The 72089-nt window shown below is 40.7% G+C and overlaps 1 long non-coding RNA gene across 1 annotated transcript; it reads left to right on the plus strand.

Moving 5' to 3' along the window:
• The first annotated feature begins 30857 nt into the window (after positions 1–30857).
• On the plus strand, positions 30858–47590 carry LOC116562902. The gene is made up of 3 exons (XR_004274126.1): positions 30858–30868; positions 35967–35973; positions 47495–47590. It is a non-coding gene; the product is annotated as an uncharacterized LOC116562902 (long non-coding RNA).
• Positions 47591–72089: the final 24499 nt, after the last annotated feature.

The following is a 72089-nucleotide window of genomic DNA, read 5'->3' on the forward strand; positions in this document are numbered from 1 at the left end:
GCTATAATAAAATGTCATCGACCAGTATAAACAAAAGAAATTGGGTTTTATTTGAATTTATTTCTCATAGTTCTGGAGGCTCGCGTCTGAGATCTGGTGAAGGCCTTCTAGACTGCACACTGACAACTTCTTGTTGAATCCTCACATGGAGGTAAGACAGCTAGCTAGCTCTCTGGCTTCTGATAAAGGCACCAATCCCATTCCTGAAAGGGAATAGTTTTTAGAATGACCTAATTATCATCCAAAGTCCCCACCTCCTAATACAATTTTATTGAGAACTAAGACCTCAACATATGAATTTTGGGGGACGCAAACATTTAGTTCATAATGTTAAGCATTTAAGCATTTTCAAAATGTATTTCATGTAATATTATGTATTAATTATATTAATATTTCATTTTGTAATTCCTTTTCCTGATTTTGTTAGAATTAATTGAGCAATTAGATATTTTAACTTTCTTATAAAGATTGGCTCTTAAGCCTTGAATGGCTACTATAATCCAGTACATGCAAAGTCTGCTTCAATTCTTGAGAAGCTCAATTGGTTGAATGAAATTGAACTGAAGCCCTTTTAAATTCCAAATACTGTCTTTCCAGCATAGTATACATAAATTTGGTCTTTTTCTGTTAGTACTATTCTTGATGCATTATTCACCTACAGTAGCAAGTTATTTGCTACCAACCAATTATCAATTCTCTGTGAAGCCAGCCATATTTTTTCCTGGTTAGCATTTTATAATCCCCAGCCCATCTTGTTCATGAAATACAAGTTCTCGACCTGAAAATGCAGCCATTTAATTCTAAGACATGGAAATGTATTTCTGAAGAGAGATTATATATATAGCAGCAGGACTGACTGAGCTTGAGAATTTTATACTTGTGCATGTTCATTCTGGCTCAGTCAGGGACTTGCTCAGTGACCTTACACAAATTTCTCAACCCCTCACTTTTTTCATTTCTTCTGCTATAAACAGAGATCAAACCATTTTCTGCCCCCTTGTTCTGACCTAAGAAACTTCACTGATGAGATAAAGGCAGTGGCAAGTTAAGACAAAAGACAGCATTCAGTTGGGAACAGATTCACTTTAATTATCCGCCCAGGGAACGTTTATGTCTGCAGTAACCCCTAATATTGATTATCAGATAGGGGCGCATATTGATGTCTGCAGCAAAATGAGCAGGGTTGTTGCTTTAAGATGCTCCTCCAAAAACCACAGAAAGCATTAACGGCCAGTCCCAATAACTGAAAGCACCACAAAGTTCAACCTCAGAAAGTCTTAACAAAGCCAGGGATTATTCTGAAGGGGTGTTGTTTACTGGCACATCAGCTTGCTCCACAGAGGAAGCCGGATAAAAGAAGGAAAACCCTCTGGGGCAGAGGAGATGGAACCTGGGCTGAATCTGTTGCTTGGAGTCTGAGAAAGACAAACCTTGGGCAGCCCAGATCCTAGTTCCCACAGCAAGCAGCTAACACCATTGGATCTTCTAGCCTGGTAAGATTCAGTGAAACATCCATCTCTCTCTGAAATACATTTCAGCAGGATTTACCTGAGGAAGGTGAGTCCTTCTTTCTTAGCTGGAGGAAGCCACTTCTCAGAGGATTCCAGGCAAAGGCAGAATCCTCACACCCCTAGACTCCTGATATCTTGAAGTTTATCTAGGCCAAAGGCTGGCAAACTGAGAACCACAGGCTGACAGTGGCCCACCACACATTTTTGAATGGCTTATGAGCTATTAACTATTTTATTTTTGTTCCTTTTTTTGTTAATTTTAATTTTTATTTTTATTTTTTAATGTACTTATCTTACTTTAGGTGCATACTATATCTGGCAATTCTCTCCATGTTATCCTTCCCCACCCTCTCCTCCCTCCTCACCCCCCATTGTCTCTCCCCTACCGCCCCCCAACTGTCCCCAGTGTGTGATGCTCCTCTCCCTGAGTCCATGTGTTCTCGTTGTTTATCACCCACCTATGAGTGAGAACATACAGTGATTGGCTTACTGTTCTTGTGTCAGTTTGCTGAGAATGATGGTTTCCAGATTCATCCAAGTCCCTACAAAGGACACAAATTCATCGTTTTTTATGACTGTGTAATATTCCATGGTGTATATGTACCACATTTTCTTTGTCCAGTCTATCATTGATGGGCATTTTAGTTGGTTCCAGGTCTTTGCTATTGTACACAGGGCTGCAATGAACATACATGTGCATGTGTCTTTATAGTAGAACGATTTATAGTTCTTTGGGTATATACCCCATAGTGGGATTGCTGGGTCAAATGGAATTTCTATTTCTAGATCCTTGAAAAATTGCCACACTGTCTTCCACAATGGTTGAACTAATTTAAACTCCCATCAACTGTGTAAGAGTGTTCCTATTTCTCCACAGCCTCTCCAGCATCTGTTGTCTCCAGATTTTTTAATGATCGCTATTCTAACTGGCATGAGATGATATCTCAATGTGGTTTTGATTTGCATTTCTCTAGTGAGAATGACCAGTGATGATGAGCATTTTTTCATGTTTGCTGGCCTCATATATGTCCTCTTTTGAAAAGTCTGTTCATATCCTTCGTCCACTTTTGAATGGAGTTGTTTTTTTCTTGTATATCTGTTTTAGTTCTTTGTAGATTCTGGATATTAGCCCTTTGTCAGATTGGGTAGATTACAAAATTTTTTCCCATTCTGTTGGTTGCCGATTCAGTCTAATGATGGTTTCTTTTGCTGTACCGAAGCTCTGGAGTTTAATTAGGTCCCATTTTTCTATCCTGGCTTTTATTGCCATTGCTTTTGGTGTTTTAGTCATGAAGTCCTTGCCTATGCCTTTGTCCTGGATGGTTTTGCCTACATTTTCTTCTATTGTTTTTATGGTGTTAGGTTTTATGTTTAAATCTTTGATCCATCTGGACTTAATTTTAGTGTGAGGTGTCAGGAAGGGGTCCAGTTTCTGCTTTCTGCACATGGCTAGCCAGTTTTCCCAACACCATTTATTAAACATGGAGTCCTTTCCCCATTGCTTGTTTTTGCCGGGTTTATCAAAGATCAGATGGTTGTAGATGTGTGGTGTTTCTTCTGGGATCTCTGTTCTGTTCCATTGGTCTATGTCTTTCTTTAGGCACCAGTACCATGCTGTTTTGATTACTGTAACCTTGTAGTATAGTTTGAAGTCTGGCAGTGTGATGCCTCCGGCTTTGTTCTTTCTGCTTAGGATTGTCTTGGCTATGTGGGGTCTTTTGTGATTCCATATGAAGTTTAAAGTAGTTTTTTCCAGTTCTGTGAAGAGGGTCAGTGGCAGCTTGATGGGAATAGCATTGAATCTATAGATTACTTTGGGCAGTATGACCATTTTCATGATATTGATTCTTCCTAACCATGAGCATGGAATGTTTCTCCATCTGTTTGTGTCCTCTCTTATTTCGTTGAGCAGTGGTTTGTAGTTCTCCTTGAAGAGGTCCTTTATATCCTTTGTTAGCTGTATTCCTAGGTATTTTATTCTCTTTGTAGCAATTGTGCATGGTAGTTTGCTCTTGATTTGGCTTTATTTGTCTGTTATTGGTATATAGGAATGCTTGTGATTTTTGCACATTGATTTTGTATCCTGAGACTTTGCTGAAGTTGCTTATCAGTTTGAGAAGATTTTGGGCTGAAACAATGGGGTCTTGTAGATATATAATCATGTCATCTGCAAATAGAGACAGTTTGACTTCCTCCTTTCCTAATCAAACACACTTTATTTCTTTTTCTTGCCTGATTGCTCTGTCTAGAACTTCCAATACTATGTTGAATAGGAGTGGTGAGTGAGGGCATCCTTGTCTAGTGCCTGTTTTCAAAGGGAATGCTTCCAGCTTCTGCCCATTCAGTATGATATTGGCTGTAGGTTTGTCATATGTAGCTTTTATCATTTTATGATACGTTCCATCAATACCCAGTTTATTGAGAGTTTTTAGCATGAAGGGCTGTTGAATTTTATTGAAGGCCTTCTCTGCATCTATTGAGATAATCATGTAGTTTTTGTCTTTGGCTCCGTTTATGTGATGGATTACATTTATGGATTTGCATATGTTGAACCAGCCTTGCATTCCCAGGATGAAGCCTACCTGGTCGTGATGGATAAGCTTCTTATGTGCTGTTGTAATCTGTTTGCCAGTATTTTATTGAAGATTTTGCAATTATGTTCATCATGGATATTGGCCTGAAGTTTTCTTTTTTAGTTGAGTGTCTGCCTGGTTCTGGTATCAGGATGATGTCGGTCTCATAAAATGAGTTAGGGAGGATTCCCTCTTTTTGTATTGTTTGATACAGTTTCAGACGGAATGGAACCAGCTCCTCTTTGTACGTCTGATAGAATTTGGCTGTGAACCCATCTGGACCTGGACTTTTTTTGGTTGGTAGGTTATTGATTGCTGCCTCTACTTCAGCCCTTGTTATTGGTCTATTCAGGGTTTCACCTTCCTCCTGGTTTAGTTTTGGTAGAGTACAAGTGTCTAGGAATTTATCCATTTCTTCCTGGTTTACTGGTTTATGTGAGTAGAGCTGTTTGTAGTAATCTCTGATGGTAGTTTGTATTTCTGTGGGATCAGCGGTGATATCCCCTTTATTGCACCTATTTGATTCTTCTCCCTTTTCTTTTTTATTAATCTGGCTAGTGGTCTATTTTGTCGATCTTTTCAAAAAACCATCTCCTGGATTTATTGATTTTTTGAAGGGTCATTTGTGTCTCTATCTCCTTCAGTTCTGCTCTGATCTTAGTTCTTTCTTGCCTTCTGATAGCTTTTGAGTTTTCTTGGTCTTGCTCCTCTAGTTCTTTCAATTTTGATGATAGGATGTCAATTTTAGATCTTTCCTCTCTTCTCTGGTGGGCATTTATTGCTATAAATTTTCCTGTCAACACTGCTTTAAAGGTGTCCCAGAGATTCTGGTAAGTTGTGTCTTCATTCTGGTTGGTTTTGAAGAACATCTTTATTTCTGCCTTCATTCCTTTGTTTATGCAGTCAACACTCAGAAGCAAGTTGTTCAGTTTCCAAATGGTTGTGCGGGTTTGAGTGTGTTTCTTGATCTTGTCTGATTGCACTGTGGTCTGATAGGCTATTTGTTATGATTTCTGTTCTTTTGCATTTGCTGAGGAGTGATTTGCTTCCAATGATGTGGTCAGTTTCAGAGCAAGTACAATGTGGTGCTGAGAAAAATGTATATTCTGTGGATTTGGGGTGGAGCGTTCTGTATATGTCTATTAGATCCACTTGGTCCAGCTCTGCATTCAAGTCCTGGATATCCTTGTTAATTTTCTGTCTCGTTGATCTGTCTAATATTGACAGTGGAGTATTGAAGTTTCCCACTATTATTGTGTGGGAGTCTAAATCTCATTTTAGCTTGTTAAGAACTTGCTTTATGTATCTGGGTGTTCCTGTGTTGGGGGAGCACTATATATTTAGGCTAGTTAGCTCTTCCTGTTGGATTGATCCTTTTACCATTATGTAATGTCCTTCTTTGTCTCTTTTGATCGTTGTTGGTTTGAAGTCCATTTTATCAGAGAATAGGATTGCTATCCCTGCTTTTTTTTGTTCTCCATTTGCTTGGAAAATCTTCTTCCATCCCTTTATTTTGAGTCTATATGTGTCTTTGTATGTGAGAGGGTTTCTTGAATACAGCACACCGATGAGTTCTGACTTTTTATCCAGTTTCCTCTTTTTTGCACTGTTTTTTCCCCATCTTCGTGGATTTATCTGGCTGGGGTATCAGGGAGCTGCTTGATGAGGTTGCTTGTCTGCCTGTAGGGGCACTACTGGGTTTCTGGGGACTCCTTCAGCTTTCCAGGGAAGCTTACTGTGTCTTTTTTGTTTATGCTGGGAGATTAGGCCTGCCTCTTCCACTGACCTGTAGGTGCTGCTGGGTTGTCAAGAATGCCATCCCGTTGCTACCTAGGCTTCCTGTGTTTTTTGTTAAAACATGTAGCCCAGTCCCACCCCTGTAGTGGTGGGTTGTGCCCTTCCTCCACTGGGCTGGATCATTCAGGGTTCATCTCAGACTGTGGCACTGGCTGCCAACCCACTAGAGTCAGAGGTTCAGCCCTCTGGGGTTCGTAGGGGAGCTTAGGGACCAGCCCAGCCGCCCCTGGCAGTCTCCCACTTTCAGCTTCCTTTCTCTCTGGTCATGGGGTAGGGACTGCCCAGCTGCTCCTGCTTACAGCTCCCTCTGTCTCCAGGCGGGGGGGGCGGGGGGGGATAGCTCAGTCTGCAGACTCTTATTCAACTCCGCACTTCACTTGTAATTCCCGGCGCTTGACTGGCAAAGATCCCCTGTTCTGTGTATTGCTGAGGCCTTGCAGGAAGTGCTGTATCTGGACTGGAGCGCCAGAGGTGGAGCCTCTGACTCGCCGGTCAGATGCACTTTCTGGGTGAAACAGCACCCCTTCCCACCTCAGTCTGTTCTGAGTGGGCTTTGCTCAGCCTCAGACCAGACCCGTTGAAAATGCACCTGGTACCTCGGTTGGAGCTAGGAGATCTCTGAGTTTCTGTGTCTCTCTCACTGGGTGTTGTACGCTGGAGTTGTGTCTAATCAGCCATCTTGGATATTCTCCCCTGTTTTCATATTTTTAAATAGTCTTCATCTTTTGTTGTTTTGTTAAGCTATTTCATGACACATGAAAGTTATAAAATTCAAATTTCCATGTCCATAAATAATGTTTTATTGGAACATAGCCGTGCATATTCATTAGCCTATTCTCTATGAGGCTGCATTTGTACTACAACAGCAAAGCTGAGTAATTGTGACAGAGACCGCATGGCCTGAATGCCTAAAATATTTACTGCCTGGCTCCTCACAGAAAGAACTGGCTGACCATCTTCCCACTTGATCATTGTATAGATCCCATAAAGCATCCTCTCTCTTTCTGCCTTACACCAGAATGACATGACTTCACGAGTCAACATGAAATGTTGACAGTCAGCAACAATTGTCAAAACTATTCTTAACTTTGATTCAAATTTCCATCCTATTGGGACAAATTATTTAAGCTCTGTTGAAAGGATCTAGAATAAATCTAACCACTTTCTCACATGAAGGTGTAAGGCCGGTTGCCTCGCCAGGAGCTCAGACATGCCCATCCCTCTCCGTGCCTGCCCTCCACATCAAGCCCTGCACTCAGCATCTAGCTCCGCCACATGGCTTCCCCAATGCCCACTTCTGCACTCCGACCATCATCTGCACTCAACACTAAACTCTGCACTCAGCACCTAGCCCGCCATTGGAAAACCCTGCCAAAATTTAAAAGAAGCCCCACCAAAACCTGCTCAATAGCATTTTGCCCCGTCTAGGTCCCACTCCCCCTGGGCGGCCCGCTCACCGGAAATTCCGCCTACCTACCAATAGCAGCTTGCCCCTTCCATGACTTGTTCCCTCATAACCAATCAAGACACCCTCACTCGCTAGAAAACCCCATGCCTCGTGAAGTCAGGCGTGACTTCCCTGGCCCTTTTCCCCGGGACCATGGAACCTCACCCGGGAGCTAAATAAATTGGCATTTAATTTTCTTACACTGGCCTCAGTTTCCTCATTTTAAACTCGGCAATAACCTTTACATTTGGTGCCGAAACCCAGGAGGAGTTGTAAGACCCCTCCTAGGGGAAACTGACTCCTCCACCCGAAGCCAGACCAGGGAACCACTCCGCCACAAGGTAAGACTTCTGTTGCCCACAGCCTCTCCCGCTGCTTGCCTCGTGGACTCCCTGCTCCTAATCACGGCCGCGTCAGGGACTCCTTCCCGTCCTGCCATGGGCCAGGCCCTGGCCTCGTCCCAAGGACCTGAGTGTAGAGGAGACATCCCTACACTCTTGTCTTCTCCCCGTAAGGGGCTTTCCAGGGGTCAGGAATCTGAGGGAGACGTCCCCATCTTCCTGAACCCTCTCCGGTGTTTGGTAGTGCAGTCCAGGATGCCTTCCGATCATCTCCGCAACAGCGGCCAAGGTTTGGGTATTCAGAAGCCCTGTTTGCAGACCCTGGCCCTGCCTAACATCAGGACCAAATCCCCGGCTTACGTTACTAAAACTTCTATCTCAGATCAGCCCTTTGGCATATAAACTCCCATTAATTAAATAACTGTACTTTCAGTTTCTCTTCCTACACCCGGCACAAGTGAGTGAGTGAGTTTATGTGTAGTCCCACAGCCTAATGGCTACGGGCCTTGTGTGGGCCTCAACCCGTGGTTCCACGGGGATGTCATAAGGCATAACAGTGATTCACCTCAGGACTGAAAGTTCTGAGGTGAATAGGCCCGGGGGTTATACAGGTACACCTTAGCCAAGACGCCCTGAAACATCCCTTCGGGGACGTGGCTGGGAAGGCATCAGACTGGTCTCCCATCTGGGGGGCACCCATCCTTTGTCCGTCAATCCTATATGTGGTTCTGTCTTTATTGTAAATTCGCCAGTTTTGTTAGACTCTTGTTAGTTGATATGCGGTGGGTTAGGCCTGCTTCCCTTGAAGTAAGAAATATTCTACAGTGGGTAACAGACCACTGGCTGCAGGGAACCTTTACTGAATTTATGCCCCTAAAAGTAACACTGTTCTCTTTCCTTCTCCTCCTCTTCTACTACTGAGGCCTCACTTCCTCTAACTCTGTCATGTGTCAAATAGCCCTAGCACTGTGTCGTTCTATTTTCTTTCTTATTATAATCATTGTAGCCTGTAGGTTCTCTCAGCCACCCGCTCTGGGACAGGAGTATTTCTATCTGTGTTGGATATAATACCTTTTTATAACCCTTCCTCACCCCCAGCTACCCTGTGACAGAGAATGAACTATGGGTAATCAGGAGCCCCGCGTAGGCCCAAGTAGCCGTTGGGATGTCTAGTCCAAAATTTACCTAAACTGGGCCTTTCCATAAAAAAGAAAAGGCTGCTCTTCCTCTCCACTGTGGCCTGGCCACAGTACTCTCTGGACAACCAGTCTAAGTGGCCTCCAGAGGGCACACTCGACTTCAATGTCCTGACAGATCTAGATAACTTTTGCCAAAGGAACGGCAAGTGGTCGGAGGTCCCCTGTGTCCAGGCCTTTTGGTATCTGCGCTCCTGACCCCCCCCCTCTGCTCCTCTTGTTCCTCCGCCCAGGTCCTGTTGGCCAAAACCCCGCCTTTGCCCTCAGTTCCACCCAGCTCCGTGCTCTCCAAAAACCCAGAAGACCTGTCCTTCCCTGCCCACTTTACCAACCCTCCTCCTTATGCGGGGCCTCAACTCCTTCCTCCCTCTTCTCCCTCTCCTCCCCATAGCCCTAATATAACTTCCCCTGTCAGTGCTCACACCCACTCTCACAACCCCCCACTCCTCTGTCCTTTGCGTGAGGTAGCCGGGGCCGAGGGAATTGTACGAGTGCATGTTCCATTTTCTCTCTCTGACCTATCAGCTATGGAGAAGTGCCTGGAGTCTTTCTACACTAACCCGACTGCCTACACCAAAGAGTTCCACTATCTTACCCAGGCATATAACCTAACCTGGCATGACACATATGTAATCCTATCCTCCACCCTCACCCCAGATGAGCGAGACCGCATCCTTACAGTGGCCCAGGCGCATGCTGATCAAGTGCATCTCACAATCAGATGCCAGTAGGTGCAGCAGCAGTCCCCGAGGCCGACCCTAATTGGAATTATCAAACTGGCCACTGCTGCCAAAACCAAACGCTACGGTGCCTCCTAGCAGACATGCAAAGCACAGCCCAAAAGGTAGTTAATTATGATAAATTAAGGGAAATAACTCAGGGCCCTACTGAAAACCCCGATGCCTTTCTCATCAACTAACTAATGCTAGGATCCTCCATACCCGGCTGGATCCAGCCTCTTTAGTGGGGGCTACAGTTCTAGCCACCCATTTCATCTCTCAGTCAGCAGCTGATATTAGAAAGAAACTTAAAAAGGCTGAGGAGGGCCCCCAAACTCCCATACGAGACCTGGTAAACATGGCATTTAAAGTTTTTTTTTTTTTTTTTTTTTTTTGAGACGGAGTTTCACTCTTGTTACCTAGGCTGGAATGCAATGGCGTGATCTCGGCTCACTGCAACCTCCGCCTCCTGGGTTCAGGCAATTCTCCTGCCTCGGTCTCCTGAGTAGCTGGGATTACAGGCACACACCACCATTTAAAGTTTTTAGTGGCTGAGAGGAAAAGGCTGAGGCCACCTGCCAGGCCTGTCTGTAGCAAAAGGTGAGCCTCCAAACCCAAGCTCTTATGGCAGCCCTGAGGCCAGCAGCCCACCAGGCGCCTGGTGGGGGGGTCCATCGAAGCCTGCCAAGAACTCCGTGGGTACTCCACCTGGGCGCTGTTTCAAGTGCAGTCAGGAAGGACACTGGGCACTTCAGTGTCTATGTCCCCAACCACCTACCAAGCCCTGCCCAGACCACAAGCAGCTTGGACATTGGTATGGTGATTGCCCATCCCAGACTACAGGCTCATCCCCCATGCCTCTGTGCGGAGGACAGGCCAGTCCACAGGAGGTGGTCCCATCACTGGAACTTCTTGGCATGCTGGACGACTGACAAGGCGTGGACTCGAGGACCTCCATCACCCTCGCCGAGCCCAGGGTAATGCTGCAGGTAGTGGGTAAGTCCATTTCCTTCTTAAGTGGACATGGGGGCTACCTATTCTGTATTGCCTTCCTACTCAGGACCTAGCATACCTTCCCAGGTTTCAGTCATAGGAATTAATGGAAAGCCTTCCTGTTCTAATCAAACTCATCCTTTAGCCTGTGTCCCCGAGGGATACCCCTTTTCCCACTCCTTTTTAATTGTACCCTCATGCCCAGTCCCCCTTTTAGGATGAGATATTCTCCAGACTGTGGGGACCACTCTCCAACTCACTGGCCCCCCACACTCAACCCATCACCCGCCCACCTCCTACTGCCCGTCCTAACCGACACCACGCCCTGTCTTAACCCCTCACCTCAACCCCCTATTCCTCCTGATGTAGTTAATCCCTTGGTATGGGATACCTCTAAGCCTGTAGTGGCCAGACACCACACGCCAGTTAAAATACTTCCAAAATCCTACCCACTTTCCCTCACGTCCTTAGTTCCCCATCTCAAAATCCCACCATCAAGGCCTGAAGCCTGTCATCACCCACCTGATAGCCCAGGAACTACTCATTAACCACATCACAAAAGGCAGAGCTCATTGCCCTAACCCGAGCTCTTACACTACCACAGGGAAAGCAAGCAAATATCTATACTGACTCAAAATATGCTTTTCTGATTAACCACTGCCACTCTGCCCTCTGAAAAGAGCGGGAATTCCTTACCACAAAGGGGTCCCCCATAATCAGTGCTACCCAAATCTCTAATCTCCTGCAGGTCCTGTCACTGCCCAGAGAAGTTGCTGTCATTTACTGTCGGGGGGCACCAGGCCCAGCAGGATGCCATTTCCAGGGGCAATGCGAGGGCAGATGCAGCAGCAAAATCTTTAACCAATACCACATTAACCCCAACTCTGGTCCTTTTTCTCACGATGGCCATACCACCGGTCTACTTGCCATCAGAAAAACAGACCCTTATATCAAAAGGAGGAACCAAGTCTGATCAGGGCTGGATCTTCTTAAATGACAGGATTGCCCTTCCATGGGAACAGGCCCCTAAAATTATTACTGAAATCCACCAATCCTTACATATAGGACCTAAGGCATTGCACCACTTTGCACAGCCCCTCTTTTTCTCACCAGGTCTACAACAGACGATTGACCAGGTACATAAGGCATGTGTTACTTGCTCTAAGGTCTCGTCTCAGGGAGGCTTAAGGCCACAGCTTCCTACCCACCAAATGCATGGCAACCTGCCAGCCCAAGACTGACAAATTGATTTTACTCATATGCCCACTCACAAGAAAGTCCACTACTTCCTGACCTTTGTAGATACCTTTTCTGCATGGATTGAAGCCTTTCCCACCTCCAGGGAAACCTCGGACACAGTGGCCTCCCTCTTAGGTCAAGAAATCATCCCTCGTTTCGGCGTGCCTGCAACCATCCAGTCAGACAACAGTCCAGCATTTACAGCCTAAGTGGTCCAGCTGGTCACCAGGTCTCTCAACATCTCCTGGAAACTACACATCCCCTACCACCCTCAGTTGCCAGGTAAAGTTGAATGGGCTCATGGCATCCTTAAAGACCATTTGGCCAAACTTACCATTGAGATAAAACCCTCTTGGTCCACACTCCTACCTCTTGCACTGGCCCGGGTTCAGGCCACCCCACGGGGGCCAACGGGCCTTAGCCCCTTTGAATTTCTGTATGGCCAGCCTTTCCTGGTTTCTCACAACCTCCCTGTAAAACCATCCCCATTGGCTTCCTACCTTCTCTTCCTCTCTCTTCTCCGCCACCTGCTTAGGAAACACGCAGACTGCACCCTCCCTGTTGTTCCAGGATCAGAAAACCCCCACCCAGAGATGCCTCTCCAACCAGGCAACAGCGTTCTCCTCCAAGAGCTCAAACCAGGATCTTTGCAGCCCAGGAATCCTGGACTGAGGGCCCCACCACCAGGACCCATTATCTTGCACAGGCAAACTGCCAGACAGGCGGCTGTCATTCTACTGTCTCCATCCTCATCCCACACGGTAAAAGCGCTGTACTCGGTCGCCATCATGGGTTTCGCTTTCAGCACAGGCTGTGTTTTCTATATGACCAAACCAAAAACCACTGTCATTGGTGGAACACCACCTACGGGGGGTGCCCATATAGCTCTTGTGTTATTCACAAGCCACAGCCTCCAAGCCGTCCCAATCGCATGCTCACTCGCTTCAGCAATGGTTCCTTAGCTCTCAACATCCATGACCCCTGGCACAGCCATTGGGATACAGGAGTGTCCGGTAAAGTCTATGAAGATTATACCTAGCACCACCTTAACGGGCATCCCCTTGTTCAAAGTACACTCTCAAAATCTCTCTCTCTGTTATGGGACGGCCAACAGCTCCAGCTGCAATGCCATAGCAAAAGTGAAATCTTCCCTTTACATGCCTCCAGGAGGATACTTTTGGTGTAATGGGACCCTAACCAAAGTTATTAATGCCTCCTTTCCCTTCCCTTGTGTGCCTGTCACTTTGTTCCTGCAGCTAGAAGTATATGGGCAAGCTGAGTTCCTATCCCTCATCACACCGTCCCCTAATCACCAGAGCAAACGAGCAGTCTTCCTCCCAATAGTGGTTGGCCTCTCCTTAGCTTCCTCTCTAGCAGCAGCTGGAATAGGGAGTGGTGACCTGGGCTACAGTGTCACTTCAGCCGCCCAACTAGAAGACAAGCTCCGTGTGGCCATTGAGGTGTCAGCCGCCTCTCTGTCCTCCCTCCAGTGACAAATCACGTTGCTGGCCCAGGTAACTCTCCAAAACTGACAGGCCCTAGACCTGCTAATGGCAGAAAAAGGAGGTACCTGTCTGTTTCTGCAGGAGCAGTGCTGCTATTACATTAATGAAACAGGCCTTGTGGAAGAAAATGTCAACACTCTCTACCGCCTCCAAGAGGGCCTCCGCAAGAAGCAGAACACATCAGTCTCGCCTCTCAACTGGTGGCAATCCCGCATGCTTACCTGGCTAACCCCTGTTATCATTCCCATTATTGTAGTTTGTCTTCTGTTAATGCTAGCCCCTTTTTTCCTCAGGTTTTTATAGGCCTGCATAAGGGAAATGTCCAGGGTAGCTGTAAACCAGTTGCTGCTTCACCCCTATGTCCGACTCCCAACAAAGGCACCAGCCAACTGATCCCCTGTAATCTGCCCCTACTCAGCAGGAAGTAGCCAGAAAGAAGCGGCTTACTATATCATCAAAAGGGTCGGAATGTAAGGCCGGTTGCCTCACCAGGAGCTTGGACACGCCCATCCCTCTCCGCACCTGCCCTCCACATCAAGCCCTGCATTCAGCATCTAGCTCCGCCACGTGGCTTCCCCAACACCCACTTCTGCACTCCAACCATAATCTGCACTCAACACTAAACTCTGCACTTGGCACCTAGCCCGCTGTTGGAAAACCACACCAAAATTTAAAAAAAGCCCCGTCAAAACCTGCCCAATAGCATTTTGCCCTGTCCAGGTCCCACTCCCCCTGGGTGGCCCACTCACCGGAAATCCCACCTACCTCCCAATAGCAGCTTGCCCCATCCACTTCCTGTTCCCTTATAACCAATCAAGACACCCTCACTCGCTAGAAAACCCCATGCCTCGGGAAGTCAGGCACGACTTCCCTGGCCCCTTTCCCCGGGACCATGGAACCTTGCCCGGGAGCTAAATAAATTGGCATTTAATTTTCTTATACTGGCCTTAGTTTCCTCATTTTAAACTCAGCAATAACCCTTATGGAAGGCAAAATGAAATAAGAGGAAAATGCTCCCATTGCCCATGTTACACACATGCAGTGCTGTCAATGGCTCAGCATCATTGACCCAAGCCTCCACATCACTGAGCCTACAGAGCAGCCTAGTCCATTACTCACTGCTAATTGTCCTTCGTATTCCTAGTAAGTCTTCTTAAGTGGGCTCCCAGGGGTTCATTTAGGAGATTTAGGGTATTTAAGAGCTGGGTAATGGAGAGACTCACCAAGTCCCACCAGATATGCTCTCTGCGATGGCTGCTCACAAGGGCTTAAGCTCTGGTCCTGGAGAAGTGATGCACAGTTCCCAAATGTTAATCCCAGGTGAGCCCACAAAGAGGCAGGACTGGCTGTTACTCTGGCCTCTCAGTTCTCTCAATAGCATATCTTGAGTCTCTGAATTCCTGCCAGGCAATCTTCTATCTTCAGCACTTTGATTGCTCAGCCTCTAATCCTGTCTAAAGAAAGCCAGGAAAAGAATTTTAAGCGATAGGGGAATCTCAGCTATTATCTTGTCTCAAAGAGAACTCTGTGGACCAGCAGCATCAGTATCACCTAGAAGTTTGATAGAATGGCAAAATCTCAGGCCCTTTCAGGCCTTCTGAGTTAGAATCTACATTTTCTCAAGATCTCTAAGTTGGAAAAGTATGGAAGTCTATTGCCATTCTATAAATTGGGGGACTGAGGTTTAAATTTGATGTCTCAAATCTGGGACCTGGTTCTGATTTCACTCTTCTTAGCAGCGTCTTCAAGACGCAGGAAGAATTCCATGGCCACACCTTCTAGCAGGAAGTTACCTAGATGGCTGCCTCATTCTTAATCTCTCTTTAATTAAAGCCAACACTCCTGGTGCTCAGACCCTGTATCATAACCAGACAGCTTATGCCTAATGTTAATAAGCCACTCAACTAAAATATATACATAGAAATTGCTAAATAAATTTCTACATTTAGGAGCAAATGGTTAAACAAACTGTGGTACATTCATTCCACAGAATACCACTAGCAATTAAAAGGAATGCGATTAATACACAAAACAACTTGGATAAACCTCAAGGAAATTATGCTGAATGAAAATTACCAGTATGAAAGAAATATATACTGCACCATTCTATTTATATAGCATTCCTGAAATGACATAGATGATAGTGAATATGTTAATGGTTAAGAAGTGTTAGCCATGTGAGAAGGTGGGCATGACTGTAAAGAAGCAGCATGAGGGAGCCTCATGTTGATAAAAGTTTTGTTGTATTTCGATGATGATGGTGGTTACATAGTTACACTTGGGATAAAATTGCATACAGATACACACACACCCATACATACACACACATACACACACTATTACATGTGCAACTGGTGAAATCTGAATAAGCTTTGCGTGTTGTGCCAATATTGATTTCCTGATTTTGATAACAGTCCCGTAGTTACACAAGATTTTTACATTAGAGGAGGATGGGTAAAATGTTCACAGGGCCTCCCTTTGATTTCTTTGCAACTTCCTGTGAACGTGCAATTGTTTAAAAACAAAAAGCTAAAAAAAACAATTAAAGCATAGATGCAGTAACGTGTGGGTAAAGAAATAAGCAAATCAATAAACAGAACATTATCTACAGTAAGAGTGGGAGAGGTAGTTTACTTTCAATGAAGAATGTGTGTACTTTTTTAAAAAAATTACCAATTGCTATTAAGATTCTACTTGTTTTAATCCTATCCTCAATTTGGCTGGTTCTAATGAGAAATTCTAGTCTTAATGGCATTTGTGGAATGAAAAGGTATTTTTTAGGCTTGTAATAAATGTACCTAAGATACAGGTGTATAATAAATGAATACTCAAAAATCTAGAAACGTTTAGTAGAGAAAAATTTTTGTCTTTCTGTAAAGCTACAAGATTACCTCATGTCTCACACATAATACTTTTATCTAAGATGTCTATTTGGGACAGAAAAATTAAAAATGCATTCATGGTTTTTTGAGGTCAACATTTTACTATATAGGGCTTGCCCCCACTTCCTGTACCTCAGATACTTTCCTTTATAACTGTCTTAAGTAAAATGACAATGGACTATGCATTTTAACGTAATAACAACTTTTGCCCTTGTACATGTAATTGCTTGAATTTTTTAATTCTCCTTCTCTCTAGCTATAATTATGAGAATAATTAGATGCCAGAGTTCAGAGCTTCTCAAATTTAAGAAGAGAGGGACAGCCAAAATGATTTTTTTTTCTGCCTTTAAATATCAATTACTGACACAGCTAACATTTTCTTAGTGTTTTGAAACTTATAAGACACTTCCACTTAGAAAGAATCACTCAGGAGTAAATTCAGACAACATAGAAAGCAGTTTTAAAAGTAGTTAGGCCAGCACAGTGGCTCACGCCTGTAATCCCAGCACTTTGGGAGGTCGAGGCAGGTGGATCATGAGGTCAGGAGTTCGAGACAAACCATGGCCAACATGGTGTAACCCCTTCTCTACTAAAAATACAAAAATTAGCCCAGCTACTCGGGAGGCTGAGGCAGGAGAATTGCTTGAATCTGGGAGGCGAAGGTTCCAGTGAGCCAAGATTGCACCACTGCGTTCCAGCCTGGGTGACAGAGCAAGACTCCATCTCAGGGAAAAAAAAAAAAAGCAATTAAACTGGAAAGAGAAAATTTCATAGACATTTTTCAACCAATAACCAAAGGTCTGTGTGGGTGCAATTAAAGAAAACTGGGACATTTCAAAGTTTCTCACTCTGATCTTTTTGGTCTCCTGACCATGGACCCCATTATTTTCCATGAATCCTGAGCTCATAGGGAGGAAACAAAACTAAAGGTATGAACCCCAATGTGAACCTGTGCACCTACAAAACACTGGTAAAAGATAACAGCTTGAAGTTGGGTGAGCCAGGTTCATACACTGGGTGACAGCCTCCCTCTAATTGGTTATAAAATCTATGTGTAGACCAACTTGTTGGTTCTTTGTGACTTCCGCTTCTCTTTTTACTGGAAACATGGAAAACCATGGGTAAATGACCTTTTCTTGGACTAACCCATAGTGTAGCAACAGAAAGGCTACAGGTACAAGATTCCAACATGCCTAGAGTCAAATCCTACTTGGTCAAATCTGTGTGCCTCAAACTGCCTAAGTCTACAGTTAGCTCCTTGCCTGTAAAAATGGCTTTGAGACCATTTTTCCTGAAGATTTGTTCTGATGAATAAATTGAATAATCAAATTTTACACATAAAAGACTAAGTAGGTTTTCTCGATCCAAGATGGCCGTTTAGGAACAGCTCAGGATTGCAGCTCCCAGTGAAAGCACAGAGGGTGAGTGGACGCCGCACTTTTATTGCCCATAGACTAGGAAATTCCCAGGCGGAGGAACTCCACAGGTCACCAGCGCAGCTGTTTCGGCCAGAGCCGGTGCTTTGCCCCACGCGGCTGCTTTGTCGGTGACCCAGAGCAGCAGTTCTCCACACAAAATACACTGGTCTGGGTGCCATTTTGGCTGGAGATTGGAGCCACGGGAAGTCGCCCATTCGTCTGTTTAAAAAGGGGACTGAGCAGGGAACCAGGACAGTAGATTCCAGGGCAAAAAAAAAAAAAAAAAAAGCGCCACAAACCTCAGTGCCGCTGTTTAAGCCAGCGCAGTGAGTGGCCGCAGGGGAAAACAAACAGACCCCGGCGCCTCTTCAACAGGCGACTGGAATACTAACTTAAAAAAGGCTCTGAGGCAGGGAGCCAGGCAATCAGGCTCAGCTGGTCCCACCCCCACAAAAGAACAGCAATCAGAAACTCTGAATTGAGAGTTTCACAGCAAGCGCAGCTGAACCTGGGACGGTCCAGCTCTGCGGGGGAGGGGCATCCGCCATTACCGAGGCAGCCCGCCACAACAGAGGTAGTCGGCCAATGCTGAGGCAGCCCACTATTGCCAAGGCAACCCATCACAGCAGAGAGACTCTGCCTCAACAGAGGCGGGCCACCATCGCCAAAGCAGTTCTAACTACACCCATATAAACAGGACTGCAAGGAAGTTCACTCGGCTGCTGGGCGGAGCCCACAGCAGCTCAGCAAAGCCTCTACAGGCAGACAGTGACTAGGCTGCCTCCTTGCTGGGCAGGGCAGGTCTGAAGGCAAAAAAAAAGAAGTCAGCAGCATAACAGAAACTCATAAATAAAGCCCTAAATCCCTGGGACACAGCACCTAGGAACAAAAAGCAGTTTATGAGTTCTGCTGCAGCAGACCTAAACGTACCTGCCCAGCAGCTCTGAATGAACAACAGAGCTCACAGCTCACCATTTGCGCACCTATAAAGAAGAGACCGTCTCCACAAGCAGCTCCCTGACCCCTATATATCCAAAGAGACACCTCATAAAGGAGAGATCGGATTGACAGTAGGCGGGCATCCTTCTGGGACAAAGATAGCAGAAGAAGAAAACTGGTAACAACCCTTACTGTTCAGCAGCTGCTGCAGGTGAACCCCAGGCAAGCAGGGCCTGGAGTGAACCTCAGCAGACCTACAGCAGAGGGGCCAGACTGTTAGAAGGAAAACCAAGAAACAGAAATAACCTCATCATCAACAAACAGAACGTCAATCTGAAAGATTTGAGACCCAATCTGAAAGCCAGCAACTACAAAGTCGACAGGTGGATAAATCCTTAAAGATGGGAAGAAGCCAGCGCAAAAATGATGAAAACACCTGAAACCAGAACACTTCTCCTCCTCCAAGGGATCACAACTCCTCACCAGCAAGGGAACAAGGTTGGAGGGAGAACGAGTGTGATGAAATGACAGAATCAGACTTCAGAAGATGGGTAGTAAGAAACTTCTGTGAACTTAAAGAACATGTTCTAACCAAAGGCAAAGAAACTAAGAACCTTGAAAAAAGATTTGATGAAATGCTAACGAGAACGGACAAAACAGAAAGGAATATAAGTGAATTGATGGAGCTGAAAAACACAACACGAGAACTTCGTGAAGCATGTACAAGTATCAACAGCTGAATTGACCAAGCAGAAGAAAGTATATCAGAGGTCGAAGATCAACTCAATGAAATCAAATGGGAAGGCAACACTGGAGAAAAAAGGGTAAAAAGGAATGAACAAAATCTCCAAGAAATGTAGGACTATGTGAAAAGACCTAATCTACGTTTGATAGGCGTACCTGAATGTGAGGAAGAGAATGAATCCAAGCTGGAAAATACTCTTCAGGACATTATCCAGGAAAACTTCCCCAACCTAGCAAGGCAGGCAAACATTCAAGTCCAGGAAATACAGAGAACACCACAAAGATATTCGTCAAGAAAAGCAACCCCAAGGCGCATAATCGTCAGATTCACTAGGGTTGAAATGAAGGAGAAAATACTAAGGGCAGCCAGAGAGAAAGGTAGGGTTACCCACAAATGGAAGCCCATCAGACTCACAGCAGATCTCTCAGCAGAAACCCTACAACCCAGAAGAGAGTGGGGGCCAATATTCAACATCCTTAAAGAAAAGAACTTTCAACCCAGAATCTCCTATCCAGCCAAACTAAGCTTCATAAGTGAAGAAAAAATAAAATCCTTTGGGAACATGTAAGTACTCAGAGATTTCGTCACCACCAGGCCAGCTCTACAAGAGCTCCTGAAAGAGGCTCCATATAAAGGAACAACAAGTACCAGCTCAACTAAAGGGCAAAACACCCAGCTAGCACCAAAATGGCAGTATCAAATTTGCACATAACAATATTAACCCTAAATGTAAATGGACTAAATGCCCCAATCAAAAGACACAGACTGGCAAATTGGATAAAAAGCCAAAACCCATCGGTGTGCTGTATCCAGGAAACCCATCTCACATGCAAGGATACACAAAGGCTCAAAATAAAGGGATGGAGGAAGATTTACCAAGCAAATGGAGAGCAAAAAAAAGCAGGAGTTGCAATTCTCATCTCTGATAAATTAGACTTTAAAGCAACAAAGATCATAAGAGACAAAGAGGGACATTACATAATGGTAAAAGGATCAATGCAACAAGAAGAGCTAATGATCCTAAATATATACGCACCCAATACAGGAGCACCCAGATACATAAGGCAAGTTCTTAATGACTTACAAAGAGACTTAGACTCCCACACAATAATAGTGGGAGACTTTAACACCCCATTGTCAATATTAGACAGATCAACCAGACAGAAAATTAACAAGGATATCCAGGACTTGAACTCAGACCTGGACCAAGCAAACCTAATAGACATTTACAGAACTCTCCACCCGAAATCCACAGAATATACATTCTTCTCAGCACCACATCACACCTACTCTAAAATTGACCACATAATTGGGAATAAATCACTCCTCAGCAAATGCAAAAGAATGGAAATCATAACAGACAGTCTCTCAGACCACAGTGCAATCAAGTTAGAACTCAGAATTCAAAAACTAACTCAGAAACGCACAGCTTCATGGAAACTGAACAACTTGCTCTTGAATGTTGACTGGATAAACAATGAAATGATGAGAGAAATAAAGATGTTCTTCGAAACCAATGAGAATGAAGACACAACATACCAGAATCTCTGGGACACATTTAAAGCAGTCTCTAGAGGAAAATATATAGCAATAAGTGCCCATATGAGAAGCAAGGAGAGATCAAAAATTGACACCCTATCATCAAAACTGAAAGAGCTAGAGGAGCAAGATCAAAAAAACTCAAAGTCTAGCAGAAGACAAGAAATAGCTAAGATCAGAGCAGAACTGAAGGAGATAGAGACACAAAAAACCCTTCAAAAAATCAATAAATCCAGGAGCCGGTTTTTTGAAAAGATCAACAAAATAGACAGACCACTAGCCAGATTAATAAAAAAGAAAAGAGAGAATAGCCAAATTGATGCAATAAAAAACGATAAAGGGGATATCACCACAGATTCCACAGAAATTCAAACGAACATCAGAGATTATTACAAACAACTCTATGCACATAAACTAAGAAGCCTGGAAGAAATGGATAAATTCCTGGACACTTGCCTCCTCCCAAGCCTAAACGAGGAAGAAGCCGAAACCGTGAACAGACCCATAACAAGGTCTGAAGTTGAGGCAGCAATTAAGAGCTTACCACCCAAAAAAAGCCCAGGTCCAGATGGGTTCACAGCCGAATTCTACCAGACATACAAAGAGGAGCTGGTACCATTTCTTCCGAAACTATTCCAAACAATACAAAAAGAGGGAATTCTTCCCAAATCATTTTATGAGACCAACATCATCCTGATTCCAAAACCCGGCAGAGACTCAACAAGAAAAGAAAACTTCAGGCCAATATCCATGATGAACATAGATGCAAAAATCTTCAATAAAATTCTGACAAGCCGATTGCAACAGCACATCAAAAAGCTTATCCACCATGATCAAGTAGGCTTCATCCCAGGGATGCAAGGCTGGTTCAACATATGCAAGTCTATAAACGTAATTCACCACATAAACAGAAGCAATGACAAAAACCACATGATTATCTCAATTGATGCAGAGAAGGCCTTTGACAAAATTCAACAGCCCTTTATGCTAAAAACCCTCAATAAGCTAGGTATTGACTGAACGTATCTCAAAATAACAAAAGCTATTTATGACAAACCAACAGCCAATATCATACTGAATGGGCAAAAACTGGAAGCATTCCCCTTGAAATGTGGCACCAGACAAGGATGCCCTCTCTCACCACTGCTATTCAATAAATATTAGAAGTTCTAGCCAGAGCAATCAGGCAAGAAAAAGAAATAAAGGGCATTCAAATAGGAAAGGAGGAAGTCAAATTGTCTCTATTTGCAGATGACATGATTGTATATCTAGAAGACCCCATTGTCTCAGCCCCAAACCTCCTGAAACTGATGAGCAAGTTCAGCAAAGTCTCAGGATACAAAATCAATGTGCAAAAATCACATGCATTCCTATACACCAATAACAGACTTAAAGAGAGCCAAATCAAGAACAAACTTCCGTTCACAATTGCCACAAAGAGAATACAATACCTAGGAATACAACTAACAAGGAACGTAAAGGACCTCTTCAAGGAGAACTACAAGCCACTGCTCAACGAAATAAGAGAGGACACAAACAGATGGAGAAACATTCCATGTTCATGGTTAGGAAGAATCAATATCGTCAAAATGGCCATACTACCCAAAGTAATTTACAGATTCAATGCTATCCCCATCAAGCTGCCAATGACCTTCTTCGCAGAACTGGAAAAAACCACCTTAAACTTCGTATGGAACCAAAAGAGAGCCAGCATAGCCAAGTCAATTCTAAGCAAAAAGAACAAAGCGGGAGGCATCACATTACCAGACTTCAAACTATACTACAGGGCTACAGTAATCAAAACAGCATGGTACTGGTACCAAATCAGAGATATAGACCAATGGAACAGAACAGAGGTCTCGGAGGCAACACAACATATCTACAACCATCTGATCTTTGACAAACCAGACAAAAACAAGCAATGGGGAAAGTATTCCCTGTTCAATAAATGGTGCTGGGAAAGCTGGCTAGCCATGTGCAGAAAGCAGAAACTGGACCCCTTCCTGACACCTTACACTAAAATTAACTCCAGATGGATTAAAGACTTAAACATAAGACCTAACACCATAAAAACCCTAGAAGAAAATCTAGATAAAACCATTCAGGACATAGGTGTAGGCAAGGACTTCATGACCAAAACACCAAAAGCATTGACAACAAAAGCCAAAATAGACAAATGGGACCTAATCAAACTCCACAGCTTCTGCACAGCAAAAGAAACAGTCATTAGAGTGAATCGACAACCAACAGAATGGGAAAAACTTTTTGCAGGTTACCCATCTGACAAAGGGCTGATATCCAGAATTTACAAAGAACTAAAACAGATTTACAAGAAAAAAACTAACAAGCCCATTCAAAATTGGGCAAAGGATATGAACAGACACTTTACAAAAGAAGACATACATGAGGCCAACAAACATATGAAAAAATGCTCATCATCACTGGTCATCAGAGAAATGCAAATCAAAACTACATTGAGATACCATCTCCCGCCAGTTAGAATGGCGATCATTAAAAAATCTGGAGACAACAGATGCTGGAAAGAATGTGGAGAAATACGAACACTTTTGCACTGTTGGTGGGAGTGTAAATTAGTTCAACCATTGTGGAAGACAGTGTGGTGATACCTCAAGGACCTAGAAATAGAAATTCCATTTGACCCAGCAATCCCATTACTGGGTATATATCCAAAGGATTACAAATCGTTCTACTATAAGGACACGTGCACACGAATGTTCATTGCAGCACTGTTTACAATAGCAAAGACTTGGATCCAACCCAAATGCCCACCGACGATAGACTTGATAGGGAAAATGTGGCACATATACACTATGGAATATTATGCAGCCATCAAAAACGATGAGTTTGGGTCCTTTGTAGGGACATGGATGAACCTGGAAACCATCATTCTCAGCAAACTGACAGAAGAGCAGAAGATCAAACACCGCATGTTCTCACTCATAGGCGGGTGTTGAACAATGAGAACACATGGACACAGGGAGGGGAGCACTACACACTGGGGTCAGTTGGGGGGAAATAGGGGAGGGACGGTGGTGGGTGGGGAGCTGGGGAGAGATAGCAAGGGGAGAAATGCCAGATGTAGGTGACGGGGTGGAAGGCAGCAAATCACACTGCCACGTGTGTACCTATGCAACAATTTTGCATGTTCTTCACATGTACCCCAAAACCTAAAATGCAATAAAATAAATGGGAAAAAAAAGGGGGGGGAAGACTAAGTAATGGATACGATACAACATAGGCACGCCTCAAACATTAGTTTTCTTCTATTTCCATGATCAAGAATGCTGAATATGTTCCAAGCTGTTCAGCAGCTTGCCAGGCTGAAAAAGTGTTCTGGTCTCTGGCTTCTCCCTTAGACTTGTTCATCTCTCTCCACCCTTTCCAGGACACTTAGAAATGTTCCCTTCAGATTTTACAAAGAGGAGTAAAGGCTCTACATTTCAAGAAACTTCTTTCAGTCTTGTAAAAATCCTTGAGGAAAGAAAATTCAGACGACGTGTTTAAATGATTAGAAGAGGGAATAGAGAAAAAAAAATAGAGAGACACAGATTTCCATCTGACTAAAATAAATGAACTATTCTAGCCCATTGGGAAATGTGTAATTTGTATATAAAAGAAGTTGTAAATATCAATTGGTTTAACCTTTCCATTTATTAGAAGGTCTTATTGAGCCTTGGCCCTGTCCAATGACTTTACCTATAAGAAATTATTTGATCTTTAGGCCCCTCTTAGCTGCTTATCTCATGGGGAAGTACAGATGAAAAGGAATACAGTAGATGTATATCATTTGAGATACCCATATCCCCCTCCCTTTCTTCTGGAGCTCATATTTACTTTTCTTTTGAAGAACAATCTTCCCCAATGTCAGTCTATATGGTTTGAGTGAAATCAACCTCATCTCTGAGCTCCAGAGATGACCTGGGACTCAGACCAGTGCAATCAGAATATTCTACTTCCCCAGCCAAGGTGATTGGGTTCAAGAATTTGGGTCTAGGACCTCAAAGAGTCTGATGATTCAGGCCCAAATTTGTAAGGATGGAACTCTCTTTTCTCCAGAGTGGCCAAGCTAATGCAATCTAAATCCCGATCTGTTGGAGGCCAAATCACTACTGTGTGGAATAGCCCTCCTGAGATTAAATATTTTTTTTTAATGCAGAATCTTGCTCTGTTGCCCAGGCTGGAGAGCAATGACGTGATCTTGGCTCACTGCAACTTTTGCCTCCTGGGTTTAAGCCATTCTCCTGCCTCAGCCTCCCGAGTAATCAGAATTACAGGCACATACCACCATACCTGGCTCATTTTGGTAATTTTAGTATAGACGGGCTTTTGCTACGTTGGACAGGCTGGTCTCGAACTCCTGATCTCAAACGATCTACCCACCTCCCAAAGTGCAGGGATTACAGGCATGAGCCACTGCTCCCAGCCAAGATCAAATCTTATATGGAGAAAAATTTCTTACTGTCAAGGGATGAAAATACACAGATTCCTGAAAATGCTGTTACTACAGCTTAGTCTTACAGTACTTAAGGTCAGCCCCACCCTGGAAGTTTCAATTATAAGAACAAATAAGTTCCCTGTTTGTTGATACCACATGAACTACATATTCTGTCATCTGCAACCACAGAGTTCTCAATAGCACCAGTGTTTAATAGGATGGAACTGTCTTCTCATGTACATAGTAGGAAGACTGATGGCAACTATGGGACAGAGGGAGAGGGATAGTAGAATGATGGGCTGGAGCCTGTTTCTCCTGGCCAGACAACTGACCAGAGAAACTCAAGAGAGAGCCTAAAGGTGGTTGCCTTACCTTGGATGGAGAGCTGCAGAAGAGCTAAGAGTAGATAAGCTGTCACTTTTCTGATTTCCTCAAAGGATGCTTGAAATGAAATTATATTGATAGTCTTAGTGCATGTTGAAAGCAAACAGGGCTGAGTGTTCCCTGATTGTTCCCATGGCTCTAGAATACACATATGTATGAATCCTTGATAAGTATGTACTTTGGGAAAGTAACTCTCACCCAAGGCTTCAGAAGACAACAAAATGGGTTAAGTCCAGGGCCAAACTATAAACCAAATACAAAAGTTCAAAAGGACAAATACTAATTGTCACTAAATTAAAATAGGCAAGAAGCAGAAAAAGCAAGAGTGAGCATAAAGACAGAAAAGCAAGAAGCAGGGTGTGACATGTCAATAAGGAAGGATTTGAGGCATGATCTAGGACAGATATTGTTTTCTGCCCTTAATTTCTAAGAACCATGCAGGATATAGGCAAGCCATCCAAGCTTAAAAGGTCAGAAGGGGGGAAGGTGAACTGAAGAAATGGAAATAGAAAGGAATAAGATACAATTATTTTCCTCAAGCATTTACGGCACAGTGCAGAAGTGAGATGCATTCACTGGCGATAAAATTACAAGTAGAATATGGAAAGAGCCTTGCTAGAGAAATGAAAGCCTGAGGAAATATGTGAGAAAAAGAAACTGATTTTTATTCAGGGAATCTTGGAAGGCTTCATGGAGACACAAGCATTTGAACTGAATGTTCATAGGATTTCAAAAGGCAGAGAAGGTGGAGAGGAAACATCTTGAGTGGAGGGAAAGCAAGTTCAAAGACAAGAAAGGTAAGACTATGCCGAACACTGTTGGAGTTTATTCTTAATATAGAGAGAGCAAATAGTTCAAGGCAGGTCAGCAGATCCAGGAGGAAGCTAGAAGGACCAGCTGATACCAGCGTGGGTTTTACTGGCTGCAAAGCGTGACCTGCATGATAGATGTGGTAGGGAATACAGGAGGGGAAGACAGGAGGAGAAATATCGGCAAGGAGGACATGTCAGGGAGAGGTCATGCTGTTCTTGACTGGGAGTGTTAAGTGGGCTGCAGAAGTGAGCCATTCTACAGTCAAAGTTTGCATCTGGTGGAAGGCAGGTCAAAGGGAAAAAAGTCAAAGATGGCTTTGGGACTTCCAACTAATACAACTGGGAGATGGTGATGCTTTTAAAAGAATATTAGTACTAGTACATTTCAGGGCGGTTTAAAATATTATTTTTCCTTTTTTCCAAATGATTCATTTCAAAGATATGCATTTCTGCTTATTTTAGAAATCACTTACATATGAGATTATTTATATCTTTAAAATGTTTCCCAGATTATTCTGACATATCTAGTCTTAAGTCGGATTCCTTAGATGCAGGGCCTCAGACAGGAACTTCAGGCCCATTACACATAAAGTTTTGAGAGTGCAATTGGGAGATCTAAAGGGAGGGAGGGAAGCAGATGGGAGAAGGGAACTAGCTAACCAAGACTGGGCTCCTCTGAAGTCTAGGCTAAGCCTGTTCCCATGGGGATCCATGGAGCATGAATTGCACCAGAGGTGGGCCCATTTAAGGTAAAGGGATCAGCATTCAGTACTCCGGGCTCTATGTTGCCCTGAGGCCAAGTGAGAGATGAGCTTAGCCTCCTGGGTATGGAGGCTCCCATTAGCTTAGAAGAATTCTCTACAGAAGGGAGCAGTTGTGACCTTTTCACTGCCAACATTCATAGCAGCCAAGTATGGACATACTGTCCTGGTACAGGGGATCTGGGTAAGGCACCAACAGTGCTCACCATATATGGTTTTTGATGTTAATCTTAGATAACTGTATCTTAGGGTATTTCAAAGAATGAATATTTAGGTGACTTGTCAAGTTTTTAATTCTCCTTTGTTTTCTCCTCCGTGGATGAACTGAAAGAGACATTGCTCAACTCCCATCTCTAACAGGATCACTAGAGGGGGCATCTTGGAAAAAGATCTTAGAGATAGCAGGAAGGCTTCCACGAGCAGTGTGAGCTCTCTGTAACATCTTCCATTTGTAACCCCAGATTTTCTTTATCCCACAGAGCACCATGGTGAATATATATTCTTGTGTGAATTTGTGACTCACAATCTTCTTTGCCTGGTAACATTTTGCTAAACCATCTATCAATCTCAAATTACAGGAAACACCTGAGTGCAGACACAGAATGAGCACTGAATAAGAATGGTCAGGCTTTGGGACTGAAATTCTGAACCAACGAAGGCCATTTCTAAGGGAAAGGACTTACGAGATAAGCTGTGTGGCTGATAAGCAACTTTCAGTAAGGGTTGACGTCATAGTTTAGTTGCTTACAACAAAGAATTAATGAAGGCAGTAGTTCTGAAGTTGACCACTTCATGAGTTTGTGAGTTTCTGTCACAAGGCCAAAGAAATAGTCTGTCCAGGGTTGTTTGTTATACTAGAAGGAAAAGAAACCTCAAAAGAAAAAAGAAAGTATATGTGTGTGCACACACATGCATGCACACACACAGACACACACACACACAGACACACACACACAGTTATGCCAGAAGGACCAAGGACATGGAAGCTACGTTGAAGGAGCTCTTACCAGCCACGTAGAGGACAATATGGGCACCAAAGTATTTAAGGATGATAAGTCATGACTCTGTACCAAAAATAGCTAGACAAATCAATAAATAAACAGGAGAGAAGGAGGGTTCTTGCTTAAATAAAATGCTGATTGGTGACATCAGTAGATACAGCTGATGAGCTAGAGTTGAAAAAAATCATTATTTTTCAATCATTATAGCAAATATTGGATCAGGCAAGGATCATGAAAGGATGCTAAATTAATGAAAAAAATTTGATAAGAAGGCAGATAGTTGCAAGACCTTAGGTATCTTTGACAGGCTGTTTTATTAATTGAAAAGGAAACATCCTAACCATACTGTGCAGAAATTGAATAACCTTTTGATGGGTAATAACTTGGACAACACTGACTGTATGATCAAAATCTATGTCACTAATGAGGGCAGTTGGACACTGTATGCCTCTGAATGTGATATCTTGACAAAGGCATTGTATCCCCCATGCAATATTTTAGATGAGAATGTACAATCTCAATCTAGTACTGAGGAACTCTAAGAAATCCCCAAATGAGGCATATTTCATTAAAAACTAAGGGTTCGATTTTAAAATGTTGTTATAACTGAAAACAAAGGCTGAAGAATAGTTCCAGATTAAGGTAAACTAAAGAGACATGCCAATTAAATGAAATACATAATCCTAGACTGAATCATATACTGGAAGGAAATCATCCTATAAAAGTCCTAAAATCTACAAGTGACTAGGGTTATTTGAGAAAACATTCTTTTCCTTAGGAAATACATACTTAAGAATCCGAAAGTAAAGAGCCATGAGGTATGCAACCCACTCCATAATGGTTTACAAAAGTTACATTTATGTATACGTGTTTATAAACAAACAGAATGCTAGCAATAGATAAATCTGGGTGTTCATTATGCTCTTTCCACAGCTTTTTAAATATATTTTCATATCAAAAGTTATTTACACCCATGGAAAAAATGCCCAGGACCAGATGACTTCACTGGTGAATTCTACCAAACACTTAAAGATGAATTAATGCCAATTATTCTCAAATTCTTCAAAAAATTGAAAAAAAGGGAATACTTTCAAATTCATTTCATGAGGCCAACAGTTTCCTTTTACCAAATTCAGAAAAAAAAAAAAACACTCCATAATAAAAGAAAACTAAAGGCCATATCTCTGTTGAATATGGACACAAAGATTCTCACCAAAATACTAGCAAACCAAATCTAGTAGCACATTAAAAACATCACACACCACACCACAATGAGACTTATCCATGGAATGCAAGGATGTTTCAACAAATGGAAATCAATTAATGAGATACACCACATTACAGAATAAAGGATTAAAGACACATGATAATCTTAATAGATGTAGGGAAGCATTTAACAAAATATAACACAATTTCATGGTTAAAAACTCTCAACAAACTAGAAATAGAAGGAAAATGCCTTATCTTAATAATAACCAAAAATGAAAAGCCCACAATTCATGTCATCCTCAATGGTGAAAAATTCAAAGATCAGGAACAAGACAAGAATGCCCATGGTTATCACTTCTAGTCAGCAAAATACCCAAAATCCTACCCACAGCAATTTGGCAAAAAAAAAAAGATATCTAAATATAACAAGAAGTAAAGTTATATCTGTTCATAGAAGCCATTATCTTATACGTAAAAATCTCTACAGATCACACACACATACACACGCAGAGACACAGAGACACATACACCCCTATCAGAACTAATTTAAAAATTCAGTAAAGTCATAGCATACAAAAATCAACAGATTTTTAAATTATACCTTTCTTTAGGGTAATGGCCATGTTTATATTCATCTGAATTTCTTACAGGATACCCAGCAGACTGCTATGGGCCTCTGTGCCCTAAATTTTGGTTAGACAATAATGATTGTAATAACTATCTATGACTTACTGATATGTTAATGATAGTTCTCAACAGCTGTGACTTACTGAGAACTTACTAAGTTCCTGACCCCATTCTAAGTACTTATGGATATTAAAACATATATTCCTCACAATGATTTTATGAGGTAGTTTCTGTTACAAGCCCCATTTTCCAGGTAAGAAAACCGAGATGTGACAAGGTTAGATAACTTGCCAAGGTCAGAAAGTCAAGTGGCAGAGCCAAGACTAAAACTCAGACAGCTGGGCTCTTGAGCTTATTCTCTTAACCCTCACACTGTACTGCATATCTTTATACCATATGAGAATCTTGAGGTCTGAAAGGCAGCACAATTCGCCAGTGTGACAGAAAAGAGAATTTCTGCAAATATGGAAGACTGTCACTAGAAGTGTCAGTGCCAAAGGGTAGCCACCCCACCTAGTCATCCATCTGGGCCGTGTTCTTTCATTGCACAATGTCTTTCCAGCAAGAACAATCTGGTTTCTTCCAGTATTTTCCCTACTTCTTCCTCCAGATCAGCAATTACTCTTTTATGATCAGTTTGTCTTTGAGGTCTCCCTATCCCGGATGTCACACCGTGGAATCTAGTTATAAGATTTACACTGTGATAATTTTGTGTTAACAATTGCCTTACCCCCAAATCCCAGTGTTTTTCCTCAAATGCTGATTTTTCTTAATGTATGCTAAAAATTAGCTATGGTTTGGCTAATATTCACTGGGCTTACCTGGTTCAGGTGGGCTATGATGGATTCTTAGTTGCTGACCACAGTCAAGTCTGCTCCATGTGTTTTCATCATTTTGAGGCCAAATAAACCCTAAAGGTAGGTACTTCTTAAGGCAGAGAATAGAACAAAAGAGGACAAACTATAATCATAAGGCCCCTACACAGGATACATATGCTAATGCTCCATTGGCCAAAGGAAGCAACATGAGCCCAAAATGGACAGGATGAGGGTATGTACATACTCTGCCTGCTCTATTGTGACGGAAAATCATATGGTAAATGAGCACAGAAATATATATTTTAGCAGTGAGTGAAGAATTAAGAATGATAATCCCATCTACAGACTTCTCTAATGTTCCAGAGACAGCAATGCAATGGGGTCTCAGCACCATCGGGGGCAGGAACAGCACAATAATGGCATACCCCTTGGCTCCAATAGGGACTCAGCCCCAGCAGTCATTTGGAAGTGGATAGATGAGACTACATCATCAGGGATGGCCAAAGAGTATATTCACGTACACTCCACATGTCTCCACATTCATGTATACTCCACATTCATGTACTAATCAGTTCTACTCATGAGACTCCACATGTCTCAGAAAAGTCACATTACTCAGAAAAGTCAGAAAGTGGGGCACAATCAACCAACAAATAACTACTGAGACCCCAATCTGCAACGTCAACTTGGTGTTATTGAGTTCAATAGAGAAAAGGTGTATCAGGGCCATTTGAGATCTCTGGGAGGACATGACTGACATAATTCCAATATGTATTGCATAAACTAGCATGTGATTAAGTTCTCAGCCACATAGAGGAGCTCCTGGAGAAAAGGACAGCATTTTACAAAGTGATAATTTCACAACATAAAGCACCTTCACAGAAAGCTTTGGGGAGCTGAGAGCTTTGAAAAAGGACCTTGAGCGTCCTATAGATAGGAAGAACAGATAGAAAATGTTAGATATGCATTTCCAGAGAGGATAACTGCATGTGTCAAGAGAGATGGGGGACGATAATAGAGTAAGATATTACAGGATTGTCATTCAATAGAGTTTTAGAAACTTACATTCCAGGAGCAAGAGGGGATAAAGGAAAATAGCCTGGGCTGACAAATACCTTGGCTGCCCTGGTATGAAATTTCTGAAATGTCTTTTTGAGTTAAAGTTCATTATTTTTTACTGTATCAAAGCCATTTAGTTTCTGACTAAACTATGTGGAGGGAAAAAACTTTAAATGATTCAACATATGTCACATAGAACTACTGAGCCCTGCCGTTCTTTTTTAAAGACAATCCCCATGAGAGTTCTATTTTTGGTTCGAGCAGATTTTCATTTCAGCCAAAGCTAGCTCGGATGATACTTTTCCCTTCTTTTCTATTCAGCGTGGGAGCCAGTTGGGATTCTTTAAAAGGCCTGCTGTGTTGCTGAGTGTCCTAGAAGAATGCAGCATTGCAGTGGCTCCAGCTGAACCAATAAATCATGACCTGGAAACACCAGCCATTGTGCCCTCCTGTTTATCACAAACAAAAGGAAGTGCAGTTCTTTTTCTTTTGTGGCAAGGTAGCACCAAGGGATTATGATAAAAGGTGGCAGAATTAAAAGCTGAAAGCTAGATATTTTTCTAGTTTGAGTTACAACGTTAACTTGAGATTATAAATTTCATTACAGTCACTCCTAGTACTCACCCAAATCTGATTGCAGAAACTTAAGAAGACTGAACACCCCTGCCCCTTTGCTGTGGTGGAGACTTTTGCCTAGTTCTTGCCAGTGGATGGAAATGTGTACAACATCAAGCTAAGCCGTGAAAAGCCCACACACGTTTCTCCAGTTTTTCTTCCCTCCCTTGATTGAATAGGAGTCCACTTGTTTCCAGTGGTCCAGCTAATAGTTACAGCATCCTATTGATCTGGAATAACAAGTTGCTGTACAGAGGACCATTGCCTAGGGGGGTGGGGGTGGCCTTGACAACCAGTGAACATCACATAAGCAAAAGGTAGACATTTGCTATGTTCACACACTAAAATCTCAGGATAATTTGCTTTCACAGTTTAATCTACCTACCTTGACTAATAAATGCTAAGCAAGATTTACAAGGTCTTAAAATATAATAACCTTAATTCGTGCTACAATAATGACTAGACAAAGTAGAGCCTAAAAGAAAAACGTGCTTGAGTAGCATGCATTGATCCCATAAGTAAAGTGAACTTTACTCATAGGTGAATCCCAGATATGGTTTGGCTGTTTCCCCATCCAAATCTCATCTTGACTTACAATTCCCATAATCCCCATGTGTCACTGGAGGGACCCAGTGTCAGGTTATTGAATCATGGAGGCGGTTACCCTCAGGCTGTTCTCATGATAGTGAGTGAATTGTCATGAGATCTGATGGTTTTATAAGGGGATTTTGCCCCTTTGCTCAGCGCTTTTCCTTCTGCCACCATGTGAAGAAGGACATGTTTGCTTCCCTTTCCACCATTATTGCAAGTTTCCTGAGGCCTCCCCAGCCCTGTAGAACTGTGAGTAAATTAAACCTCTTTATACATTGCCTAGCTTTGGGCAGTGTGGGAATGGATTAATACAGTAAATTGGTACAGGGTAGTGAGGCATTGCTATAAAGATACCCAGAAATATGGAAGCAACTTTAGAACTAGGTAACAGGCAGAGGTTGGAACAGTTTGGAGTGCTCAGAAAAAGACAGAAAAATGTGGGAAAGTTTGGAACTTCCTAGAGACTTGTTGAATGGCTTTGACCAAAATGCTGATTGTGACATGAACAACCAAGTCCAGACTGAGATGGTCTCAGATGGAGATGAGGAACTTGTTGGGAACTGGAATAAAGGTGATTCTTGCTATGCTTACCAAGAGACTGGTGGCATTTTGCCCCTGCCCTAGAGATCTGTGGAACTTTCAAGTTGAGAGAGATGATTTAGGATATCTGGTTGAGGAAATTTCTAAGTGGCAAAATGTTCAAGAGGAAGCAGAGCATAAAAGTTTTTTAAAGTTTGTAGCCTGACAATGAGATAGAAAATAAAAAACACATTTTCTGAGGAGAAATTCAAGCCTACTGCGGAAATTTACATTGGTAACAAGAAGCCGAATGTTAGTCACCAAGGCAATGGAAAAAATGTCTCCAGGGCATGTCAGAGACCTTTGCAGCAGCCCCTCTCAAGTCCGTAGGCCTAGAAGGAAAAAAATGGTTTCCTGGGCCAACCCCAGGGCTTGCTGCTTTGTGAAGCCTTGGGAATTGGTGTACTCTGTATCCTAGCCATGGCTCAAAGGGGCCAATGTAGAGCTCAAGCTGTTGCTTCAGAGGGTGCAAGACCTGAGCCTTGGCAGCTTGCACATGGTATTGAGCCTGTGGGTGTACAGAAGTCAAGAATCGAGGTTTGGGAACCTCCATTTAGATTTCAGAGGATGTCTAGACAAAAGTTTGCTGCAGAGGCACAGCCCTCCCGGAGAACCTCTGCTAGAGCAGTGCAGAGGGAAATGTGAGGTGCAGGCCCCTGCAGTCTCTACTGGGACACTGCCTAGTGGTGTTGTGAGAAAAATGGCACTATCCTCCAGACCTCAGATCCAGTGACAGCTTGCACCGTGCTCCTGGAAAAGCCACATTCAATGCCAGCTCATGAAAGCAGCTGGGAGCGGGGAGGTATTCTGCAAAGCCACAGGGTCAGTGCTGCCCAAGGTCATGGGAAACTACCTCTTGCATCAGCATGACCTGGATGTGAGACACGAAGTCAAAGGAGATGGTTTTGAAACTTTATGTTTTAATGACTACCCTATTGGATTTTGAACTGGCATGGAGCCTGTAGCTCCTTTGTTTTGGCCAATTACTCCAATTCAAAATTGTTGTGTTTATTCAGTGCCTGTACCCCCATTGTATCTAGGAAGTAACTACTTGCTTTTTATTTTACAGGCTCATAGATGGAAGGGACTTGCCTTGTCTCAGATGAGACTTTGGACTTGGACTTTTGGGCTAAAGCTGGAATGAATTAAGACTTTGGGGGAACTGTTAGAAAGGAATGATTGCATAGGATTTGAAAGGGGCCAGGGGTAGAATGATATGGTTTGGCTGTGTCCCCACCCAAATCTCACCCTGAATTATAGTTCCTATAATCCCCACATGTAGTGGGAGGGTCCTAGTGGCAGGTAATTGAATCATGGGGGTGATTACTCCCATGCTGTTCTCATGATAGTGAGTGAGTTCTTATGAGATCTAATGGTTTCATAAGGTGCTTTTCTTCCTTTGTGTGGTACTTCTTGTCAACCATGTGAAGAAGGATGTGTTTGCTTTCCCTTCTGCCACAGTTGAAAGTATCCTGAGGCTGCCCCAGCCCTGTGGAACAGTGGGTCAATTAAACTTCTTTCCTTTATAAATTACCTGGTTTTGGGCAGTTCTTTATAGCAGTGTAAGAATGAACTAATACAACCCCTCAGAATCTCATTTAGAACCTAATAGTTCCTACTTTAGATACAATTCAAATATAGTTTCTTCTCACTAGATCAAAACAGAAAGTTCACAAGGAGGGTATTCAGTGGGACAATTGCAGCAAGAAATAAAGACAGATGACAATTTATCAGCTTAGATGTTTCTGCTGCAGTCTTGTTCCTGAAACAGTTCCATTTGCAAGTTTCCATTTTTAATGCCTGATTTTCTGAAATGCCATTTAGTTTGTACGCTGAAGATGATTGTTCAATGTCTTCTCCATGACCCAGACCACCTTCCAATCCAATCATTTACTAGAGAGAACACCACAGGAAAAATATCAGAAGTGTGGCATTTTGACATGGGGACAACATAAGTGCATTAGCTTGAACATACATGTCTTCTTACCACTGGCTTATAGCACAGGATCTGAGCATAGTCACAAAATGCATAAAAGGATGTAAGCCATCGAGCAATCAACTTTCACTAACCAAAAACAGTGTGATTTACAGGAGGTACTTCATTATATATACACATGTAGCCCTGTTTAGTATAACACGCTTCAATCATATTTGCCACACTCTGGAGACTTTCATCTATGGCCGGGTCTATTTGTAATTGGTAATACCAGGTTTATAGTATTATAGACCTTTCATTAGCATCTTCTCCTGCACTCTCAACTACTGTTTACGAAAAGCAAAATTAAAAGATGGTGCCTGAAGCAGATTTGATGAAGGCTAGCAGATCACTTTATGTTATAATCATCAGATATTTATAACCCACCTCTAAGTATTCATAATCCATATCTACCTACTAATCAAATCGTCTGGCTTACTGTGCATCATCTGTCAGTTTTCCACATCTGAAGCCAAGCAAGGAGAGAGTGACTAATAAGATAAAATATGGTCAACTTAATTTTCTAACCATTTTTTCTTAATTGTCTTTCTTACAAAAAGTGTCTTGGAATTTAAGAAAATTAGTACCTTGTTTTCTTAGCCAGCCTATCTTCTAGAATTGCATCTGGAAATTTCTTGCCTGTGAGCACTGGATAACATTACGTTTAGCAACCAGGAGTTTGGAGTGATGCTGAAAAGAGGATAAATGAGGATGATGCATGCCAGATAACTAAGTGTAACCTAAAGGATGTCCCTGTTTCTTCCTGAGATGTGATTAAGTGTCCTTGGTGAAGAGCTCATATTGAATGAGGAAACTTTCACAGGGAAATCATTCAATACCTCCACAAATTAGATATAGTCAAGGACCCCTCATTTCACTTTTCACAGCCACAGGAACAATCAGCTCTACAGCAGTCATTTACAAAGTGGACTGTCAGACACAGCCATTTGTAAACACCGTTAAGAATAATGAATTTGTGGACAGGGGTCTCATCTCAGTTGTACCCCTCTCTATCACTTCAAGCAAATGGTCAGGCTGGAATGATGGGACTCAGTTGTAACAGGGCTTTAAAGTGGACCTGTGGGTGCCACTGGAAACAATGCTTTAATGTTACAAAGGAAGATTCATCTGGTTTAACTACAAATATAACTAATTCAAGACTTACTTTAACCATCTCCATTGAACTTCAAATAATGACTTGTAAAATAAAAAATAAATAAATAAAGCAAGTAAGATGCAATTCTGTGTGACTTACTCATGTTTACCAAGGAAATTTTCTTTTTTCTTTGGAAAATGTGGAGCTAAAACAAGGCAAATTTATCTTTCAGTAATTGAGGGCATGAGCATCTGTGTCTTGCAAGCTCAAGGATGCACATATTTGATTGAAGGATCAGCATTTGTTTCCATTTGAAGAACTTTTCCGAATGTGTAACAATTAACAGTTATTAAAAGTAATCACTATACTCCATATGAAAGAGTTGTCTTAATTTCTGAATCCCATGAAGTTCAATACTTGCATTTTGTCTTTCAAAAGCTTTAAAAATAGTTATCTGCAATTCCTGCTCCTATAGATATAATACTGAGGTGTGTTATTTCCTGGTAAAAGTTTTAGGAACAGGAATGATATTCTGGAATACAGCACTATTCCAGCATGGTAGGCTTTTGTTAGGAAACCACAGCAATTAAGAGGCAGCTTAGCATAGAGGAGTAGTTGGTGTCTCAATGGTGAAATGCTGCTAAGAATCTATTAATTCTTTCCTGCTTAAGTGATTCCAATATATATTACCACACACCTATGCAAGATGTCTGAATGTGTGTGTGTGTGTGTGTGTGCGCGCGCACGTGTGCGGTGCATGCACGTGCAAGAAAGGGATAGGATAGAAGGCTTGAATCATTTGCAAAATCATTCTGTGCACGACTACATAGGTCTACCAACTTAAAACTCATTCTTTCCCACAGCTATTTATTTATGTAACATTTTCAACAAGTATCACTGCAACTTGTATCAACAAATTTTAGTATTTCCATGAGCCTCAAGAATGTCCTTTCCAGAAAGGGGCTTCAAGATGCCTGAGTAGAGGCATGTGATACTTGCTTCTTCCACAAAGTAGAACCAAGTTAGCAAGTAGGTAATCACACTCTGAATAGATTATCTAGGAAAGAACACTGGAATTCAACAGAGAAACAACAGAAAACACTTAAGGCCAATAAAGAGAGGGGAGTGAGGCAGCCTGCTCATCACAAGCTGGCTTGGATCCCAGAGAGGCTTCCCAATGCAGAAAATGGATAAGGAGGAGATACCCAGTGATCCATGTTTCCATCAGGGATTCTGCAGTCTTAGCCACTGGAGAGCCAGTTGACCTCCACAGGCCCTGAGACTAAGTGAGCTTCCTGGAGACTGTGAGACAGCATTGCTCATAGAGGAAGCTCACAGTAGGTCCACCACACACACCAAGTCCTAAGTCGTTATAGCACAGCACCATTTTGGGAGCCCAGCCTGCCTCAGATGGCATCTCGCCCTGGGGCCCAACAGCACCTGCATCTCCATATCCCTGAACTCCCAATGATATCCCCCACCCACAGCCACCACCACTGCTAGCTGCTGCCACCAAAGCTGAAGCATGAACTATTGGCAATGACCCACACCTTCAACAGAGGGGCTGCTGAGCATTTAGAAGCATCCTGAAGACAGACCCCCATACCCACAGCCAAAGTGTGTGGTCCCCAGCCACCAGCCTACAGCTGCTGCCACTGAAAGCAACCCTGCCCTCCCCAATAGCAAAGCCACAGTACAGTCACCGCCATCCCCACTGAGCACTCTGCTGAGGTGGCGGGGATCACCCTACCCCTGCCCACCACAACCAGTGCCCCCATGCACAGCTCTGGGTGCAGAGGGTGCCTGAGACAGGCCCACTCATTCCAATTTTACCTCTCCAGTGCCAAAGCATACAATTTGGCATCCTAGAGATTGCATTGCTCCATTCACCACTGGTTTATCCCTGAGCACTCCTGTCAGGGGCCAGAGGATGGGTCTATTTAAGCTGTCACTTCTCCCATAGCTGGCACCCACATCAAATCAAGTATATTTGACTAAGGAATCTGTATTTGCTTACACTTGAAGAACTTCCTCCTACCAAGGCACATACACCTCCCACTGAGACCTGGGAACTGGCCTGCCCAGCCCATTGCAGATACCATCAATATTAGCATAAACTGCTTGGGAGCCAGAGGGTTTTCCTTCCACTGCTACTGACATTGTTTCCCAGCAGCCGAGGATCCACCCAAACCCTAGCCATCGACTGCTATTGCCAACACCAGAACAGGCTGCCTGAAGGCCAGAGGTTTGGCCTTTCAGGACCCACTAACGTTGATGTCAGCATATGCTGCTTGAAGGCCCAAAGACAGGCATACTTAGCCCACTGCTTCCACCGCTGGGGTGCAAGAACTGGCCCATATGGCATCCCCATCCCAAATAAAACTTCACTACAGCCTCTATTAGCAACTATACTCTAAGCCACTAAGGAAAACACAGATACCACTAATACTATTTACAGCAAAATAAATTGTATGGAGACTACAGTACTCAGGTACTCAGAATCAAAGCCAAAGTGGCCTAAAGAAACAACACCATAGAGACATCTTCAGGGAAAAAAATGTAATATATGAAAGCAGAAACAAAAATTTGGAAGAAGTGGCTGTTATACCATATGTACAGATATCAAAGTAAGAGCACATAAAACATGAAAAGGCAGGGAATTACAACACCTCCCTAAAAACACAAATTCTTCAACAAGAGATGCTAATGAAAAGAAACGGGAAATTCCAGAAAAAAATTATAATAATTACATTAAAGAATCTCAGTGAGATACAAGAGAACACAGACAAACAATACAAAGAAATCAGAAAAACAATTCAAGATATAAATGAGAAATTTACCAGAGCTATGTAAAAGAACTAAACAGAAAAACTGGAATTGAAGAATTCATTCAATAAAATGAAAAGTTCATGTGAGAACCTCAACAGTAGACTAGACCAAGCAGAAGAAAAAATTTCAGAACTTGAAGATAGCTCTTTTCAAAAATGCAATCAGACAAAAATAAATAAAAAGTAATTAAAAATGAACAAAGCCTACATTACATATAGGACACCATAAAAAGACCAAATATTCACTATTTGGTGTCCTGGAAAGTGCAGAAAAAACCAAAAAGGATCAAAAAACCTATTTAACAAAATAATTGCTAAAATCTTCCCAAATCTATCAAGAAATTTAGACATCTAGATGTAGGAAAGCTCAGAGATCTCTAAATAGATACAATTCAAAAAATCTTCTCTATGGCCCATCATAGTCAACCAGTCAAAAGTCAAAGGCTAACGCAGAATTCCAAAAACAAGAGAAAAGCATCTAGCTATTACTGAGTGAACCCCCATCAAACTAACTTTTGATTTCTCAGAAAAAGCTTTATAGGTCCGCAGACAATGAGATGATATATTTAAAGTGCTGAAAGAAAAAGGAAACTGTCAATGAGGGGTACTATACCCAGCAAGGTTATTATTTATAAATTAAGGATAAATTAAGCATTTCCCCAACAAACAAAACCTGAAGAAATTCATCACAACTTGAGTGGTCCTATAAGAAGTGATTAAGAAAGTTCTACATCTGGAAGTGAAAAGAATAATGAGAGACCCAAGACCATTGTTCTTTATAATCTAATATCCCTCGCTATCTTAGAGGTTCTGACCTTGAGCTCTTCTGCATGTTAGGCTGTTTCCCTGAAGTGAGGGTCTATGAATGGACATCAGGGGACTGGTAAACACCCCAAATTCCCTGAAACCATGTATGCATGTGTGTGTGTGTGTGTGTGTGTGTGTGTGTGTGTGTGTGTGTACACATTTTCTTTGACAAGAAGGTCTTTAGCCTCCATCAGAATATCGGTTTAGATCTAACACTCACCCTTAAAAAGGTAAGGAAGACTGTGTATAGTAAGCATTCCTTCTATAGTCTGCACCCAGCTCCATAATACATTTATTCTTTCCATCCTTTCAAAGTCTGTAAAGAGATTGTAGGCAAAGCCCATCTTGATTTCTTTCCATCTTTTGTTTCTTCTCTTTACTTTCTCCTTCCCCTTGAAGCATCCTTGTCCTCTGAATTATGTCCAGGTACTTTCTCATGAAATTATTCTCTCAAAGGTATTAATAGCAGGATGTAATGATATTTTTTCTCTCACAACATTATTTTGTTCTACATTTAAAACACACAAAAAGAGTAAGGCTTCAGCCAAAAACTAATTCTGATAAGAATTTCAGACACTATGGTCCCTGGATTTAAATAACTTATGAGTCCCTCCCAGCACCTCTCTAATCCCACCTTCGAGTGTTGATCTGAGGCTGCCTACAGGTGTGGCTGATCCACCTAATTCATCTAATCCTATTGAATTAGAAATGTGTCCTTTTCGCGATCTTCTAAAAAAGACAAGCCTCTTTTTTAAGCTATAGAAGATCACTAAAAGGAGATATTTCTAATTCAATAGGAGAAAAACCAGCCAAACTTGTTGAGAAGTCAAATAAAGGTTGGCTTATTTTCATGTCCATTTGTATTCTGCTCACACAGCCTTATCTCTAAGTTGTATAATTTTATACCCTTAATAACCTCAGACCATACAAGAACCCACATCAGCTATCCTCTCTACAAAGTGAAAGGGTAGGGCCAGCATTGCTTATCTTGCATGTCCTATAACCTAAAACAGAATCTTTTAAAAGAAAGTGCAGGCAGAGGAATAATGGGCAGTTTCCCAGCTCACACTGCACCTCTCCAGCACAGAGCATCCTGCAGAGATTGTGTCAGTTCTTCCCACTCCCTGGAGAAATCCTGCTAAAAGAAGCCCCCACACTCTGCTTCTCCACCTTCCTCTGGGCTAACCTACCTCTGTGTTCTCTCCTGGGAAAAGCTGGGGTTCTTCCAGAAACCTTTCCACTCTTTTTTAGAAATACACCCAAGGTCCCTAAGCATATTAGGTTGTTCACAAACATATATTGACGCAGCTGCTTCCTCCTGGATAGCAGAATGTGGCCAATTATCTGTTGATGATTCTGAGAAAAAAAAATTGGCTCTGTATAATGAAACCGCTTAAATAAGCCTAGAAAGATGGATCATTTTAGACAATCACTGCAGCTTCCATGAATCTCTTATGGCACTCCTAAAACCTAATCATCCCCTATATTTTGCCCACTTTTCTGAGCATCAGTGGGTGTATGTGTCTTTGTTCCATTAGTATTAAAGGGAATTTAGAGCACTTAAAAGGAGGCAAGCCTTTCCCTAGAGATGTAATTTTATGCATTAAGATATCAAAATATGAGAGGATACACGTTGATTTGTGGTAGATTCATATGATTGGTTCCATTAACACTAATAGGAATAAGGCCTATCTCTCCCTATCACACTGATGGGGCAGATGTATAAACTCTGGTGCCTCAAAAAGTCCAGGCTTTCTGACTGATCTCACCCTTACATATAGTTTGCTTTGGTTTTCAAATCCAGCTGGATAAATAGGGCAGAGAACCCTTGATTGAATATAGGTACCAAGTCTTCACTCTGGCAGCAGTAGTTTATAGGGTATGGCTTTAAATGAATGCATGAAACCGATTCCATAAGCCACATCTATCCAATTCATCTATGATTATATCTTTCAAACGATAGGCAAAGCAAATCAGAGATTCAGTTTTTCTAGAAATAAGATATAAAATCCTGAACCACAAAGATCTATGTATGCATCATGTCCAAGCCTCCTAGGAAACCAGCAATCCCCTTATGGGCTCACTGTGCATATCCCTCCACCCCAAGCCTCACCTGTCTTCTACCCTTTAGGGTAAAAATATGTACTTTACTGTATTTCCTTTAGTGTCTTGTATCTGTTGCTCTTTCTGATATTTTTCTCTCCACTTTATGTTCCATATCCTTAATATTTACTTAATTACAAAACTCCAGGCTCTGAAAACATAAAATTTAAACAAGATACAGTACCTTAGGAGGAAGACAACATGATCAAATTATCCACTAAAAGCCACTAGTCAACAAGGAATCTAAGGAAAATTAAGTTATAAATTATAGTAATTAAAACCACGGAATTAGATATCCCTGGGTTCCATTCAAACGTGTAATGTGAGATCTTGACCAAATCGTTTAGCCTCTCCTGCTTCCATATCAGTTGACATTTAAACAAAAACGTCATGTCTACCCTGTAGGATTGTTGTTAAGCTTTTGATTGGTAATCTATGGCCACAATAATGCTACTTAAAAACATGTACAAAACCTCTGTGCCTTACAATAATAAATATGCATTCTTGTTTATGACTCTGTGGATTGCCTGGGAGGTCTACACATCTGACCTGGTCTTGACTGACTCTGACTAGTTTGTTTATCTATCTTAAGTGAGTTGGTTGGTAAGTCAGATCTGGCTGATTGTTATTCAGGCTGCCATAACAAAATACCATTAACTGAGTGTCTTAAAACCATGGAAATTTATTTCTCTTAGTTCTGCAGGCTGGGTCTGAGATCAGCATTCCAGCGTGGTCAGTTTCTTGTGAGGGACCTTTTCCCATTGCAGGCAGCAAATTTTCTACTGTGTCCTCACATGGTGGAAGGGACAGGGAGTTTTTGGGGTCTCATATATGAGGGCACTAATCTCATTTGTGAGGCTCCTACTCTCATGGCTTAATCACCTCCCAAAGGCCTTACCTCCTAAAACTATCACATTGAGTGTTAGGATTTCAAAAGGCGAATTTGGGGGAGACACAAACATTCAAACCATAACATTGGTCAAGGATAGTCTCAGCTGGGATGGTTCATCTGTGCTCCATGTCATCTCTCTCAGCTGGCTTCTTCATGCTTGTTCTCCTGGTGGCAGAAGGTCCAATAAAGAGTGGTTCCAACCTCTCCAGATTCTCAGTCCTATGCTCTTAGGTACTGGGCAATGACCAACACTGACTGCACCTGTGCAGTTGGGCCACCAATTGCTTCCTGCAGGAATGTCAGGCTAACCACACAGCTGAGTTTCTGGTTCATCCTATAGCATCTGACTAATGTAAATGCCATAATGAGGAATCCAACATCTGTCTTTCTAAGAAAAGCTGCTAAATATTAGATGATTCTAAACTAGACATGACTAGGAGTCAATCCACTAGAAGATTATCTTTGACCAGTAGAAAACAGGACACAGGAGGGATCAGACAAGTAAATAAATAAATGTCCTCATCGTATTTCCTTTCATGGACTGCTCCATGGGCAACAACTTTATCAAACCTGTCCAGAAACATCACATGGGGCTAAGCTTCTGCCCTTCCCTGCCTCTCTTTCCTTTGTCTTCACCCTCTTGCACACCTCTCGCAATCTTGGTCTCTGACTTTTTCTAGGCAACTCTAGCTAAAATAAATACTTTTATTGTTTATCTTGTGCATATGTTGTATATCTTTAAATTGTATAATGAGTCAACAAGATAAACAATAATATACCAATATTTGTCTAATGATTAAAGCTTATAGGAGCTACCTCCATACAAATAACATGCATGTGTAGTCCACTCATATGAAAAATTCAAATAGTTTTATGATTAAATGGTAAAAGTGATAAGACTGCTTCCTGCACAGCTTGGAAATAATTGCATTGAGGCAGGTATTGGAGGAAAAAAATTGCTTTGGTGCGAAGTTAGGTCGAGTTTTAGGTCAGGTCATAGTCAGGCAATTGCAGATGTTTTGCAGAACAGATTGAGTCAGTGGGATGAGTATAAGCAGCCGCAAAGCTCCACACCCCCAACATACAAAGTCCAGAGTTCACAGAACAAAGGGCTTTATTTCATAGTCTACATTTTCCTAGAAGATCTAGTTGTCCTTTTGTATCTGCCTTTAGTCCATATCCCTCCCTTCTCAAATTGTGACAGTGACTAAAGCATTTTATCAAATTGAGAGGTAAAAACTGAGAAAAACAAAACTTCTCAAGCTCCATCAATGGACTAACAGGGGAGGGAGGTTTGCTTCCTGTCCTCAATATCCTCGACATCTGTGAAGAGATAGTTGTTCTTGAGTTAGAGGAGGCTGAGGGTGAGGTGGGCATGATCAGAGCCATAACACTATGAAGTTATCTGTTGAGTTATACCGTAGTTGCTGTGTCCTCTTCAGTTTAAGAAAGAAAGTGTAATCTGAGTTTTACAATATGATTTTGGCAAGGAGCCAGACCTGAGTTCAAACATGGGTTCCCATCTTTACTAACTTGTGATTTTAAACAAGTTGTATCATCGACCTTTCCTTAGTCTTACAATAAATAAGAACATCCTCCTGGACTCGTGTCTTAAGTTAGCTACCCCAGAGATGAAGATTCATATGCAAAGGATTTATTAAGGAATTGCTCTCAGGAATAGTGAAGGAAGCTAATAGAAAGGAAAGAACCAAATAAAAAAAGGAGAATGAATGTTTAGGTGAATTCCAATCTCAGCTTGTCCCCAAAGAAAGCTCTAGAGTATAAATTATACCCACAGTTGGTCCTACCTCAGAACAAATAAACTGATCTGTCTACTTCAGTGCTAATAAGTTACTAGTTAAGGCTCTCATCTGTACTTGTAAATTAAGAATAATATCAATATTGCTGAGCTATTTTAATTATAAATTTTGTTTTAAAAACACTTAGCAGTGTGTTTAACTAAGCAATTCTTCTGTTGGTCTAGTCTGGGGTCACCTCTGTAGCTTGGGTCACCTGGCAGCTCAAATGGGGTGAGTGGTTCTGATGATTTCAAATACATGCTTCTGTTTTAGAGACAATCTAAAGCATGATTGTCTAACCTGAGGCCCATGGGCTACATGCAGCCCAGACAGCTTTGAATGTGGCCTAACACAATTTCATAAACTTTCCTAAAACATTATGAGATTTATGCATGGAGCTTTTTTTTTTTAAGTACAAAGTAAGAATATGGCTTTTGCCAGGTTGTTTATAATAATGATTGTCACTAGTATTGAAGAAATTGAGCAAGTTGCTTCACACGTCTAGCCAAAGCAGAGCCTTGAAATAGGAGACATGTGCTTAATTATTTTCTTTTAAAATCTCGGTCACAGAAGCAAAATGCTTATATTCCAGGTCATTTGGCACCTAAGTGTCTTCTGGGTGGCTCAAATTCTAAAATGAATTAAAAATAAAGTGAAGAAGCACACTACCTTTGAACCCTTGAACTTGAAACCAAGAAAGTATGAAAGGAGATCCTTTAGTATTTATTTCAAGAGGCATCCATTTCAACCTCTAGGTTAAAACAGTCCAAGGAAATTCTTTTTTTTCAGATTCTCTCCTAGGTCAACTGTAAATGTTTCTGGGTTTTACATTATATTCCATAGAGAAAAGCTTGGGCTGACACTTCCTTTGCATTTTTATGTTTGTGTTGCTTAGATCTTCTTATAGTCCCTGTTGATAGCTACCAGTCATTCTCCCTCAGGGAGCGAGATTTAAAATTATCAATAATAAATGCGCATCCACCAGAAATGTAATATCTCTAAAACTTGACCTTCTTGAAGTTCAAAAACAGGATCACTAAATTAGAAGGAAATCCTTCTGTGTAGGGTTGACCTTATTGACTGTAATGAGAACCAGAGGTTCAATCTGCCTCCCAAGTGTGTTGTAAAGAGGAAGAACAGAAAGAAACACAAGAAAGTGGAGATGAGGGTCCTTCCGTGGAATTTGGTAACACAAATGTGTTGAAAGACTTCTGTGTTTTCTCACTTTGTTGCTGTGGGGCAGTACCCCTGCCACCTTCTTTGTGAACCCCACTCTAACTCCTACAACCACATCCACAGCAATAATACTCAGCAATGACTCTGAGGATAACACTCCTCTGGTATTTTTCCATATTTGTAAAATATATTTGGAACTAGAAAGTGAAGGGTCATAAAAAAGTCAACAGTTTCATATTTAAAGAGCTAAGATCCAAGTACTTAGAAACTTTCATCATTTTTTGGTGCTTCCCCTCCTGCCCTGTGTTAACTTAGAGAAGAGTTAGCAAAGACAAAGTCACCTACTTTAGTGGGTGGGTTGTCACACATGTTGAGCCATGTCACAGATACCATACTAGGTGCAGGAATATTTCCTTCAAGAAGCTTGTAGTCCAGATGGGAGATAAGGCTTTCTAATTGGTTGATACAGTGCCAAATAAATGAATTTTATTATGGTTATACAGTTTCAGTGACTGAAGAAATTATTGAGAACCAGGCTGGTCTTAATAATAATGTTTGCAAGGCAAACATTATGAAGGAGGTTGATTTTGGAAAGCAGCTTTCTGTAGGCAGGCTGAGAGGAGCAGAGAAGGCATCCCATGCTTAGGGCCTGCATAGGCAATGGCACAGCAGAAGGGAGTTTACAAGACATATCTGATGCACAGTGAGCCTACCTGAAACAAAGAGTTTACAACAAAAAACTTGAGATATTTTAACCAGGGCTAAATAATCTTTCAAATTTTTTTGAAATGTCAATGTCTTCCCTTATTAAGCAATCACTGGTTGTTGTTTAACTTATTATATTAGTTATTTATTTCTGCATAATCAACCACCACAGACTCAGTGACTGAAGACAATAACCATTTTATGTTCTCATGATTCAGTGGAAAAACAGTCTGAACTGTGTTTAATGTTGGTCTAGTCTGGGATCACTCATGAAGCTTGGGTCATCTGGCAACTCAAATGGAGGTGGGTGGTTTTGATGACTTCAAATATATGCTTCTGTTTTAGAGAAAATCTAAGGCAAGCTTGTCTAACCCACAGCCCATGGGCCACATGCAGCCTAGACACCTTTGAATGTGGCCTAACACAATTTCGTAAACTTTCCTCAAACATTATGAGATTTATGCATGGAGCTTTAAAAAAAAAATAGTTCATCAGCTATCATTGGTGTTAGTGTATTCTATGTGTGGCCCAAGACAATTCTTCTTCCATTGAGACCCAGGGGAGCCAAAAAATTGGACATCCCTGGTCTAAAGCCATAGATTCATTCATATTGGGGCACATCCTCCCCTGCATTGCACTATCTCCATGTTTGAGTCTAGACTCCTGAACTTCTTTTACTCTGCACTAGAGCTACTGAAAACTGGTCCCAATTCAGATCCCAGGGAAGGTTCTTGGATCTTGAGCAAAAAAGAATCCAAGGTGAGTCCAGAGTAAAGTGGAAGCAAGTTTATTAAGAAAATAAAGGAATACAAGAATGGCTACTCCATAGACAGCAGGATGTTCCTGAAAGCAAGAGGAGGAACACATCCACCTTAGGTTCAATGCTCGTTTACATACAAGATAACAAAGCAAAAATCATGAAGAGATGTGCTCTACTACAAAGGATCATGACAAGGGATTGTTAATCTTTGTGTAACTACTGTCTACCACAAAAATCTGTATTGTTATTGTTAAAGCGAAGCTTATTCTTAAACTAAGAATGCTTTTGTTCTTATGCTATTGGGACATCAGGGCATTTCCTGCGTCTGTTAAGTCATGGATCTAGTAAGTCCTGGGTCTGTTCAGTAAACATTATTAACCTGTTCCCTTAACCATGAACTTCTTGTGACTAAGAATGCCTAACTTTCTGGAAATGCAGCCCAGCAGGTTTCAGCCTCATTTTACTCAGCCCCTATTCAAGATGAAGTTGTTCTAGTTTGAAACTTTCTGACACTAGGTGGAATCAGCTTCATTTATTTTGCTTTTCTATTAATGCCATGAGGAAGTCTCTGAAGCCCTTAAATGATATCAAAAGAGATAAGAATAATGGGTGTGAAGAGAAAACATTTATCTTTTGCCATAGCGAAGAACTTCTAAGTGAGATATTAAAGTTAGAGGTAAGTCTATATCACTTACCCAACCTTAAAACAGAAAATCCCAGCTGAGTAGGGTGGTGCATACCTGCTGTTTAGCTACTTGGGAAACTGAGGTGGGAGGATCACTTGAAACTAGGAGTTCAAGGCCAGCCTGGGCAACATAGTAATAATACCCTGTCTCTTAAAAAATTCCTTAGCATCAGGAATGTTCTGGAATGAATAGGTAAAGAAGAGGTCAACACAGCTTGTTCAGGGCTTTACAGTATGACACAGAAAGAGTCAACAGTCTTATGAGAACATACCCATGATAAGCCTGAACAACAATGGTGGTATTTTTTACTCACTAGGGAGAAAATAAGTCTGCATGGTCCTGTTATATGTCTGCAGGCCCTGGCATAGATATGAAAAGGACAAACATCAGTACTTTGTCAATCTTTCTCCTTTTGGGCTTAAGCAGGAGATACACAGCATGCCAGCAATTAACTTTTCTTCTTAACACCTGCAATATAATTTGTCAATATCCAAAAGTAATATGTATTTTTATTTACTTGCAGTACAAAAATCTAATGCCTTAACCTCCCAATATTTGAAAAAGTTGCCACTTAGTGGTCTGAAACACAATCTAACTAAATGGTGCCCAAATGAGATGAAATTGTTTATGTGTTGTCTAAAAGAATCCTAAAGAGCCTTTTAAACAGAGGGAATACATTTATCTCAGTCCTCTGCCTACAGTCACTTCCCCAAAGGCACTGTGGAAGGGTCCTCAATGTGCTTCTGAAATGTTAATTCATTTATTTCTCAAATGCCTTTGTTAAATCTATAAGAAGAAATAATTTACTGCCATTTTTAAGAAGAACATCATTGGCATCTCCTTATATCCCCTTTGGCCTCAACCCTGTGGTGTACATTGACCTGGCATCCGAATGTCAACATTTACATCTCATTTGCCTGAGGGCTTCTCTTGTTACCATACTTCTCTGCCCTTATGTACAACAGGCAGAAAGGGCTGGAGAATGAAGTTTCTCAGGCGTAGTCATGAACCAATGACTGACAAAAATAAAAAATCAGTTTCCCACTCTCAGCTCCTTCTCACCTCTGGCAGGATATCTCTAAGGTCCATATTCCATACTGGCTTCCAGAGTTACCAAAAGGGTTAAATTCCAGTGGTATACAGTGGCACCAATCTTGAGGATCCACCCTGTATCACCTGCTTTGATGTCCTGGTGTTTCTTGGCGTTATCTCCTAAATTAACCACCTACAAATCCTTGCCTGTGATTTTTCTTCTGGGGGAAGCAGAACTAAGCCAAACAGTTTATCTTTAACTAAATCAGATCGAAATCTGATATTGGGGTCCAGAGCTCCTTCCATAAAACCATGATCTTTTTTCTATATTTAGAATTGTGAAGTTTATAAATTAGAAGAGGACAACAGAGGAGAAAGCTGAGGATCACAGAAGTGTAGAATTTGCAGACATGAAGCTTCTTGGTAAAGTGAAGCATTATTTTGTTCCCAGAAAAACTCAGTCTATACACACCAAGCCATACCATCTTGATTGTTTTGAGAGCATCTACACATTTTTTCTTATTGAATATGATATAATTAAAATAATATACTCCAATAAAGAAGAGAGATAAACTTACAGACAGCAGGAAAATTGGGCCAGAAGAGGAGATAAGGAAGGAGTAGATGAAGAGAAAAACAGGTTAAATAAGCAGGGAAGGTTAAAGTGAATGAAGTGGCTTTCAGTTTCAGACACCCACTGGAATCACTTCAGTAGCTTTCAAACATACTGAATCCTGGATTCATTCCCCAGGGATACTGATTTAATTAATTTGGTGTGCAGCCTTGACATTGTGACTTAAAAATAAAAGTTGACTCTAATGGTTAGCCAGATTGAGAACCACTGGTCTGGTGTAACGAACTGCACAATTCTTCCATAATTGAGATAAGAAATCATGTTGCTTCAAGGAGGACCTCTCAGAAGGCAAAGGAGGATCCAAAAATATTTTAAAAAATAACAAAAGAACAGAAATTATAAAAATGTTTGAAGTTTTTGAAGTGTACAATTAACCAGTGAACACTTATGAGTGCCATGTAATATATTACAATTAACTTATAGTGCTTGTTGTAGGCAAAAAAAAATGTCCTCAAAAGAGGTACATTTTTTTAATGCTGGGACCTGCAAATACATTACCTTACATGATAAGTGGGACTTTGCAGGCATTATTTGAATTAAGGAATCTGAGAGGGGGAGATTATGGTGGATTACCTGAGTGAGCCCATTATAATCACAAAGGGTCCTTATAAAAAGGGTCCTGAGTTTCAGAGTCAGAACAGGAGATGTGAAGATAGCAGAGGTTAGAGAAATGCCACTCTTAGAAGAAGAATGCATGCCTTTAGAAGCTGGACAATGCAAGGGAGGGATTTTTCTCTAGAGCCTTCAAAAGGGACGCAGCCCAGCCAACACCTTGATTTAGCCTTCTAAGACACATTTTCAAACTTCTGACGGTCAGACCTTTAAGATAATATATTTGTCATGTTTCAAGCCACAGAGTTTATGGTAAATGCTTACAGTGGTAGTAGTAAGCTAATGCAAGGCTGGTGGTGTGGTCTATTAATCAGATAATTTTAAAGTTGTTTGATGGACATTTTCCTTCACTTCTATACCCCAATGCCATCCCCAGAAGTAATGTAATCTAAAGATAATTTTGAAAAACATAAAATAAAAACCCTTTGTGAACGTATAGCCCAAACCAAGTGGCCCTCTTGGCCCTCGCTGATAAGCTCTGATTCCAAGGGCAGAAGATGATATTGCAGATGATATAAAATAGGACACATGCTTACATGTGCCTGACTACTGTGCCCAAAAAAGAGAATCAGAGATTGTAAGCAAACATTTCTTTATTCATTTATCCATTCAACCATTCATTTATCCATTCAACCAATACCTACTGGATCCTGCTATTGTGTTGGATAGGGGGCGTGATCTAGTACGGTTAGGGTTGCCAGGCAAAATACCAGATACACAGCTAAACAAATTTTAGAAAAACAACAAACAATTTTTTTGCATAAATGTGTTCCAAATATTGCATTATGCTTATGTTGAAATATTGTTCAGTGTTTATCTAAAATTCAAGTATAACTAGGCATTCTGTATTTGTATTTGCTATATTTGGCAACCCTAGGTATAGTAGTTCTCAGTCGGTATACCAGGATACAAGGCTGTGCTCTAGTAGTTTCTTGCTATATATTTTGTGTATAACCTATTTTGATAGAAATTAGGCCAGATTTTCTCTCACGCATTTTATTCTGATATGTAGTTTTGTTCCAAAGAAAGACTAGACTTTAACAGGTCATTTCGTCAATCAACTAATATAGTGTATGCCCACTATAAGCATCATGCCAGCTACTAGAAGTAAAATGTTGATGGGGCCAGGTAAAGTCCTTGTTCTCAAGGAGCATGTTTCTTTGTTATTATGATGGTTGAATAAATGATCATAGTGCTAAAGCACATAGTAGTAGGTGTTCAGTAAATGTTATAGAATGACTACTTTGAGACTGGTGACTTAGTGCTCTACCTTCAAGAGGCTCAACTTCAAGTGAGCAGGTTAGCCCTGCCCAATTGCTCTGTCATAGGCCCAGGAAGAGAGACATGACTAGATTTCGTTCTTCCTCAGTGAGATAAGTTTCCAAGTGGCAGTTCAGGGAGTGAAGTGTGGTAGACTCTGTGATGTTTGTTGAAAGTCAAAATCCCCTGATGCGACACTGCATTTTTTTCACCTTTTTAACCCATATAGAGATGGCCATAATTCCTAATAGGTGGGAGTCCTGGTCATTCAAATGTTCCCATTCACGAATTTTATTAAGATACAATTTATTGAAGTACTTTACAACCATGAAGGAGATAAACTTGTTTTCACAGTTGATTGGTTTTTAACTTGTTGGTCTTATATCCTGAATCCTTGCTGAATTTTATTTGCTCTTATACATTTTTGTAGATTCCTTTGTATTTTTTATTTTAATTTTTAATTGTTATGTGCAAATTTTTTGGAAATTTTAATGAATATTTTACTTTATATAGTTAAGTAAATATATTTATGGGGTACATGAGATATTTTGATATAGGCATACAATATGTAATAATCACACCAGGGTAATGGGATATCCATCATCCTAAGCATTCATCATCTCGCTGTGTTATAAACTTTCTAATTGTGCAAACTTTATGTACTACAAATTATTGCCCTCTATAGTCACTCTTTTGTAATATCAAATACTACATCTTATTCATTGTGTCTAACTATATTTTTCTACTCATTAACCATCCCCACTCTTCTCTCTCCCCCACTACCCTTCCTAACATCTGTTAACCATTATTTTCCTTTCTATCTCCATGAGTTCAATTGATTTAACTTTTAGTTCCCACAAATGAGTGACAACATGCAATGTTTGTCTTTCTGTGCCTGGCTTACTTCACTTAACATAATATCCTCCAGTTCTACCCATGTTGCAAATAACAGGATCTCATTTTTTTAATGACAGAATTAGTACTCCATTGTGTATGTTTCCCACAACTTTTTTTTTTTTTTTTTTTTTTTTTTTTTTTTTTTTTTTGAGACGGAGTTTCGCTCTTGTTACCCAGGCTGGAGTGCAATGGCCTGATCTTGGCTCACTGCAACCTCCGCCTCCTGGGTTCAGGCAATTCTCCTGCCTCAGCCTCCTGAGTAGCTGGGACTACAGGCACGCACCACCATGCCCAGCTAATTTTTTGTAGTTTTAGTAGAGACGGGGTTTCACCATGTTGACCATGATGGTCTTGATCTCTTGACCTCGTGATCCACCTGCCTCGGCCTCCCAAAGTGCTGGGATTACAGGCTTGAGCCACCGTGCCCGGCCTCCCACAACTTTTTTATCCATTCCTCTGTCGATGGACACTTAGGTTGACTCCAAATCTCAGCTACTGTGAATAGTGCTACAATAAGTGTGGGAGGGCAGATATCTCTTTCATATACTGATTTCCTTTGAGTATGTAGCTAGAAGTACAGTTTCTGCATCATACAACAGCTCTATTTTTAGTTTTTTGAGGGACCTCCATATTGGCTGTACTAATTTACATTTCCACCCACCGTGTACAAGGGTTCCTATTTTTCCACATCCTTACCAGCATTTGTTATTGCCTGTCTTTTAGATAAAAGCCATTTTAACTGGGATGAGAGGATCTCATTGTAGTTTTGATTTGTATTTCTCTGATGATCAGTGATGGTGAGCACCTTTTCACATACCTTTTTGCAATTAGTCTATCTTCTCTTCAGAAATGTCTATCTACATCTTTTGCCCATTTTTAAATTGAGTTATTAGATTTTTTTCTTTCTATTGAGTTGTGTGAGCTCTTTACACATTCTGGTTTTTAATACCTTGTCAGATGGATAATTTGCAAATATTTTCTCTCATTCTGTTGGTTGTCTCTTCACTTGATTGTTTTTTGGTTTTGTTTTGTGGTTTTCTTTGGATTTTTTGGTAGGTTTTGTTGTTGTTGTTGTTTGTTTGTTTTTACAGTGCAGAAGCTTTTTAACTTGCTATGATTGATCTCATTTGTCCATTTTTTATCTGGTTGCCTGTGTTTTAGGGGTGTTACTCAAGGAGTTTTTCCCTAGACCAATGCCCTGGAGAGTTCCCCAATGTTTTGTTTTAGTCATTTCGTAGTTCGATGTCTCATATTTAAGTCTTTAATCCATTTTGATTTTTGTGTCTGGTGACAGATAGGGGTCTAGTTTCATTCATCCACATATGAATATTCCATTTCTTCAGCACCATTTACTGAAGAGAAAATGTCTTTTCCCCAATGTATGTTCTTGGCAACTTTGACACAAATGAGTTAACTGTAGATGTATAGCTCTATTCTGCATTCTTCATTTTGTTCCATTGGTCTATGTATCTGTTTGTTTGCCAGTACACATGCTGCTATGGTTACCATAGGGCTGTAGCATAATTTGATGTCAGGTAACATGATTTCTTTTCCTCAGGATGATTTTGGCTAGTCTAGGTCTTTTGTGGTTTCATACAAATTCTAGGATTATTTTTTCTATTTCTGTGAAGAATCTAATTGGTATTTTAATAGGAATTGCATTGAATCTATACATTGCTTTGAGTAGTATGGGCATTTATACAACGTTGATTCTTCTAACCATTAACATGAATAATTTCTCAAATTTTTTTGTATTTTCTTCAATTGCTTGCATCAGCGTTTTATAATTTTCATTGTAGAGATCTACTTTGACTAAATTTGGTCTTTTGTTTTATTTGTAGCTATTATAAATGGGATCACTTGCTTAATTTCTTTTTCATATTGTTTGTTGTTGGCATATAGAAATGCTACCGATTTTTGTATGTTGATATGTTAATTTTGTATCCTGCAACTTTACTAAATTTGTTTATCCATTCTAATTGTTTGTTGATGGAGTCTTTAGGGTTCTCAATATGAGACCATATTATCTGCAAAGGAGGATAATTTGATCTTTTCCTTTTTAATTTGGATGCCCCTTATTACTTTCTCTTGATTGATTGCTCTAGTTGGAACATCCAGTAATACGTGGGATAACAGAGGTGAAAGTGGACATTCTTGTCTTGATTCTTAATCTTAGAGGAAAGGCTTTCCATTATTTTTTCCCATTTAGTATGATACTAGCTGTGGGTCTATCATATATGGCTATTGCTTTGTTGAAGTATGTTTCTTCTATGCTCAGTTGTTTGAGGGTTTTTATAATGAAGAGATGTTGAATTTTATCAACTGCTTTTTCAGCATCGATTGAAATGATTACATGTTTTTTGCCTTTTATTATGTTGATGTGATGTATCACGTTGAGTGATTTGCTTATATTGAATCATCGTTTTATCCCTGGAATAAATCCCACTTGGTCATGATAAATGATCTTTTTAATGTGTTATTGAATTAAAGTTGCTAGTATTTTGTTGAGGATTTTTGCATCAGGGTTCATCAGAGACATGGGCCTGTTTTTGTTTTTGTTTTTTTGTTTTTTAATTTTGTCTTTGTTTCATTTTGGCATCAGGGTAATATTGGCCTCATAGAAGTACTTTGGTAGTATTCCTTCCTCCTTTATTTTGTGGAATAACTTGAGTAGGATTGAAATTAGTTCTTTAAACAGTTGGTAGAATTCAACAGTGAAGCCATAGGGTGCCCTGCTTATTTAGATTTAGGATTTCTTTGTGACTCAAATTGGGTAGGTTGTATGTGTCTAGGAAATTATTTGTTTCTTCTAGCTTTTCCAATTCATTGGGATAAAATTGCTCACAGTAGTCTCTATTATCCTTTGAATTCCTGTGGTATCAGTTCTAATATCTCCTTTTTCATCTCTAATTTTGCTTTTATTTCTTTTGGTCTCTCTTTTTCTCTTAGTCCAGCTAAAGGTTTGTCAATTTTGTTTATCTCTTCAAGAAACCCACTTTTCGTTTCATTGACCTCTTATTTTTTTGTTTCAATTTCACTTATTTCTGTGCATATATTTATTATTCTCTTTCAGTAATATTGAATTTGGCTTGCTCTTTTCTAGTTATTTAATATTTATCATTATGTTGTTTAATTGAAGATTTTTTACTTTTTTGATATTGCTTATTGCTATAAACTTTCTTCTTAGTCCTGTTTTTTCTATATCTCATAGATTTTGGTATGTTGTGTTTCCATTTCTTTTGTTTCAAAGAATTTTTAAATTTCCTATTTAATTTCTTCATTGACCACTGGTAATTCAGGAGCATATTGTCTAATTTCCATCTATAGTTTCCAAAGTTTCTGCTTTTTATTGATTTCTAGTTTTATTCCATTGCTGTCAGAGAAGATAGTTGATGTAATTTCTTTTTCTTTTTTTTTTCATTTTTAAAATCTTGTTTTGTGGGCTAACATATGGCCTATTCTTGAAAATGATCTATATGTTGAGGAGAAGAATGTGTATTCTGCAACCAGGGGATGTAGTGTTCTGATAATATCTATTATGTCCATTTGGTCAACAGTGCAGCTAAAGCAGGATGTTTCTTTGATGGTTTTTTTGTCTGGATGATCTGTCCAGTGCTGAAAGTGGGGTGTTGAAGCCTCACGCTATTTTTGTACTGGAGTCTACTTCTCTCTTTAGCTTAATAAAATTTGCTTTATATATCTGGGTGTGGTCCAGTGTTGGGTTCATACACACACACACACACACACTCACACACACACACACATATATATATATACACACACACATATATATATACATACACACACACATACATATACATATACACATATAAATGTTACATCCTCTTGTTGAATTGATTCCTGTATCATTATATAATGACCTTCGTTGTTGACCTTCTAGTTTTTGTATAGAAATCTATTTTATCTGCTATCAGTATGGCTATTTGTGCTCTCTTTTGGTTTCTCTTTGCATGGAATATCTTTTTCCATCCCTTTACTTTCAGTCTATGTGTGTCTTTATAGATGAAGTGTGTTTATTGTAGGCAACAGACCAGTGAGTCTTGTTTCCTTTTTTTAATCCATTCAACCACTATGTATTTTGATGGGAGAATTTATTTTATTTATATTTAATGTTATTATTGGTAAGAACTTACTCCTGCCATTTTGTTGTTTTCTGGTTGTTTTATATTCTTCTTCTCTCCCTTTCTTTCTTTCATCTTATCTTTCTTTTTGTAAAAGTTATTTTGCAGGCAAAATATTTATTTTAATTTTATTATACTTTAATTTCTTGCCTTATATTAATTGTGTAACAATTTAGGATTTTTATTTGAGGTTACCATGAGCCTTGCAAATAGCATATTATAACCCATGATTTAAATGAAGAACAACTTAATTCTGATTGCAAAAATGAACAAACTCTCAAGCAAAGAAATAAAAACTCTACACCTTAACATGGTTCTCCCACTTCTTAACTTTTTAAACATTTCTATTCATATCTTATTATACTGTATGTACCTCAAAAAATTGTTGTAGTTATTATTTTTGATAGGTTCATCTTTTAGTTTTTCTACTCAAGATATGAATTTCAGTGTTATTATGTTCTATATTTAGCTGTAGACTTACTGTTACCAGTCAGTTTCGCATATTCAGATGATATAATATTGCTTGTTAATATCTTTTTCTTTCAGATTGAAGAACTCTCTTTAGTATTCCTTGAATGACAGGTCTGGTATTGACAAAATCCTTCAGATTTTGTTTGTCTAGGAAAGTCTTTATATCTCCTTCATGTTTGAAGGATATTTTCACTAGATACATTATTCTAGTATAAAAGTTTCCCCCTCTTTCACTTTAAATATATCAGGCCACTCTTTCCTGGCCTGTAAAGATCCACTAAGAAGTCTGCTGCCAGGTGTGTTGGCACTCCTTCATATGCTATGCTATTCCTTTTGCTGCTTTTAGGATCCCTTCTTATTTTTGACCTTTAAGAGTTTGACTATTAAATGTTTGTGGCAGTCTTATTTAGGTTAAATCTGCTTGATGTTATATAACTTTCTGTACTTGAATATTGATATCTTCTCTAGGTTTGGAAAGTTTTTTGTTATTATACCTTGGAATAAACTTTTTACCCATCATTATGTCAGCCTCCAATAATTCTTAGATTTGCCCTTTTGAGGCTATTTTTTAGATCTTGTAGGTATGCTTCACTATTTTTTATTCTTTTTTCTGTTGATTCCTTTGTGTATTTTCAAATAACCTGTCTTCAAGGTTACTGATCTTTTATTCTTCTTGATCAGTTCTACTGTTAAGACTCTGATGCACTCTTCAGTTTGTCAATTAAATTTTTTACCCTCAGAATTTCTGCCTGATTCTTTTTAATTATTTCAATCTCCTTGTTAAATTTCTTCAACAGGATTCTGAAGTTCTTCTCTGTGCTATCTTGGATTTAATTAAGCTTCCTCAAAACAACTATTTCTAATTATCTGAAAGGTCACATATCTCTGACACTCTGGAATTGGTCTCTGTTTTCTTTTTAGTTTATTTGGCAAGGTCATGTTTTTCTGGATCATCTTGATGATTGTGGATTTTTATCAACGTCTGAGCATTGAAGAGCTAGGTATTTATTCTAATATTCACTGTCTGGCTTCTTTGCTCCTGTCCTTCTTAAGAAGACTTTTCAAGTATTCAAAGGGAATTTAGTGTTGTGCTATAAAGTTTTTGTTCACTGTAGCTGCATGTATATTTGAAGGCATGCTAAACACTGTTGACTCTTGCAGTCTCATAGAGGTATTGCCTTGGTGGTCTTAGGTGAGATCTGGGAGATTTCCCTGGATTACCACCACAAATGGTGTTTATCTCTGTGCTCAGCAGCCTAGAGTTGGGTGATGCAAACGCTCCAATGGCTGCCACTGCTGGAACTGTGCTGGGTCACACACGAAGCCCGCACAGTACTGGATCTCACTTAAAGCCCACAGCAAGTACTGCCTGGCTATTGTTGATTTTTATTCAAGGCCCATCATGAATGAGTCTTCCTTCAGTCCAGCAGGCTTTCTTCTGGCATATGGGGGGTCTAGAATGCCATCCCAGAGCTAGGGCATAGGATTGGGGACTTTATATACCTGCTTGGTGATTTGTTTTACTGGGGCTCAGCTGATACCCAGGTTGCAAAACAAAGGTATTGTTTACTTTTGTCTCTCCTTTCCTTCTTTGAAACCCATTCAAGGTTCAAGGCAGCTCTAGAAATGCCCTCCAGAACCTAAGGCAAAGGTTCCTATCTGGAATGGGGACCTTTAGGATTCTGCTTTATGCTTTATTTTACTGTGGATGAGCTGGCACCCAAGTTGCAAGACAAAGTTCTTTTTACTCTTTTCTTTTTACCTCAAGCAGAAGGAATCTTTTTTCCTATAGCCACTACAGCTGGGAATGTACTGGGTCACCCCTGAAGCCAGCATAGTACTGGGCCTTGCCTCAGGCCTGTGGCAACTGCTGCCCGGCTCCTACTGATGATTACTCAAGGCTCAAGGGCTCCTTAGTCAGCAGGTGGTAAATTCTTCCAGGACTAAGTCCCTTCCTTCAGGGCAGTTCATTTCCTTCTGGCCCAGGATGTGTCTGAAAATGCCCTCTAGGAGTTACAGCTTAGAATAGGGACTTCAGGATTCTGCTTGGTGCTTTATTTCACTGTGGCTGAGCTGGTATCCAGGTTGCAAGACAAAGTCCTCTTTTTTTATTATTATACTATAAGTTCTGGGGTACATGTGCTTTGGAACCAACCCAAATGCCCATCAATGATAGACTGGATAAAGAAAATGTGGCACATATACAACATGGAATATTATGCAGCCATAAAAAAGAATGAGTTGATGTCCTTTGTAGGGACATGGATGAAGCTGGGAACCATCATTCTCGGCAAACTGACAAAGTCATCTTTACTTTTTCCTTTCCTCTTGGAGCTGTGAGTTGTGCTACCTAAAGTTGGGGGGAGGGGCAAAAACCCACTTCCTTGGCAGCCCCAGCTGGTATCTTACTAGGTTGCATGCACCACAAGTCCACTGACTCTGAGCTCATCACAGCACCAGGACTTGCCGGGGAATTATAGTCCTTGTGGCCTAGCCTGCCTTTCTAGTTTGATTAGGATCCCAGAACCTTTAACCCATGGTGGTGGGGCTACTCAGAACTCAGGTTCAAACCTCTGGGATGGGCAATTTTCCTCTGATTAGGGATGATTTAAATGCTCCCTCTGAGGGCACTAGCTGAATTCTGCCCTGTGTTGCTTTATGCTGGGACTCAGCTGCACTCAGTTCCAAAGCAAAGTCCTACAATAATTGTACTCTTCTTGCCCCAAACACACAGATTTTTCTCTTCCACCACACAGTGCTGCTTAGGGATGTGGGAAGAATAATGCATACAATTCAAGACAGTTTTTCCTACCCTTTTCAATGTTTCTTCTCTTAATATGATGTTAAAACAAGATACCATGATAATTCACCTGATTTTTTGTTCTTATGAAGGTGCTTTCTTGTGTGGAGAACTTTCTTTTGTGCTTTCTTCTCTGTTTCACTTCGGTGTTCCTTAGTTGAGGAAGATCACTTGAGGGTCCTATTTGGTTATCTTGCTCTGCCTCCTGTCTTTGGTACATTTGCTTTCTTAGTATTTTGTTGAAAATTTTTGCATTTGGAGGAGTTTGTGAAAAACTATTGTTAACTCTACTTTAAACTTTGGAAAAAATCACCAGTGAAGCCATCTGATATTCAGCATTAAATATATATATATGTGTGTGTGTGTGTATATTCTACTAATCTATTGCTTTCCCCTTCAGTGATTTCTGATGAAAAATCAGCTGTTAATATTATTGATAATCCCTCATCTGTAAAACTACTTAACTTCAAACTATACTACAGGGCTACAGTAACTAAAACAGCATGGTACAAGACAATAATTGGTATGAGAACAGACATAGACCAATTGAACAAAATAGAGAACCCAGAAATAGGACTGCACACCTACAACCAACTGGTCTTTGACAAACCTAACAAAATCCAGCAAAGGATTCCCTATTTAATGAAAGGTTCTTAGAAAATTTGCTAGCCATACGCAGAAGATTGAAATTGATCCCTTCCTGACACCATATACAAAAATTAACTCAAGATTAGGTTAAAGACTTAAAGGTAAAACCCAAAATTATAAAACCATAGAAGAAAACCTAGGCAATATCAGTCAGGACGTATACATGGGCCAAGATTTCATGATGCAGATGCCAAAAACAATTGCAACAGAGCGAAAATTGAAAATGGGATCTAATTAAATAAGAGCTTCTGCACAGCAAAAACAATTATCAACAGAGTAACAGACAACCTACAGAATGGGAGGAAAGTTTTTCAATCTATCTATCCAACAAAGGTCTAATATCCAGTATATATAAGGAACTTAAACAAATTGATAAGAAAAAAATCATGCTAAAAAGTGAGCAAAGGACACAAACAGACACTTCTCAAAAGAAGGCATACATGTGGCCAACAATCATATGAAAAAATGCTTAACACCGTTGATCATTAGAGAAATTCAAAACAAAACCACAATGAGATACCATCTCACACCAGGTGGAATGGCTATTATTAAATTTTTTTAAAAAACGTGAGCAAGGTTGTGGAGAAAAAGAAATGCTTTTCCATTGTTAGTCAGAGTGTAAATTAGTTCAACCATTGTTTAAGACAGTATGATGACTCCCTGAAGAGCTAAAGGCAGAAATACCATTTAATGTAGTAATCCTATTATATATACCCAAAGAAATACAAATTGTTCTATTATAAAGACACATGCACACATATGTTCATTGCAGCATTATTCACAATAGCAAAGACATGGGATCAACCTAATGCCCATCAATGATAGACAAGGTAAAGAAAATGTGGTACATATATACCATGGAATACTATGCAACCATTAAAAGAAATGAGATCATGTCCTTTGCAGGGACATGGATGGAGCTAGAGGCCATTATCCTTAGCAAACTAACACAGGAATAGAAAACCAAATACCACATATTCTTCCTTACTAAGTGAGAGCTAAATGATGAGAACACATGGACACATTGGAGGAACAACACACTGGGGACTGTCAGAGAGCAGAGGGTGGTAGGAGGGAGAGGATCAAGAAAAATAGCCAATAAATGTCGGGCTTAAAACCTGGGTGATGGAATAATCTGTGCAGCAAACCACCATCATACACATTTGTTATGTAACACACCTGCACATCCTGCACATGTACCCCTGAACTTAAGGTAAAAGTTGGAAGTAAAATCAATTCTTGATTTATGGTAAAAATATGTCTTAATTTAAACAATTCATGCTGAAGATAAAGACTGGACCTTTGTGAGGCATTGAAAAACCAAGTAAAATTTCCAGTTATGAAGTGGTAGCTCCAAAGAACAAAAAAGGTAGGATACCATCAGAACTTTATGGTTTCAACCAGATTTCTCCTGGTCTTGGTATTGACTGTGTTTATTTTTCTTGTGCTATCACTTAAGGTATAGCCTTTTCTAAAATATGGGTGAAAATGTATGTTTAGGAGAAATCTAATGTCAGCCCAATTCCTTCTAGAAAATTAATTGACTAAACACTAACAAGGGTTTTATTCCATATTGTGTGCAAGGCCATTATATGTTCCTGGAGTCAGCGCTTATCATCATGGTCAAGGAGGTCAGTTTGGCTTAGGCTGCACAGTCAGGAAGGGCCTTAATGTTAGACTTTTGATATGGTTTGATATGGTTTGTTTGTCTCAGGTTAAAATTTGATCCTCACCATGTTAGTGTTAGAAGGTGGAGCCTAGTGAGAGGTATTTGGTTCATGGGAGTGGATCCCTCAGGAACAGATGAATGCCATCCCTTGGGGATAAGTGAGCTCTCACTCTATGAGTTTGGGTTAGATCTAGTTGTTAAAATGAGTCTAGCCTCTCCTCCCTTTCTTGTACCCTCTCTCACCAAAGGAAGGGGACCACACGCTGGCTACCCTTCACCTTCCACCATTAGTGGAAGCAGCCTGATACAGATGTCCAATCACAAACTTTCCAGCCATCAGAATCATTAGACAAATAATTTTTTTCCATTACATTACCCAGCCTCAGGTATTCTTTATAGCAACGCAAAACAAACAAAGACCACTTTAAATCTTATTTTTAGATTGCATTATCCATATAGTAACAGAAGAACAAAAAAAATTACAAAAATATAAGATCTTGCTACTTAGAGTAAGATCTGTGTTGCCATCATCATCTTATGAGATTTTTAAGATATGTACACTCTCAACCACTACCCTAATGGCTGAATCAGAGTATATGCATTTAAGCAAGATCCCCAGGTGACTCACGTGCACTTTAAAGTCTGAGAAACACTGTCATAGATAATCTAGCCATGGTGTGTTGAAATTTGACTGTACACACTCCATTAAACAAGGCCTTGGGGAATTTAAAAGGTTGTTTTTGGTCTTCTAGCCGTTCTGCTCCCTTCAATTGCAAAAGCAATAGGGCAGTTAAAATATTCTAACCTCACAGTGGCCTCTTGTAAATTATTAGCTGAACTATATTAAATATCATTGTACATGATGCGTCAGTAAAATTTCTATGGCAAGAAACAGAAAAGGCATGTTTTTTTCTTCCAAGAAAGTTAATTTATGCTTTGCAAAGAAATTTTATGGTTTTCTTACCCACGTGCTGAATGGAGTCTACACTTTATTTGGCTGCTTCTACAAAGAGATGCCAAATATCATTCTTAGTCTTTTCGTAGGGAGAGATGGAAATGATAATAAGGAGCAGCAGGTATTACCTTGTTACATGGGGGAAATTTCTGCAATGTATCTGAAGAAATGAATTGCCATATTATATAAGAAATATAGCAGTAGGTTGTCAAAGGGTCTTGGGAGGAAAGGCCCTGGAGGTTAAGATCAATGCATAACAGGAGGTACCCTAAATCAGGCTCTCTACAAGCAAATACTGAGACAGGAATTCAGATCCATGTGATATATTGAGAGAGGGCTGTCAGGGAAAGTGGGGTGAGGAAAACATCATAGGGCAGGGAAAGGAGTTGAACAATGTGCGATGAGCTGATGTGGTATCAGCTAGATTCTAACTTCAGCCTGATCCCACAGGAGCTCTGTATCATGAATTTTTACTTCAGAACCCCCTTAGACGTGAAGAGAACAGCCTTTAGTGACCCCATACCAGCCAGTCTTTGGCTGCCTCTGGAGGGTGGACATGATCTCCTGAATTAAGTTGCTCTGCTTGGCTGAGGGCAATTCTCTAACTGCCAGCTCAGCAGCTGGGGAATGGGTGCACTAGCCAGGAAAGGAGGGGTTGCCAGGGCAAAAAGAGGTCTATAATGGGAGCATATTAAGAGTAAACATAAATTCTGATGCATCTACATTATCAGTCATGAATTCAGAACTTCGTACCATCTGACAGCCTCAGAGGAGACAAAAACAACCCAAACATATTTTGATATAGGGCATATTTTTTACTTAGTTTCCATTCATCCACTTATTTAATCTGTATAATTTTAGCTTAAAGAATGTGCATTGCTCTACACTGGGCACTTTATGGTTTTCTAGTATTTTAATATGTGGTATCTTACTTTGAGTTTCTTTAAATGCAAGCCTTGAAACAAAGGCAGTCGCTTTGTCGGAAAGCTCCAAGCAGTGTATCTATGAGGTGACCCCTGGAAGCAAAAATGAGGGTGTAGGAAAAGCAAGATGCGAAAGGAGGAAAAGGTTCACTCAAAATAAACTGTGAACTGTATTTAGTAAAACCCCTTGTATAGCAGGTCGCCACTTTGGGCAAATGGGACTCAATGCCATCAGTGACTTTTTGAAGAATGAACCCAGAACTGTGCCACTGGTTCCCATTCCCTAATGATATGAGGATGACTCCTGAAGGTGTTAATTCCCCAGCATACTCTGGCTGCCCTGATTGTGGGCTGTACATAATGTGCTTTCAGAGAAAGATGAGGTAAATTTAGGCTAATCAAAGAAGGTTTCACACAAGAGGCAAGATTTTCATATAGAGCTAAGAAGATTGCCTTAATTGAGATAGATAAAAGGCCAAGGAATGTAATATTATTCCAAGCAGAATAATGGGAGTTTGAACTTGACCCTCTAAAGAATGAGGTATTGTGAAGATTAATATGGTCATAGTATATAATAAGAGCACTGATTTATTAAGACCATTATTATAGAAGAGTACAGCAAGATGGGCAAGCATGTAGCCATTTAAAACATATTTATTACACACTAATGGTATTACCAGCACCCTGCTAGGCACTCACAGCATCAGGGCCAGAGAGAACACTCCAGAGTTCATACAGTGTGGTCCCCCAGCCTAAGTGAGAACTGAGCAGCATTCCCTCAATGGCAGGGGTTAGCCCTTATGCAAGGTCCCAGCTTGCCTGACTCTACAGGTCAGGGAGGCCACCCCAGCTGATCCAGATTGAACTTGTGAGGGTCCTGGTGCACACTGAACTTGTAGTGGAGTTTCTACATCAGGTGTGCTGAGGTAACTGAGCCAAGTTTCAGGAAGCCAAGGTTCCAGTTTGTCATCTTCCACTAGAGCATTTCCTGAGCATTTCTGCTCTCTAAGCCTCAGTTTTCTCTTCTCTAAAAGCAAGGAGACTGAGCTTGAGAATATGTATAAGCTTCTCCTGCAATCTCTGATCAGAAAAAAAAAAATCTCAAACTTTGATTTATGAACCAAGAGTCTGTCTGATATGGCACCTTCTGTCTTTAAACTAGCATGACTAAAGTTTATTCCTCCTATGAAAGGTCATTTGCCCATTTGCAAGGCCCATAAAATGACAACATTGTTTTTGATTTGCCTGAAATTAGGCACCATGTAGTTCTCTAAAATAAACATCTCCTGGAAATTCTTCACCTCATGAATTTTCATAACATGAAAATTCAGACATGCTGTCCCTTTGTACAGAAAACTCTTCTATGTCATGTCTTGGCTTTCTACCTACATGAATAAATACCCTTAAATCAGTGTTATACAACATTTATGATTTCCCATTGTATAATATTTTTAAAGAAAAAGTCATACATATGAGAAAATGTCCTGATGGCTAATAGAATAAACCATGCCTATGGAAAGGCTTTTTATTCAGAATATAGAGCTGCTACAAACAAGAGATGGTAGCTTACACAAACCTTAGCCATTGTATCCAGAAATAAATAAAATACAATCTCGGATAAATAAAAATGGCAGTAAACATCAATTCCTATAAGCATTCCCAGATCTGCGTAGTCAATAGCAGAATCTAGACACAGCAGGTGTTCAAACCCCTGGTTGGTAGAGATCTGAGCTATGCTTTTCTAAATAAAACCATTTAAGAAGATCCATAGTGCACGTTGTCGTCAATGTTGAAGTAAGGTGGCAAACGTAAGTTCAGTCCAAGACAACAGTGTACTAAGTGTCCCAAGTGTAATAATAATACATTTCAACAGCCAAATTAATAGAATGTGCAAGATCTGAACCTTTGGTAGAAGTAAAAGTTGCTCTTTAAGGCAGGGAAAAGTCAAATTCTGTAAAATCAAGGGTGACATTGGTCACATATGCTTTCTTAGAAAGTTCTAGATTTGTAAGGACAAAGGTCCTTTTTTCTTAAATTCCACTACAAAATAAGTATTCATGGTATTCACGAGCAAATGTTGCAGCAGTAAGTTGCTGTAAGTGAAAAAATGTCACTTGGTTGCTAATTTGGATAAAGAAACTACTTCGAATGTTTAATGAGGGCTGGACCCCAGAGGAATTAGATCATAAATGTCACATACTTAGACAAATTTGAGGGAAAGAACGAGGTATCTGCTGCCTTGGACATGCAGTAATGATAGCTCACATTTTATGCATATAATGACTTTGGAAAAAAATTTCAGTTTTGCTCTTTAGAATTTGAAAGCATTGCTGCAAGAAAACAATAACAAAGGGTTTGTTTTACATATTCACATTATCCTGTCATCTGCATTACTCAAAATCCAAAGTTTCATTTAAAAATGGACTAGAAGTGCCTTTTAAAAGTCCTGCAGGAACCCACTCATATGGGAATCCCTCATAAGCATTTATTCTCGGCTTGAACACTTCTGGGGGAAAGTGTAGATGGGATCATTTGTCAAAATCTCATTCCCCTAAAAGACCAGTGCTGCTTTTTCTCCTTTCTTCTTTTCTTCCTTTCCCTCTTCTTTTTTTCCTTCCTCCTAACCTGACTCCCTTTCCTCATCCTCCCCCTACTCTCTGTTCTTCCCCTTCCCTCCCTGCCTTCCTTCAACATCTCCCTTTCTTTATTGGTCTCCTTTTTTCCTTCATTCCTCTTTATATACCCCTTTTCCTTCCTCCCTTCCTTTCTTCTTCTTCTCCTTTTTTAATCCTCACCATTGAAAAGTGTTATTGCTGTTGAGCAAAACTCTTTTCTCTTTGAGTCTCCATGCAGTCCTCTGTTCAGATACCATCCGAATGAGTGCACTTGGCTTTTGGGACTCTTTTTCCTAATTCCATAGAAGTCACCATTTCTCCCTTCTGCAGTTTTCAAACGTCTCCCAAAAGTCCAGGGTGGCAAATTAGATCTGAAACTTTATTTTTAGGGCTTACATATTAGCTACGTTTTTATTATTTAGGGACCTCGCAAGAAGAGGAGCTGGCCAGGCAATAATAATACAGTCAAATCTTTTGCATATTTACCATGAGCCAGAAAACCATAGTTCAAAATACTTCCAGGAACAACCTCATTGAAATCTTGCCACCTGCATGAAAGCGACACGTAGCCTTTTTGGAAAGGGAGTTTGAGGAACATGCCCAAGGCCAGCCAGCTAAGAAATGACAGCACTAGGTGTTGCATTTCCATTTATCTCCCAACTTTCTGCTTTCAACCACTACAGAGCCTGTCTTCCTATGTGTGCCATGTTTCGTTTCTAAAATGGCATTCTAGGTAACATTTAATTCTCTCCAGGTTTTATTGTTAGAATTCCCTGCAGGCCCAGAAGCTTTGTTCCCGTTTATGAGCTCTTCACTCCTGCAAGAGAGGTACTCAGCATTCACAAAACCTGAAGTGAACTCTCTTACCAGCCCATCCTTGTCTGGCCCTTTCCTCCTTCCTTCACCAGACTCCCTAGGCTCCTCACGCCCCCTCCTCATGCAATGCCTGCACCCACACTTTCAGACCTGCTTGTGTGCACCGGACCTCTTGTGTTATTTTCTGAGAAATCACATCTGCCTTCACCCCTGCCTTCACTCAGCACTCTGCCTCAGTCCTGAAAAGTATCCTGGCTTTTGTTAGAAGTTCTTCTGTAGGAGCCTTTCCGTCTCCACCAGATTATGAGAACTTTGAGGGCAGAACCCAAGCCCCATGTAGTGCTTTGCACATAACAGGCCCTCAACTCAGGCATGCTGGATACTTTTTTTTTTTTTTTTTGGAGGCAGAGTTTTGCTCTTTTGCCCAGGCTGGAGTACAGTGGCACAATCTTGGCTCACTGCAAACTGCCACCCCTCGGGTTCAAGTGATTCTTCTGCCACAGCCTCCCTAGTAGCTGGGATTACAGGCATGCACCACGCCTGGCTAATTTTTGTATTTTTAGTAGAAGCAGGGTTTTACCACGTTGGCCAAGCTGGTCTCAAACTCCTGACCGCAGGTGATCTGCCCACCTCAGCCTCCCAAAGTGCTGGGATTACAGGCGTGAGCCACTGCCCCCGGCCGCTGGATACATTTTTTAATGCATCTCCCTTCTTAGCATCTCCACTAAAGGCTCAAGCACACTTTCTTTCTGGATCTACAAACACAGCTCAGATTTCTGAAAGGATCATGAGTGTATTTCAACTCCCAAATTTCTCTTTAAGCTTGTCCCATCAGTGTACAGCATCACCCACATAACTTCGCATTTCTCTCAGCAGCCTGAACAGAAAGGGGGTATTTAGTAAGCAGCCAGCAGTATGTTTTGTGCTTAAACTCCTCATCCACACAGAATCAAAAAAGAAAAACGATACTAACCCCTGGAGAGTTTCAGCTTCCAAAGGAGACATTAGAAGAAGATTGCTTTTGACGGAGACTCTCAAGAGGAGTTTGAACTTCCCATGGCACATGTAATCATGAGCAAAAAGACCCTGAAGCATTTGGGCATAATTTCCTCTCTTAATAAAAGATTAATTCCCTTGTAAAAGGCTGTGTGGGGACCACACATTACTTGTTAGTGTGGTCATTCCATTTCCCTTTGCCTTCTCTGACCTGCTTTCAAAAGTTTTATAATGTACTGTCAGGGGGGTCATTCCAGTGCTGGAGGGATGCAAATGTAACGAAAGAGGAGGCTGCAGGGACCCAGATGAAGATGCCACAGTCTCCTTTCAGTTCTGACATTCCTATTTCCACTACAGGTTTCCATTTCCATTTACCAAATAACCAGATATTCTTAAAGCAGCTTTTTCATTCTTGGGTTATCTGTAGCATAATTGGCATGTTCTAAACACACCTATAAGCATTCTTCCTTCTGCCTGGGAGGTCCTCCCACTATTTGAGGGTCTAGCCAATTTCTGATGGCAGTAGCAGCTGCTGTCACCTTTTTTTTTTTTTTTTTTTTTTTTGAGACAACATCTCACTCTGTTGCCCAGGCTGGAGTACAGTGGTGCAACCAGGGCTCACTGAAGCCTCAGCCTCCCAGGCTCAAGTGATCCTCCTACCTCAGCCTACTGAGTAGCTTGGACTACAGGCATCAACATACCCAGTTAATGTTTTTAACTGTATATTTATTGGAGAAATGGGGTCTCACTACCTTACTCAGACTGACCTCAAATCCCTGGGCTTAAGTAATCTTCCCATCTCGGCATCCCAAATACCTGGGATTACAGGCATGATCCACTGTGCCTGGCCTGCTTCCATTTTTTGAATGCTCTCTAATAGATAGGCTTTATGCTTGGCATAGTCATTGAATTAGACTGTATAATACTCATAAATCCTGAGAGAGACACCAGCATTATTATTATAAATCTATAATCAGTAATACAATGTTATCTGATTGTGTTTAGTTAAATTAATATAAAATTAAATATACAATGGAATGTGATTAAATAATAATTCTTATTTCACAACTTAGCTTGGAACGATCATCCTGGGTCCCTCAACTAATAAGAACTGAACATTGGCTAGATGTGGTGGCTCACACCTCTAACCCCAGCACTTTGGGAGGCCAAGGCAGGAGGACTGCTCAAGCCCAGGAGCTCAGGACCAGCCTGGGCAACATAATGAGACACTGTCTCTCCAAAAAAAAATTTTTTTAACTGGTGGGCATGGTGGTATGCACCTGTGAACCCAGGTACTTGGGAAGTTGAGACAAAAGGATTGCTTGAACTCGGAATTTGAGGCTGTAGTGAGCTAGGATCTTGGGATCTCACCACTGCATTATAGCCTGAGTAACAGATTGAGACCCTGTCTCAAGAAGAAGAAGGAGAAGGAGAAGAGAGGGAGAGGGAGGGGGAGAGGGAGGGGGAAGTGAAGGGGAAGGGGAGGGGGAGGAGGAGGAGGAGGAGAAGGAGAGAAGAGGGAGAAGAACAGGAAGAAAAAGGAAGAGAAGGAAGACGAGAAGGAGGAGGAGGAGAACTGAGCATTGAATTTGAATCTAGGCTTTTCTAACTCTTAAGTTCTTGCATGTAACCACTCTGCTATGCTACCTCTCTGTTCATCCTTCAAGACCAAGTTGAAATGTCACCCCGAGCATGAAGAGCCTTTTTTTGGTGATAGAAAAGCTAGTCGAGTGTATTCTCCTTCCCCCATAACATGTTTACATGTGTAACTGCATAATCCTGAGCCCCCTTAAGGTCTATCTCAACATTTTGTCAAAATCAGAAGAAACGCCAGTGAGTTTTATATTCATAAATTGTAGAAAAGTAGCTAAAATCTTTTAGCAGGCTCTTTAAAAAAGCCCAAAGGTGAAAAACATTTATTAAACCTTATACAAAATATCTTAAAATTATAAAACATTGTTTTCATCTTTTTCTCTCCTTTTCCTCTCTCTGCCTCTCTTTCTACACAAACATATATATATACAAACACACACATACACAAATACAAACAAATGGTAAACATTGAAGGACTCCTGGTGGGAGTGCATTAATCCTAAAACTAACTTTACTTTGTAAAATTTTTATTTGTTTATTTTTTGAGACATGGTCTCACTCAGTTATGCAGCTGGACTGCAGTGGCATCCCCATGGCTCATTGCAGCCATAACCTCCGGGGTTCAAGTGATCCTCCCACACCAGTCTCCATGTAGCTGGGACTACATGCACATGCCACCACACCTGGCTAATGAATATTTTCGTTTTGTAGAGACAGGATCTCCCTATGTTGCCAGGGCCTATCTCAAACTCCAGGGCTGAAGCGATCCTCCTGCCTTGGCCTCTCAAAGTGCTAAGATTACAGGTATGAGCCACCTCACACTGACTTTATTATTTTTTTAAATTCTTTTAAAGTCTATTCTGTGGTTGTTCTCTTGCCCTGATAAAAAGCTTAGCAGACCCCATGATTTATCTCATCACAAGTATGTGATAAAAGTTCTCCACAAGTTTAAATCAGAATGGTAATTGAAATGCCTAGTCCTTGTAAATGTCAAAGCTCTAACATGATTCAGTGTTGGTCAGCTTTCCTAGCTGGGCTGCAGCCTGCTCCCAGTATAAAGCTACCATGGAAGAAGGAGGGGAACATGAGAAAATTTCTTTTCTGTTTCAATTTCTTCTTTCTATGTCTGTTTTCTGATTCTTCTAGGGTTTGTTTCTGGTTCTTCTAGGGAAAGGATACAGTTTATCCTTAAAGGACACTCTCACAAACTGCCTCTGTCCTGTATAATAAGTACAATATATACTATATAGAAATATATAATATTCAATGTAGTAAATATTTTTAAAAGTTCAAAACAACACTAAGAAAGAAAAGAAATGCCACCCAAAAATCCCACCATCCCAAATATCCACTGCTAACATTTCGGTCTACGCCATTGACATTTCATTTTCATCTACAGATGTACAGATTGCATATGCATATTTAAGGGAGGCGCTTTCTCTA

The sequence above is a fragment of the Sapajus apella genome, unplaced genomic scaffold (assembly GCF_009761245.1).
Source record: "Sapajus apella isolate SASKATOON/1434 unplaced genomic scaffold, GSC_monkey_1.0 scaffold33, whole genome shotgun sequence".
Classification (NCBI taxonomy): Eukaryota; Metazoa; Chordata; class Mammalia; order Primates; family Cebidae; genus Sapajus; species Sapajus apella.